This window comes from Corvus cornix, chromosome 1A (assembly GCF_000738735.6).
Source record: "Corvus cornix cornix isolate S_Up_H32 chromosome 1A, ASM73873v5, whole genome shotgun sequence".
NCBI classification, from domain to species: domain Eukaryota; kingdom Metazoa; phylum Chordata; class Aves; order Passeriformes; family Corvidae; genus Corvus; species Corvus cornix.
The window spans coordinates 57,593,987-57,666,075 of record NC_047057.1 but is presented as its reverse complement, the minus strand read 5'-3'; positions in this window follow the sequence as shown (position 1 = coordinate 57,666,075).

The following is a 72,089-nucleotide window of genomic DNA, read 5'->3' as shown; positions in this document are numbered from 1 at the left end:
TACTATTTAGAGCTATCAGCCAGTATTTCTACTAGTGACAATATCAGTTTACAGAGTGAAAGAAAGTAGGGTTTTTTATAAAAAAATTATAAAACTGTTGTTAGATCCTCTGCTCCAGAAGGAAAGTCAGCTACTCTAAATGGGGAACTCAGTTAATAATCTTTAATTTTTCTTTGCAATAAAATAATTCTAAAATTAACACTAAGTTAAAGTAACACAAAAGAACATATTAAAGTTATAATTCACATTTCAACTGTAAAAATCCCCACAAAACTAGAAGCTCAAAATGGTTTAAAACCTCTAATGAGATGTAACACTGGGCTGTGTGAATTTACAGAAATCAAATTAAAAAAAAAAGAATTTCAAGGGTTTGTGGTTGATGGTTGTCAGAGGTTCTGGAGCAGGAATGGGAGGTTTCCTTACATTAACATCATTTGGAAAATTCTGTATGGAGACTTCTGAGGACCTCTTGTAGCTATAGCAAACATATTTGGAAGTAGACAGCCAGCCATCAATAGGAGTTGCAAAGGTTAGCACCAAATTCACCAATTACCACTGGTTTACAAATGGCCCTACTTGAACCAAATCCTCTTCTATCCATTCACTGTGGAATACTTCCATTGCCTTCAGAGATTACTTGGTAGTTATTCTGGCGTGAGCACAGAATTTGAATTGGGCTATTTTTGAATGGAAGCCCCAATTCCACCATCCCTAGACATAATACAGCTGTAGTGATCCAATGAGAAGACCTTATTGTTCTATGGAAACAGGAAAGAACAGCCTCACTGTGGATGTGCTGACAACCACGTATATTCTGCCATCACTCTTTCAGTTCTGACACACCCAGACATTTTCTCCTTAAGATAACATCATAGATTTTGGCTCTCTACATTCAAAATAAAATAAATATCAAGTAGCAACCCTGCTGTGCTTGCTAAGTCATTTTCAAGGGTCTAATAAATACTGGTTATTTGTATTTGCCACAGCCAGTGTTTCAGGTACCTGCATTGATTTCAAATGGTGAGTGAGAAGAAGCCAACCATTGGAGCAGAGCCAAAGAACAACCTTTACTGAAAGTATCCAGGGAGAGACAGTGAGGGGAAGCGGGACTGGAGGCCAGTGGTACTATACAACATCTCTCTTTTCATCATTACTGATGACTCTGTCCTTATTGATGATAAAGCAATCTTTTTTTTTTAAAGCAAAACTTTTGCTTTTAAAAGAGTTGATTCTTCTCAGTTTTTGCATAGCTACAAGTAGACTGCTTTTCACCTACCTGCTACCAATGCATAAACCAAATCTGTGGTTTCCTTACTGCTTGAGCAGTTATCTGACAGCTCATAAACCAAAATCCAAGTCTTGGGGGAAGGCTAAGAAATATTGTGGCAGTCTCGGGGTATCTGAAAAACAACTGTCATGGTTTAAGCCTAACTTGGAATTAAACACCATGCAGCTGGCCACTGAACCCCCCCCAGAGAAGAAACCTGTAATGACCTAAAGATGAGATTTCTTGAGTTAGACTTGTCCTAAACAGGTTTAGGACAGCCCATCCAAAGACATTACTTTGCATGTAGTATGAAGCAGCACTTGCCTGGAGGGGCTGGTAGGAATGATTACAGAGTTTGCACAAGCTTGAATTTAGGGTTTTCATCAGCGGAAGCCAGAAGCAGCTTGAATGAAGGTTCAGAAGCATTGGAAATACAATTTCTTGATGCTGTTTTGGGCATGACTACAGAATACAGACATTTGTTTTTATAAGCAGCATGGAGAAAAAGATCCAGGAAAACATCAAAGCATCCAAGACCATGTAAAGAAGGAACTTGTTTGTTCCAGACAAAGAAGGCAAGCGCCTCTCATTGTATAGAAGGAATAAATGAGACAAAGAGAAGCCGTGTACCTTACTTAATTTAGCGAGTGAATAGAAGTCATTTTCCACTGGGTTGTACAGGATTAGCAAGCCAACAAATAGATATTCATTCCTTTTCGTGCATCTTTTCCTATCCAGGATAAGAACTGCAGAAGATATTTGCAATCTGAGCATGACACAAGCTGTAGGCAAAGCCTGAACAGGCAAGGTATCTACTCATCACCCCACAGGCAAAACCATGTAAAGTAGGAAGTGTGCAACACACAGGACAGAAGAGGGTAAGGGCAAAACTTGTATTCTTCACTAAGAGAAGTTGGTAATATTATCAGAAAACTCAGATTTTCCTCATGTATTCAGCTTTTTCATTCCAATAGCAAAAAAAAAAAAAAAAAGATTCTACAGTAAATAAATAATAACCAATTCTGGAGTCTCTGTAGTGTGCTGGGAGGCATCATTTGAAGATAGGTGAGTGAAAGCCTGTGGGTTGGGGACATAGTCATACAGGACACATAAGTACCTAGCATAGACAATATTCCATCAATCGGTACCTTAATTGCCAAATATAATTTTCTGGTCTTTTGACAAGCAAAATGCTTGCACTGACTAAATAGCACATTGGGTGACCAGGAAGTTTCAAATGTGTTGGTGGCATAGCAAGCTGATGTGAAAGGGTTTGCTGCTCCTGTTCACTCCCAGCCCAGACAAGAGAACGGCTCAGGTTGCCCTGTTGCAATAAATCTGGCTGCCTCACCTCCCCTGGGAAGACAGCTGGGAGTGAGGTGCTTCCCCAAGCAAGGCAGGTAAGGAGAGGGGATGCTATTCTGGGAAGGCTTCCAGAAGGAAGGCTGGGGGAATATAAATAGGAAGGAAAAAACAAAAGGAATTTTAAAAAGAGGCAAATATGATTTGTCTTCTTTCTAATGAGAAGAGCAAGGCATGAGATTGAACTCCCTGAAAATGATGAGTGTGTGGGTTTAAATAACTGTTATTTAAATGGCTTGGGTCCCAAGCAGACTGCACTAACACATTGATACTTCAGAGAAACAGGGAAACAGCCATTTACTTAGTGGCTCATGGATTAATTGAGTTCCAGACAGACCTGGATAGTGGTCAGCAAACCTGCAGTACATCACCTTGCCAGCAGCACCCTTTCCTCAAGACCTTTGGAAATGGCAGTGTGCTGCTGAAATCAGGTTTTGCCTTCTCTGGGAACTGCAGGGATGCATGGGAATTCAGACCATGGGAGGAATGGCAGACAGTAATGAGCAAGAGAGAAAAAATGGTAATTTATATAATGTGTCATACTGACTCATAGATGATTTAAAATATTTGGATTGTGTTTAAAGACCACTTTTCTCTAAAACACTTCCTTTATCACATTTCTTTGTGGGTTTTTCCTTTTTTTTTTTTTTTCCACTCCTCAGAGAAACAGGTCACTTCAGCCCTAAGTTAAAACATAATGAACTCAAGTAGCAGCCAAATCATCAGGAAACTACTCTACCTCTGACACATAACTTTTCTGGTGCGTCAAAACAATTGTAAGATTTTTAGGCTAAGCCTGGAAATTATTTTCTATTTTTCCTCACTTTACCAAATATTTTCAGTCAGCTATAGTCATATCCCTGTCTAGCCAATGGCCTTGGAGAAACATACTGAGATAATTATTTAGGGCACACTTTAGCTTTAGTTACTAACACCACCTGTACCAATATCAGATTTCTCTCCCTTACCCGCCAATCCTCATGGACATTGTAGGCACAAAGTTATCAATTGCTATACATTAATTTCCACCTTGACTGCATTGTGTACTGTTACCCTGAAACAGAAGATGGTATTGAAATGTCCATGTTGCATGGGAATATAAAAGCATAAGTAATACATTCGTTGTGTAAATGTATTTACTGTGATCTATAAAGTTTCACCTGCACAATTAACACACCTGTGTTAATTATCCCACTCAATAGAAGAAACTAAGGAGTTTGTCAGTGCATTAAAATACAGGCAGAAAGACTGCTGTGGAAGAAGAAAAAAAAATTAAACGAGGAGGGAAACTAGCCAGAGATTGCTCCTTCTTTGTCACTTTTTACAGCTGACAGAGACTGAGGTCATAAACCCATACTCCAGAAACATGTGAAGAAATCCCAGCACTGGACATTCCCAGCTGTTCCTTCCTTCATGTCACAGCTGTACCAACAATCTTTTTTTTGTGCTTATATGCAAATCAGATCATGGAATGGATTTATATTTAAAATAAGACCCAAAAAATCCAAACAAAACAAGGCCAGACATATCTCTATCTATCTCTATCTATCTCTATCTAATCTATCTCTATTTATATCATCTACCTATATCATCTATATTTATATATCCCATAAAGACTCCTGTTTGTTAAACACAGATCTACCCTACATGACAAGACTTTATGCCCAGCTAAGTCTTGTCTTTCTTCCCACAGCTGACATAGGAGCAGAAATCCAGGTTCTGCTTCTGTCAGTGCTGGGGTAGTCGGGCACAAACCTGACTGTGTGTTCTGATCCAGACCAAATCCGTGCCACAGCCTGAGCTGGTGTCATGACTGGAAACATGGCATAAGCTTAGAATGGAGGAAAATTTGAGAGGGAAAGATTGACAGAGGAGGAAGAGAGGTTTCACTTCTAAATACCCCAGAGATAGTCAATGATGAGCAACCTGTATTTAGGGGGATCATTTAGATTTTTTAAGCCCTCTTTATCTTGCCCAGGAGAGCTGGTTGCACTGGGGCACTTTGGAGTGTGGGGAGTGTAATGATTCATTGTACAGAAAAGTTAACTGCTGATGGGATAGAGACTTTTAAGGTTAACAACCTTTCCTTTAAGAAGGTATTTCCCACTGATGAATCCTAAACTGAGAAAAAAGTTTTAAATTCAGCCCAAAGAGTTGAGTTTCTGAGTATATTTGCCAGGATCACCACAATTTTAACTCAGAAATTACAGGGGAGATTTTTATTTCTGTATTAGAGACAGGTGGAAATAGACAAGCCAATTCCAAACCACAAATACACTCTCTGCTTATCTCTAATAATTCTCCTCAGCATGGCAAAGATACCTTTGCCAGAGACAGGTGCTGTGCTAAAATGCACAACTGTTCTTTTTATTTGCAGGAGCAGCTGCTAGTGCCTTTGGTGCCAGGTTTGAACGTACAAATGCAAAATTTGGAGGTTTTAATTATGTGCCCATGTTTGAATAGCAGGCTTTTCATAAGGTCACATATTCTTGAAATGAACCATAAACAGGTACCTGAGGCAGGGTTTGGAAAGGTGTTCAAAAGTCACTGCTCTGGGAAGATTCAATGGAGATATGGAAGAGCATCTGTTTCCAGTGGAGATGTGCACTGGAGAGATGCAGTTTCTTCATTCTCCTCAGGACTGGAATGGACCAGCTCAAAATACTCACTCCTATTATACTCAAAATTCTCTCATTTAATAACTAGCAAACACAGATGAAGGAATTCACATGTTCTCTGCCTGGATCTCAGGAATTTTGTGGGAATAGTTCACATCTGTAGGGAAACAAGTGGCTTTGGTAGTGCTTTTATCCCACTCAATTTAACGGCCTCGAGGTCATTGTCTGCCACTGGAGTCAGAGGTGTCTCAGTCTCTGCTGAAATTCAGGTTCATCATCTTCATGTCTCACTCAAATTTTCTTTCCTCTTATCCTCTCATGTTTTGCCTGGTACAATAAAGCTTCAGTAATCCTGTATGTCCCACACTCAGAGGGATGAGGTGGCAGATGGTGGTGGGACCAAAAAAAAAAAGAAGAAATATTTCAAATTGTCTTTATTCCTCTCTGAAGGAAACACAGGACTGCCCTAATTGAAGAATGAGAACAGAAGTTTTCTGAAACACATGAAGAAACAATGTGATATAGAACTTCTAAGCTCTGAAGAATTGTTTTCCTCATAGGGCTCCTTTGCAAAGGAACATGAAGAAAATTTCATATTGGCAACTCAATCGCCAACTAAAAGGTTTTCAAAATCTTCCTGTTTTGGAAAAAGCCCTTCTAAGTCCCAGAGGAACTAAAGGAAGCTCATGAAAAGTAAGGGCTTGCAACTTTTAATCTGAGATTTTATGAAGAGGGTGGAAAGATGGGCAGCAATGCTTAACCCTTTCTTCTAAATCCTTGGCTGATCAGAGGAGAATTACTTTGACCTGTCTCATCCTTCTGCATGTTCTTTCCAAATTTTTTTTTTGTAATCTAATGAAAATTATCTGATTCAGAAATATATTGAGGCTGGGCTCAGGAAAAGCTTTTTTTTTTTAATGTCTGTTGAAGTCTCTTACCAAAGGCCAAATATGGAGGTTGTTGGTGTAATGTGGTTGTCAACATTTTAAAAATTTACTGCAGCTCATTTGGATGGGTCATATTAATTTGATACCAGCCTCTTTCTTTTTTTCTGGGTAAGAGAATGAAATAACCTCCCAGATAAACTCAACAATAAGAGAAACGTAGGAAGATGAATCCTGCGGTTCATCCAGCTTGTTTGGAGATGTGATTAAATAAAGGTGAGAACAACCAAGGACTTCAAGTTTTAGCCTAGCAAATTTTTCTGCTGCATCATTTTCCATTTGGACTCAGCAAGAGCAAAATTGCCTACTGATGAGTAGGTATCCACTATAGAGGATTCATTAGGTGCTTTTGCATATGCTGAGTCCTAAATGCAGAAAACTGAGCTAAAAAAAAAGAAATTAACACTGCCTTTCCCTACAGAGCCTTCCACAGCTTTCTACAGAGAAATTACTCTCAGCACATTGAACAGCTCTGAATTCCATAAGGAACAAAAACCACCCAAGAAAGGCATATTATAAATTATATGGAATTATTACCAAAAATTGTGAGATTGTGGGTTGTTTGTCTTGCAACACCTTTGTGTGACACCAGTTAGTCTCAGGCATCAGGCATCTCCAGACTAAGCAATATTTGGGAAAGAAAAAGAGAATTCTGGCCTTCAAATACTTTAAACCAAAATAGACAAGACAGGAAAAAAGATGGCTAAAAGAAGTCTCTTTACTTCACCATTTAAAGACAGATTGCTGAAGTGAAAGGCTAGAGAATAACTTGGTTTAGATTACAGGGGAAAAATGGAAAACATGAAAATAAACCGAAACTTTGGTCCTGCATTAAAAAGGAATTATTTTTTTCACTCCCATTGCAAAATAAATATCAAGAAATACAGGGAAGAAAAGACAAAGCTGTTTCAGACAGTCCCTTAAGGGTCTAGAATAGCATTAATAAATTGAAATGAAAATAACAAATAAATTTAAATGTATACAATTTATATTGGTTGCATTTAGCGAACATTACCACTATTCAATTCACAATTATTCTATATTTGAGAATTGCATAATAACTTAAGTATTTTTCAAAAGCCTGCCATGAGTATCTATTGATCAACAGTCATTTTGTGAAAAAGACACTGAGGATATGAAATTTGAGAAGGGAATTCATTAACTTTGTTCAAATCTGTAGTTTAGTTTAGTCTTTCCTTCCTTTCACTGTGACATGAGCCATGCTTGGATGTTGTCATTTGTGTCTAAAACTGTGTCAGCACCTACTGTTGGAAATTCCAGCCATAATCCAAATTCTTTGTAGTTTGTTAGAGAAACACAGAGCTACATGAGCTTAAAGAACCCCTTACCTAAGCAAGTAGGACACAATTTCAGCAGGACATTTCTCTTTTGATGTAACTGCTCTTTGGTTTTGTGTTTTCCCTTTTTTCATACTTTTATTTTTGTTTCAAGTGTTTTTTCACTTTTTTTTTGTAATCTAATGAGAAAACAATTTTTTGTATTTTGTTCTCATACAGTAATTCAGCTAGATCTTTCCAGTAGTCACCTGCTCAACCAGGTAAAATACAAACATGAGATAACTACCTAGGAAAAAGAAAACTCTGGCCACATTCACTAGCTCCTTTTATAGGCTTCAGAGATTCTTCATTTATAAATAACAAAGGCATTCAGTTTGATAGTGGTGATGGTCTAGGATACCACAGAGATCCTTGGAAACTATGAACAAAAATTAATCTCAGGAAAACAAGGAGAAATGCATACTTTATGCAAAACACAAAATGAGAGAGAAAGGGCATGAGGTGAGAGAAATGAACATGAGATGGGAAATGAGCTGGGGAAAAAAGGAGAAAGGTGGACAACTGAGAAGTGAGGGAAGAAAACCAGGAGCTTATCCTTTCCAATCAAGAGAAGCAGATGGAGAAGTTGTGTTTTAACTGTCCACTTCTCTGTGAGGAGACTACTGGGATGAGTTGGCAAAACGATAACCATAAACTAATCAGTTTCCCTTAATGAAGAACCTCATTCAATTACACCAATTTCTTTCCACAGCTCTGTATTCCTGTAACTTCAATGTATGCATATCTGTCTCTCTTGTAGACAATAAATGTTTATAAAACAAAGAACATGTTATTGTTAATCCCTTAATGGAGATAGATGCTTTATTTTAATACTTCAAAATGTCTACAGGCCTCATGAGTGTCTTAGAATAAAAAAAAATAATGTGAAGCATTTCATAACCTCTCCCTGTCTACTATTGATGGTTATGAAGGCTTTGGGAGAGCTGTTAATGTCTCTAACACAAAACTGCAATCTTTGCACAAGGAAAAGGAAGATACTATAGCTCAAGCCTTCAGACAGCAAAGTGTTTTACAGCATACCTGAAAGGACATGGTAATTTCATTTTATTCTGGTAATTACACGTGGATCTTTTCTCTACATTGTTTTATTTTTAGGATCTTAAATAAAACTCCTCCCTTCCTGGAGTGGACCCTATAGAAGGCAGAATTCTTCAGTATTAAAAATAGTTGCAATCTACGCAGATTTCATGAAAATTATCAACTTCCTGATTTATTTCCTACTCTTTTAAGTAAGCCTTATTCATAGTCCACGACCTTTCATTGCTTGCATAATTTCTATGCAATGTAGACAGGAGACTAACATCTAGAACACAAGGGATCAATCAGCATGGCAGGGCCTTGATTGTTCTCAAAAATCCAAAAATGGAATCAGTGCAAGTCTCTTAGTGTTTGCTGGGCAAAAGGGATGGAAGCTTCAAGTGCTCAGTGGCACTTTCATCTTGTAAAGTCGTCAGCCCATGGTGGCAACCCTGTGTGCACTCAGGTAAGAAACAAAATAAAGTGGGGGAAAGACAACAGCTACTGATGGTTACACACTATAAAGGCACAGGGAAATTGTCAATTTGTAGAACATTGTCTGGGAATTACACTCCCTCTACAGAGCTGCTAAATTCCAGCCTTAGTGCTTCCTTGCAAGACGTGACGAGAATGCAGAGAGCAAATATTTCATCTAGTGATAGCAGAAGTCATAAAAAACTTCAGGGAGACTGAAATTATAATGTTGACCTGACTCCACAGGGAGGAGACAGGGAAAGAAGAGCACAGTGTGCATTATGCAGAAGAAATTCTCTCATGAAAAACCCAGGGAGCTGGAAACAGAAGGAGATAAAGTGTATTTCTGAACTCAGAATTGCCTGTGTGTCAGTGCTTTTAGTCAGTCTGCCTCGTTCTCCATAGTGCCAGACTCAATATTCATTCTCAGAAAACCATTGTAGTGAGTACCCTGGTCACACATGCACAGAAAATGTGAACATTTAGTGCACAGCCTATACTGGAAAAAAATGAGAAAGAGGAAACCTAGATCAGTAAGTGGTATTTCCATCTTTATTACTGTTCTGAAGAAAGTTTCTGTGTCTCTTAGATAACAAGGAAGCTTCAAATTTGGGAGTGTTTTTTCTTCTTTAATGGAATATTTGCTTCAGTTTATGGCTAAAATTACATGGGGTACCTTAATAATATCAGACTCTATGTATTTGTCCAGATAGCTTCCATAGAACAAGGAAAACACTTTTGATGCATTAACTTCTGACAAGGACAGGAAAATGTGAATCATTCTGCATGACCACAACTTACACAGGTCTGTATTACAGAGAAATAATTGTTTCTGACTTCCAAATATGACAAGGATCTTTACATTTTGCACTTGAGCAGCCATAACAACGCTCATGTCCAGGTACCTGTGGCCCCTGTAGTTCATCAAATGTGGTAGCTCTCACACATAATATAGTCAGTTTTCATCTGAGAAAGTCCATTACAAATGTTAAGAGAGAGTGTTATCATAGTAATCTAGAGAATACATACTATAATATTATTCTTTGTAGTCATCTTGACAGCTTCACCCTCATAATCAATATTGAGCATTTAAAAGTAAGTAGAGTTTTGGGTTTGGGTATTTGCTCTAAGGATCTGTTTGCTAAATAAAATCCTGACAAAATTAAAATCTGAGAGTAAACTCTCAAGTCCTGTCCTCAGTTTCCTATTTGTGCTTTCCCTATGCACCTCTCCTTTCATACAGAGCAATCATTACTGTGAATATCTTAATGATGTGAAGAGAGTAAGAACCTATCCCAGTGCATGAGTTCATTTAGACATCCAAATTCTTACATAAAATTACATTAGATACCTGTCTCCTTTCCTTAATAATCCAGCATAAGAAAAAATGCAAGTTCAGAGACAGTGAAGCTCTTCAAGTAACTTTTCAGTGGTGATGTATGAATACTGAGATGCCAATTTACCAATATAAGATGCACTACAAGACATGTTCCTTGCCTAACCAAGTAGTGTGAACTAACATTTGAATGTTACTTAGATGTTATAAGGATAGAGGTAAGATTTTCCAATGGGGTGAACTGAGAGATCATTAAAGATAGAGATGGAAATACAGAGAAAATAAAGAGAAAGGGAAGGGGTAATGAGATAGAAAAGCAATACTGCAAGAACTACCAGTTTGATGAGAAAGGAGAGTGGAGATTCATGCATAAGTTATGCTCAGAGAACTGCAAGTGGAGATGGAGCAAATTAATTTGTTGCTAAAGTCAGAAGGAAGCAGTAGCGTGGTGGTAGTGTGCCTAGGAAGGATTTCCAAAAATTTAGCAGCCATCACTTTGGTGGTAGACTGAAAGGTATTTAGAAAGAGAGGCCACTCCTTATACTTTAATCTCTCAAAACATTATTCCACTGAACAGCAGGGCACTTTCATCTTTCCCAGACTACTGATGATGATTTCCATAACCTTCCTGTACCCTCCCTAGAGCTTCACTGCAAAAGCCCTTCTTACATCAATAATAGGGCACCACCTCCACAGACCCAGCCCTACCCTCAAAAAGCTCCTGAAAGGCTTTTTTCCCTTTTAAACATGGTGCCTGGACCTTGCTGGGTTGTGAAGCTCACATGTTTGGTTTCAGGCTTTTCTCTGTCAAGATTCTAAATTGCTTTTGGAGCTGAGTTAGGTATAAGCTGATACAAACAGAAAGTGCTTCATGGGATTTGCTGTAACTCTTGTCTACTGTGGGGATTAGGAGGACTAGGTAGAAGTAACTGTGATGAAAGATATATGAGAGATTATTTCAGTGGGACCTGAAGAGGGATGTGCTTTCAGGTGTGTTGCAGTGAAAGAACTAGCTGAATTTAGTGACTTGATATATGAGCTATAGCTAAAGCAAGACTCATAGAGAAGTTCAGTCCAGGTGGCAAGGATATGAATGTTGGTACTGACAGCTAAGTGTGAAAAGTTTCAACAAAAATGCTCCGTGAATGGCTTTTGTGCCTTTCTGGACCTGTACCATTCTCAGATGGTCAGTGAGCCCTTACAGTCTTTGCTTTAGGTTGTTTCCAATGAATTAATCAGTGCAGAATGATGGAAACTTCTTCAAGGTTCCTTCAAACAGAAGCATCTTGAAAGTAATGATTGCGTTGATCCCTCAAGTGCTTTCTTTCCCTCTCGCTGTCATTCCATTAAATGAAGAGGCCACATGACATCTCTGTACTTGATGTCTCTGTGGAGCATGTAACCATTCTGTTAGAGCCAAATCAGTGCTTCTCATCTGCAAGTTAAGAGCACACTGAAAGTTTCTTAGCTAAGATGTGATTATTCATACTCAAAGCAACTATTTCTTCAAAATCTGTATTCCTCAGGAAAAAAAGGGAACGACATTTGAAACATAGAAATAATTTAGGGGAAGTTTGCTCTGGATTTTTTTAAGCATTGAGGCTAAAGGGTCACAGGCAACATTGTGTTCAAAACTGCAGAGAATATTTCTGCTATTATCAGAGAGATTTACAATATGGTTGCAATAAGAGATTCTTATTTAAGAACGTAACTCAAATTACATAGCAAAAGATGGCCTTTGACCCCACTGAAGGTATCACCTAAGCAAATAATCAGGGTGAGGCAATACTTCCTTTTAAAACAGAAGCAACAAAGCTGAGGACAGATTCAAGCTACAGTTTTTAAAGGGAGCCAACAGGAGGCAGATGCCCCACTCTCAGATGATTTCTGATGACTTGGGTGCAGAACCTGTCCCTCGCGCAGACTGATCCATGTCTGCAATTGGAGGCTATCATGCCTTTTCTGTTGCTCCCAATGATCAAAGTGTGCTGCAAAAGCACATGGACATGCTGAAAGTCATCTATCTGGATCAACCTTTGATTTCAACGTAACAGAAATCAATGATAAAACACTTGGGTTGTGACTAGAAAATGCATGAGAGAAGAAAACAAGTATTGAGATAGAGTGCCCAGTTTCCTTCTTTCAAAGTGGCCTGCTGTGTTTGGATGATGGACAGTAGGGGATCTAAAGAGTGCTGTTTGGTTTTAATATTTTTCCTGTGAGATCCTAACCCACCGAGGGTTATAGAAGCCTGTGTCTTCTGACCTTAATGAGAAGACACATCCATTTGTCAGCTAATGAAGTTTTTTCACCTTTTTTTTAATAATATTTCTTAATGTATCAGATAATATCATGATTTTGATGTGAATGCTAAACTACTAATGTCTTACTGAAGTATACCATGAAGGTCACAGACTGACCTGGACAACAAAGATGGCAGCTGTTCATCATTTATACTACTTGTAACATTGTGAGGAATCTTTGGAGCTAAACCCATTTTTTGTAATCTGGCTACTCATCTAGAGAATGCTAGCTGTCCTAAGGCTGGTATAAATGACAGTGGAGAGATATATTTAGCTAGCTGTGGGAGTCCCATCCAAGTTAAAAATTGTTTGGCAGTTTTAAAATGCTAAGGTCTGTATCATCACTGTATAAATCCTTTAAAATGGAAAGCTGGTGTTACCTGCTTTTTGTTAATAGCCGGAAATAATTTCTACTTCAGCCAAGCTACTCAAAATGGGCTGAAAATATGCATATGACTTGTGTTGCACAATGGAGTTTGGAGACCATATTTCTAATGGCCAGATTTCAGGGTTTTGAGGGGTAATTCAAATCTTCGTGCCTTTCTTCTAGTGGTCAAAGCCACTTCACCTTCTCCATGGAATTTATCATCTTCTGTTGTCCTTCTGTGAGTAGTTCACCTACACATTGACTTAAACAGAGCATGTTCCAGAAACACAGACTCATGCTGAAAGAGAGAGAAGATAAAAAGTCTGGATCCACAGCATTATCATAAAAAGTTGTGAGGATAGAGAGAATTGGTTCTGTACCAGAACATCTTTTCCTGTGGAAATAATTAAAAGAAAAGAGAGACACATTTTATAGTTTGAAAAACATTCTGATGGATGCTTTTAATTCCTTTGTATTAAGGATCTTTCTGCTTGTCCCCTGTACTCGAAACTGTATTTTTCCTTCAAGATAGTTATGTTGCAATGCCAGGACTACTAAGAACTAATATTCTTCTATGTCATTTTTGTTTGGTTTTTTTCCTATTCAAACTCTGGATGAACTTCAGCAACTCACTCCATCTCCTCAGTTCTTGGATTTTACATCTGCAGAATGACCTTAACTTCCTGCATCAAGTACTTTGAGATCTATGCAAGAAAAGCACCGTGCAAGAGCTGCTTGTCATGATTGCAGAAATCCAAGTAGAATTACTTTCAGGGGCTGTGAGCTATAATTAAGTAAAAAGAGCTCAAGGGTACTCCTTTATGGGTACTAATCCAAATTCTAAATAGAAAGGTCAACAAAGCCAAATACTTTGTGTCCAAGAAAGAAAAAAACAGATCATTGCCTTCTCCAACACAAGAACACTATTTGTTCTGCAATACAATTGTCTTTGACACTGTGGTTTGCCTGCATTGTATAAGACAAACAATAGAAGAAGGGCATTGAGGCAAAAGCTGGCAAGCTGTACTGTCCTGTGAGAACCACGAAGTAATTCCAGTCTTTGCAGAATGGTAACTTATGGGACTGAAGAGTGGAGAAAATGAGAAGTGAGAAGATAATAGTAAGGGAAGGAGCTCAGCCTACCAAATGCCAATAGAAAGGGAAAAGTTGCAGTAAGCATCCTGAACTGCAGAATGACTTTTGCCAGGATGTTTACTGATATTGTTCCTGTAGAATAATGGGGCCATATTGTTTACAGGGTCTGGGGGGTCTCCCATGCAGTGAGTCTGTGTGTTCAGGTGGGTGAAATAAGTGTCCTCTCTGCCTTCTATTTTTCACCCAACATTAACAAAATAAAGTATGCAAAGAGCAGGTTGTCCGGTAGTGGTGTATTTTGTGCACTTTTTTTCTCTTTTAAGATTTTTTTATGGTTGCTGGACTGCTGCCCTTGGCCATGGCAAGAATAACCAATACTTTAAAAGACAGATTCTTTTTTTAACAAGCTTATTGAATAGGCATTGAACACAGACTTATTTCTAGGTGATAAAAGAAGACAACATTGACGGTAGAACTGAAGGAGTAGATGATCAGTCTTTATTTTTGGGGATGGAGGAGGAAGAGGAATTCCTCCACTTCCAGTTTAGTATTTGCTCTAAAGAAGAAGCCATACTCTTTAACATGACCCCCTACAAAAGGTGAGGATTGTGAGAGAACCCTTCCTGAGGGATAACATGGGAATTATTTTTAAAAAAAATGAGGAGGATGTCCTCAATATTTTTCCTCTATGTTCAGTCAGAGTAATTTTCTAGGGTCCACACAATCCTATCCTCCTTGAGCAAGGCCAGTGTGAGCTTTCAGAGTACTTGTGTCTTAAAGAGCCTTTAGTATTAAGCCATCCTAAGAGCCTTGGGACAACAGGTCAAGGGATCTGAAACACCAGTTGTGTCCCCTTCTGTACTACCAGTTGCAGGGAATGATGGGGCAAGAAACAGGAAAATCATGCAGATGAACATCTGGTTTTCAGACTGGCGTTACCAACAGAATTTTCAAAGTTTTTTTGATCATGGGACAGTTTATAAAACATAAACTCTCATTTCAGTTGGAAAACACCCTGTTAGAGGAGACAAAAGTTAGGTAAACAAGGAATAATCTGAACCAACTTCAGGGTGTGCCTATCTTCATATATCCTGGCCCCCTTCCCAATTGTGAATGCTTTATGGAGTCCAGGGTCTACACTGAAGATTGAAAGCTTATGGCAGAATTACCCTGTGGGATTTCTGCAAATACCTCTTTATGGAACTGAATTTTATCAGTGTGGGGCTGAGTAAAGATAAAATTTTGGAACACTTTAAGGGCTGCTCTTTATCCAACCTTACGAAACTTGCCATGGGAAGAAAAAGAAGCTTTCTTAAGGGAATAAATGAGAAAAATGTTGGGTCCATTAGCAATACCAGAATATGTACAGGCACTTGTTTTCATTGAGATAAGACATTTTAGAAAAGCCAGCTCTAGGAAGTGTATTCATAATGAACAGATAGCAGGACCTTAGAGCCACAGAATTTCATCTCAATATGGAAGAGGCCATGAGCTACTGCATAAAAGAGTCTTGGAGGGCATGAATAGAATAAAGATTGTGAAAGGATTAGTCCAGGGAGGTAAGAACCCATTCCTGCCCTGTTAGGTCTCTTGTCAGTATTTTCTCTTGCTGTACAACTGGATATATACAGCTGAATTCCTTGTCTTGCTTGGGACCTTCTGAGAAAATATCAAAACAGGCTCATGCTGAGTCAAACTGTACTGCAAAAATAATGTACAGGCAGGTACAGGCCATCCAGCAGAACTCAGTATTATTCAGAGAAAACAACAACCCCAGATTCAAGTTCAAGGCTGCAGTGAGGATGGCAAGTGTAAAAAAAGATCACCCGATGAGAAAAGGGGACCTTGCTGAACTTAATAGGTGAGACCCATCAGCATCCCAGTTTGAAAGAGAAAAGGTTGCTCTACAAGGAGAAGTAGAATCCAGCACTGAAGAAAAGCAGGTGACTGGAAACAGGTAGGAAGCATAACACTGTTGGCTTCCTTTTCTTTGTCAAATATCAACCCTACAGAAACTTCCTCTACAGCTTCAGTTGCAAAGGGGGAGATAGAAGTGACAACAGGTTTAAAGTTTGATAAAGGTAATGATCTATTTAAATACAAGGAATGTTTCCCCTGCTTGGTAGCCCTGTTTCTAGTCTTGGGATACAGCTGAGTAGTGCTGTTTGTCATCTATCACTCATTTTTATGTCATCATATGGTTATGTCCAGCAGCAAACAGTAAGCAGAGCACTCAAAATTGCACACTGGGACCAAGGACTCCAGAAGTCCACAGTGCAGTGGAAAAGGCAAAGACCAAGCTTACTATTCTGCATACACAAATGAAAACTCTCTAGATGCCAGTCCAGTACTGACTTGAGTTCAGCTAATACACTTGGTTCAGTGGCTCATCATCACTTGTTGCTGAACTGAAAGCTACGGAACAAGTGGGGCTGACAGACATGGGGACAACCAACACGCATGGCAGATTTGCTGTGTTTTGTTTTCCTTTTTCTCCTCTGCATTGCATCATTGGAAGCAGTGAATGTGTGCAAACAAGTGAAGCTGGGCAGAAAACAGATGTTTTCCACACAATCAGTTCACAAATAATGAGACTGTTCCCACGCATGCTGTTAACACTCCCCCCCTGCTATTGTCTGTGGAGTAGAATGGGAGAGAGACAATGGAGAAAAGATAAAAGTTACTTATTCTGTTTCTGCAAAAGTGAGAAAATTTGACTCCAAGCAAGGAAGTCCTTCTACAGAATTCAGAAAGTTTCACCACTCAAAGGGGCAGGACGGGTCAAAGAAGTATAACAGCATGTAAAATATTTTACTCATACCTGCCAAGCAGTTAGCACAGCTATAAAGGATCAATAGTTTCTTTGGTTTTTTGAACAACAGTTGGTAAAGAGAAGGTATTGATCAAATATTGAGCAAATATGTACATCCAAACTATTCTCCTCTTTCTCCTCAGGTTGAGCTTCAGAACAGACTTTCTCTAATCTCTCCAGCATGACACACATCAGCAGTGCTACAAGCTGAGGTGACATAAAAGTAAGGAACATCTGTTACATGTCCTGACAACCTCTCCTATTTAGTTATAGTTAATTACAATGTTAATTCCAAAGGATGCCTTTCTCTTTTACTTTTTTTAAAGCAATTTAATTTTTTTTTAAATGAGATATTACTTATTACCCTCAAGGTATACAAAGATAAATGGATTTTTTTAAAATCTATATTGTCTCATCTCATCAGCAGGAGGCTATAAACAACCAAAAAGACCCTGCTGAAACCTGATGTGTTTCTCCAGTGCAGCTCAACACAAACAGCAGGCTACAGTCTCCCTTTTCAGACTGAATACAAGAAAGCAGTGTTGCCAGTACAAAGTTGTACAGTTATTAGCCGGGCCCAGACCAGTTTTCCTCTCATGGTAATCAAAATAGTTGACAAGCTCCTGCCACCTAAGACATTTTCATTAACATTCTTGTGGTCATTGGGAAGGTGATAATAGCAATGCTTGCACACATGAATGACATACTCATTAGAAGACAGAAGAAGAATTATTTGTCTGCAGGACAGAACTTGGATAAGTGTGAATGTTGAGCTCTTAGCAGACTCTTGGTAATTGGATTGCTACTGGTGAAATGACAGATAATTTAACAGGAAGCAGGACACATAAACTAAGGTTGTGTTGGCAAAGACTTATCCTGTTGGAATTGAAGGTGTTGGTGACATAGGCTACCTTAAGAAACTGAAATTTTTGTACTAATGAAGTAATTTTTCTCTTTCAGAAAAGGTGGTAACACCTGGTCCCCAGGAAACATTTTATCTAGGGCTCCCTTTTTGTACTGGTAAAGCCTTTTAGGGGACAGCCTTCAGTACTGGAAGCTTCAATTTTAGCAAAGCAAAATATAGGAGACAAACACTACCTTCTTTCAGGTTTAAAAGAAAGTCAGTGTGTTAATCATTGTGCCAGGCTGACAATTGTTCTCCAACTTTAAAGCCTGAGAAAGAAAAATATCACTTATCTTTGCAGTTAGATATTTCCTTTGGGTGCATTGAAGTGGGAAGAGCACAAGGCAATATCAGTTTTTGTGCAAATTGACTGTCTTTAGAATGTAAATTCATGCCAAAAGTGGGTGCCTTTGCTTTTCCTCAAAGACAAAGCAGAAGAAACATGAGCAAAATGAGAATCAAGCTATGCAGATACATGTAACAGCAAAATGCTTCACGATCCTTTCAGAATTTCCATTTACTAAAAATCTAATTTTTTTTTTTAAAAAATCAGCTTTTGTGTCACAGAAATAATATTTTAAAACCTAGGGTTCAATAATAGTCAAACCTAAGACAGTCTTATGAGTGTAGCAATTCTGCAGGGCTTTTGGATTACTCCCACAAGCAGATCCCTTTTCTTCACAGTGACTTCTCTATAGTTCTTCCTTCCCTAAGGTTTGTTTAGTCAACATCAAGTGTAGTTTGATAGCAGGAGTTAAGCATGATTCTAGTCTGCCCATGTTTGCTGCTGACCCACAGTTAAAGGCATCATGCAAAGCAGCAATTGTCAGACCCCAAACACCACTAAGGGACAGACCAAAACCTTGGAGCAAGAACACATCATCAGCAAAACTTGCCATTTCAGTATTTGTGAGGCTGAAAAGCAGCAATTTGTGCTTGTAAGCAGACCAAACAAACACAAATTTCTAAGTAGCTACTAGACTGAAGCAGTAATGAGGCTGTTGTTTCAGCCATGGGACAAAGAGCCACACTCTCCCATGTGCTGGTCACTCAACATGCTCACATCAAACCTGTAACTGGCTTTGGGAGCAAAACCAATCTTCTTTCTTTTACACTGGATGAACACAACTGACTGGCTTGTCTCTGGCACCAAATTAAAACACTCTGATTTCATTGTGGAAAGGGCACTGTGCTTGCCAAAGAAAGAATATATTTTATACATACAGCACTGAAGTTGTGGTCTGATTCTTTGCCATCCAAATGCATCTGTTTGAACAGGCTCAAATTAGGACTGCATGGAAGACCATACTGAAAATATTTTCATCAGAAATAGCTTTGTAAGTTTAAACAAATTCCTGTTAGAAAAATAGTATAATTTGAATATTTTCACCAGAGGAAGATAAGAAAATCATTCTGTTTCCAGTTCCTGATAGGGTTGCATCATGAACAAATCACAGAGCATGAAGGAGCAAGAAAAGGAGCATAAGAGTCTTGAGGCAAACTTGGCTGAAGGGCTGCATCTTTTCGGCTGGATTAACATCAGTCTGCAAGTAAATTCAACCCCTTTTCTGTTTGAATGTTCTGTTGCACTTTTTTTTTTTAACTTTTGCTATGATTTGGAGAAGGAAAAAAAATCCAGCCAACATGCTAGAATTTTCTTCAGTATTAACAAATGTACCAGGTTCCTAGGACACAATGAATAACATTATGTGATTTTGCCCCAAGCTGCCTCAAAATGTAATTTCTCCACCAGATCTCACCTTCCCAGTCACAGACATCTAAAGGCTGTGCAGAGGGCAAAGAAATGACATCATGAAGGGATCACCCCTTTACTTTCTCCATGGCCTAGCAGAGAACGCACATAAGATTTGTCTCCTCACCAAAGAGGACATCATTCTCTTGTTCAACAGAAATGTCATTGGATTTTCTTTCTTTCTCCAGGAGACCTTTGTGTGAGTTTCAGTTATTTCTACTGGATTGGTGAGGAGTGTCAGAGCTATGCAGTGATCATAAAGGTTAATACAGCAGTGTCTCTGTGGCATCAACCTCTGAGATCCTCCTAAGCACTGACTCATTTCAGAGACCCGTTTGCTTTAGCTGTAGAGGTAATGAAGGGTGAACAGGTCAGTCAGTCCTACCGTGTCCACCCTGAATGAGAGCAGACAGGGCTTGGCTGTGGACAAAGAGCACTGACTTTCCCTGTTTCTCCAATGTGCCAGAGGAGCAGAGTTTATGCTATAGAGTAATCTCACTGTTAAGTTCTGAACCAGGTGCAGAGAAGCAGATTGCTGGCTGCCCTGCAGACCTGTATTTCTCTCTTCTTAGTCTTTCAGATTAGATTGCCAGCCTCTGCACCATGAAGACTATTTGTTCAGATGACTCCATCATCTGTTTACTGGTTAATTTACAAAATCTGAGAAGAACCAGGAATTACAAAAGTATTAGTTAATACTTTGGTTACTAGCTGAGAGTTGGCTCTGTGTAGAAGGCAGAAACTTTAAAAAAAAAAGTTAGTCTGCAGATAAGTGACCACCATCTTCTCTCTGAGCCCTGCAATCATGCAGCAGTACACAATTTACTTCCATGTATGTTCTTAGAGGTCATGTAGTGAATAAACTTGGAAACAATCACAACTGTTCTTTGTAAATAATGTAAAACATTACCAGAGTGTATGCAATCTTATAGAACCAGTAGACATAATTATTTGGAGCTTAATACACTTCTTATTGTTCTTCATTAGTGATTCAAACAGCAAGAGTGGAACTGTGCTTTCATGAAATTTGCTGACAGTGTCACCTTGGGAGGTACAAATATTGCTAAGGTTTGGCATATCACAAAAAACAGTGCTTGACCTTTTTAACAGAAACGAAGTGAAATGCAACATGCAAGGTGATATGCAGAAGGGCTTATACCAAGAACTTCTGCCATAATCTGGGTCTCACCATTGGACCCAAAAGAAGAGAGGAACCTTGGCACTTGGGTTGATGAAGGCCTGACTCTACCCCACTGTGATGTAGCAGTGAAGAGGGCAAATGCAGCCTGCAGATGCTGAAGGTAGGGAGTGTTTAGGAAGGACACTGCACTGAGAAAATGCTGGTGGCACGATGTAGAAAGAGTTTGGTCACCTGCCCAGAAAAGTTCAGTACGAGCTTAAGTGAATGAAGTTTGTGGGGTGAGCAGAAGAAAAGCTTTATTTTGTCAGAATTAACTTGGAGACATGAGACTTTAATCTTATCAGACTGGAAGGTAGTAGAAGACATGACTGCTCATCTTTAGTGTGTGCTAAAAACAAAGGAGAAAGGGAGGGTAATTTGAACTAAAGAATTATACTAGCACAAAACCAGATCAGGATAAATGACCCATGAGTACTTCCAGGCTCCCTTTAAAGGGCTGTTAAGTACAAGAGGAATGAGTTTCAGGAACAATATTCCTACATGAGGAGGGCAGGAACATACTTTATTCTTTCAGAATTAGAGGGAATACCTGTGGCTCCAGCTGCGTGGCCAGGAGGGACTGGAATTCTAAACCCAATCCAAAATGGATGACTGTGAAGGGCTCCACGCCCTTCTACAGCAAGCACTAAACATGGTGTGCGGCAGCAATGGTGTGTCTGGATTCACAGTCCTAAATATTTGATCAGTAACTGCAGGGTTTTTTTCCAATACAAACTTAATCCAAATAAATGTGTGCATATGACTGAATTTCTCTCCTGTGCAAGAACACACAATACAAAGTTTATACTGATTTTTTGCTTTGATGGCAGCTGTGGAAGAAGCTGCAGTACTTGGTATAGCACAACATTAGAATGTCACAGAGCATACCTAGTAAAACATCATAATCACAGCTACAAATTAATGAGTAAATTTTAACTACTGGTACTAATTTACAGCAGTAGAATACCACGTCCCATCATTATCTTTCATTCAACACCACAAAGAGCCCTAAAGCAGCATTTGCTGCACTGCTCAATTCTGGTCTCTGACTTTCCATCTGGAAACAGCCTGGTCACTGCTGCAACCTAAACAAGCAATATTATAAATATAACAAAGCAATATTATAAATATAAATATAAACAAGGTGAATATTCAGCTGTGTTTACCTTTACACTTTCTGATGCCCCTGATTCTAATTGAGAAAAACTGGTGGGAATTTTGCCTGGAAAGCACTTAATTAGAAGAGCTTTAATTAATGATTGGTGTGAATGAAGAGCAATAACAATCAAGGCCAAATCCTGCCTGACAAATTTGGTGGCTTCTATGATGGGGTTACAACATTGATGCACAAGGGAAGAGCAATTGACAGACTACCTGGACTTAGGGTACATAGCATCTTAGGTACCCTAAGTGTCTTTCCATTCACAATCTCTTTTTCTGGGGTGATGTAATAAACAAAAATTACTTGTCATAGTAAGAATAGAAGAAAGTTGTTCAATAGTAAATAACTACAAGTTGACTCAGCTTGAGGACAAGGCTTTCATGGTAGCTTGATCCCAAAGTGGAACCCTTTCTTTAGCAAGGGGGTAGTCATGCATGAAGCATTTCCATTTGAAGCAAAATCACAAGATAATGTACATCTAAAAAGGCTCCTTCACAAACTCTTATTTCTGATCATGAGTAACATCCTTGTCCTATTTAAATTAGTATCAGGATTTCTGATTTGCTTATGTAGCACAATTACTGTTTGAAAACTTTCATTCTTGGATGACATCCAAGTCATTTATTCACAGTTTGACATTTATTTAGGCACAGAATTGGACAAAAAGTAGTGCTATCTAGTGTATTCCTCTTGGACTGCCAGACCCTCTTTTTAAAAACTATCTGGAAATGATATTCTAATCCTTTAAAGACTGTGCTTTGTAATGCAAAACTGTGAGTTCAGATGGTGTTCTACTATGTCTTCAATGACAAACAACCACTGACATTCACACAGACCTGCTTTACAGATATATTCAAGGGAAGAAAATAAGAGAAGAATAATCCCATATGGTTTTCCTTCCAAAGTCAGTCCTAAACATATCATCATAAGAAGAAACAGGAAAATATACTGCATTGTATAATATTTTCTGGCAGCTATTTTACGAGGAATGCTGCTCTGTTCTCTTACATGTTCTAATGTAAAAATCTCAAACCTTCAAACATTTACCAGTACTATAGAGACCTTCTCTACTAGAAGAATTTTGTCTTTTTACATTTAATTTCACAACTTCTATATGTCTTACTGCTTCCCAAAGATTAGGATTATCTCTTTGGATGTTTTCTCTCATTTGTCAGCATGTTAAATTCTTCTTCCAGTCTTTGATTCTGACTAGCTGTTATTTAGTTATTCCAGAGAGATATTTTGCTTTCTTCCAAATGTATCGTAAATATAGCTTCACTCTCCAAGGAAGTCAGTGTCATCAAATTACATTTTATTTCTATATGACTGCAGAAAAAATTAAGCATACACAAAAAAATTGTTACTTAGAAAGTGATTATAGCAAGCAGAGGCATTGTAGAAACCAGCATCCTCATCCTCAATATATTGGCTCCCTCTGCGGCTCCTTGAATTTCATTTGGGTATTTTTTTTTTTAGTGGTAGCTGTAATGATGATTTTGCTACTGTTATCATTGCAGAGCCTACACAGCCAAGGAAGGCTGAGTTGGATTCAGTTTTGGTTCACACATCATTAATAAACCTGTCAGTTCAGATCTGATTGCAGGACTTCTATTTCTGATGATGGAGAAAGAATGCTGTTCAATTTTCCACTGCGGTTTGGATTTTCAACACCAGCATTTAGAAACACTAGGGTTTGATGTATAAGATCAGTAATGTTGACATAGAAGACTTTGAGAAAAGCAGCACTTGTGAAGAACAACAGTTCTCAATTTATTCTGTCCTTCTTAATCAATTTTAAAAGTTTTTAAATAAAGCCTTTGTATAGTTTGGATCACTATTTTTTAGGTAGGAATTGTGACAGAACTGATCAGATATGTCAGAGGCAGGAAGATGGAGAGACTCCAGCTGACAAGTTATTTACATAATTTCTGGCTTGTTGTGTGGAATCCATGGGAAACACAGAGTTTTGGCATTACAAGCCACTGTTAGGTCTCTCAGATACATTACTAGTGCTCTTTTATTATTAGGTACATGAAAGTGTACTGTGAATCAGGTAGAAAGTCTCGTGTTGTGTCTTGCTTTAGCTAAGGGACAGGAGGAGCATGGCAGGGAAAAATGAAGGGAAAATTACTGCAAAAGGTGGGAGAGTTTACAAAAATGTGGATTTGTGATCACAGTGGAGGATACAAAGGGATGAGCACATCAGTAACCCTCTTCATGTACCATGAATTCTTACATAGGTGAAAGAGCATTCCCGTAGCAGTCTCCTGACGTTAAGCACCATATGACAAAGATCATTACATACAGAGCTCCCAAGTATTTCAAGGAAAGGGAGTTATTCAGCCATGCTTTGAATCAGGCAGTAAACACTCTTGAGAGATATCCCCTTTGAGATATCATTCACAATCCCTGATGTCTCACATGAAACAAATGTCCAAACAATGAGCTAGACTTAAAGGAAAGGACAGAGAAAGGACACTGTCCCGGCAGAGCTAAGGTTTACTGGGATATGCCTCTAGCCTAAGGCAAAAATCCTTAGTGCTCAACTAAGAGTGCAGTGAAGTCATAAACAACTTATTTTAAGATTTTATCTCTTCATAATCCAGTAGTTGCTGTAAATAAGTGCTTAACTCTCACCTGAACTAATGATCTCGTTTATACCCTGTGTAGGTAATAATATTGAACTGGGTGGGAATTGGACTTGGACTAACCTGTCTCTGTAGACAATGTGTCTCTGCCCAGGCCAGATTGATGTCCTGGGAATTTGGGGTTCCGGCGCCTCAAGGAATGAGAGCAGAAATAGGAGATTCCCATCCTTTGCCTTGCAGGAGCCAAGGAAGACACGGCAGTGCTACAGACCATCCTGCAAACCACCTACCCCAGCAGGCAGCAGCCAGTCCCTCTTTGACAAGCAGTGTGTGGAGTTGGAACCAGCTGATGGTACAGGGAGAACATGAGTTATAGTAAGGACAAAGCAGAGAGAGATTATAGGAGGCGTTTTCCTGGGGAATTAACCACCCACCTTCCAAGCCACCTCACTAATTAATTATTCCCATAACTCCAAAATGCTTTAATCCTATCTCTTATACCCCCAGACTCCATTTCTTTCTGTCAGTCATTTTCCCAAAGCAGCCTTGACAATGCCATTAATTGGTAACAAATTAAAGCAGCCACAGCACAGAGAAAACCTGAGGAAAATGCAAAGTACCTTCAGCTGAATTTTAAACCAGGCTGCAGGACAACTGCTGTACTTCTGTATGCTTGTACAACAGACAGCAGTACAAACTTCAGATAAAAAGTTTAAAAGAAGCTGCTGCTGGATTTTCAACTTGTGTTGTTATAAAGACAGAAACCACAGATTTCAGGTGAGGAACTAATGTGCTTGTCACAGAAAGACTGAATTTCTGAAATAACTTAAGTAGATACAAACATTTGAATAAACTGAAGATAATCCAGAATTCTGCTATTGCTGCTTAGGCATATGTGTTTCAGTGCACTGAAGCTCACAAATCTCAAATTATCATGTTAAGGAAAGTTAGGAATATACAGCTGTATTTTAAGCTCTAGTGTAATGAACAGAGATAAGCCACAACATTGCAGGTCAATTTTTGGGGTTCCCAGTAGCCTCAGTCTTAATGAAGAAGTGTAAAACAATGCGAACAGGAAATCATTGCCTTGCAGCATGGAAAATTCTGGGTATACCACTATAACTTCACAGAAAAAGGTGTGCTTAGATTCTGAATTGATTTTAGTAAGTCAAACTTGTCTGTTTTCACCTTGACTTCAATAACATCTGCAGTTATTGTTGGTATTTCTAAAAGACAAGCTTATTTTTCTCCAGCCCTTAGGGGCTGAAGAAGTGCAGACTCACCAATTAAAGGCTTTTAACAGCTGGATGCTTCATAACTACTTAGCAGAAACATTAATTACTTAAAAAAAAAAAAAAAAAATCCTCACCAGTCTGAAGAGGGCTATGTCTCTCCAAAGCAAAGGATGAGAAACCTGTTGAAAGCAAAAGAAAAGAAACAGTTTAAATTATACGCTGTTCTTCCTTCAGACAGCCAGAGCAATTAACTTTTTCTGGCAAAATGCACGGCCCCACTTTCCCCAGTGTTGATTATTCCCAGAAGGAGATGGTGAGACTATGTTCATGGCTCATCTCCTTACACTGCTCTGCTGTGCCAGATGCTCTCCAGCATACACAAGGCATTAGCTGTGTATTAGCTGAAGGACTGGTGCTCACACTGTCTCTCATGGGCTGCTGTGTGACAGAAGTGTCCATCCTGACAGGGCAGCTCATGGCTGGCACCTGCTTTGCTGCTGATACTCCCAGCAGATGTTCCTGCAGCAATCCCCAGCCAGCTGAGCTTGTGGTGCTTTGCAAGCTGCCCAAAACTCTGTCCTTCACATGTTCATTATTGCTGAGTTCTATCCAGAACTACTACAGGGCAGTCAGTCCCACCACTATGCCTGGAAAGATTGTGGAGCAGACCCTCCTGGAAGCTATCCTAAGGCACATGGAAAACAAGAAGGCAATTTGTGATAGTCACCATGGCTTCACTAAGGGTAAATCATGCCTGACAAATTTGGTGGCTTTCTTTGATGGGGTTACAACATTGATGGATAAGGGAAGAGCAATTGACAGACTATCTGGGCTTGTGCAAAGCATCTGACACATCTGGATCTCTAAACTGATGGGACAAGGATTGGATGGACAGACCACTGGATGGATAAGGAATGGATGGTCATGCTCAAAGACTTGTGCTCAAGGGCTCCATGTCCAGGTGGAGAGCAGTGGTGGGTGGTGTTCCCCTTGCTGAACAGGTACCAGAAATATTGTTGAGCAGAGAAACAAATGCGTTTGCAGCCTGATTTACACTGGGAAGTATATTCTAGCTAATCTCTGCTTAACTATTCTGTCTGCATCATTTCTGGTCTGATAATAATGATAAGCTCTCCCCTGATTAATATTCTAATATCTTAAATATGTAAAAGCTACCTATTTTTTTGACTGCTGCATTCCTAAGCCAATTACCGTATGTTAATTAAATGGTTTGTCATCAACTAGCATTTCTAGTGTTTTCCCCATGACACACTTGCAAGTACATGTCATAGAAGGGCTTTTTTCCCCTGCTTCATTTTAAATAAATATTTTAAACTATTCCCTGTTTGCTTTTCCAGTAGAACACTCTGATCTCTGTGATCAAAGTTAAATCATTATATGAAAACTCCATGGTTCCCCTTAAGATGACTTATTTTTCCAGTCATCTGTGCTCTGATCTCTAAAAGAGTATTTCCATTTTGCTGTAAGCATCATCATAGGATCAGGTTGCATGAATGTGAATAAATGTCTGAAGTTATGCACCACTGACTCTAATAAAGTGAATTATGCACAGAGAATGGGACTCACATTTTTATCTGATGCTATCAGCACTTGATGTTCATTACACAAAACAGAATAAAGTTGTCCTTAGTTTGTATCTGTCTGCTGCCAAATTATCTTGCAATAGACTTAATGTTAAAGGATTTTGACTATTTAGACCTTATTTCACCATTGATTCTTAATTTCAAAAGGATGAGACTAAAAAAAATGACCAAACAAACCCACAATAACCCTTGCAGAAGCTTCTGTTACATATGAGAGTAATAAAAGTATTGAAAAGGGCATTGGTGTAGGGTAACCGCTTGCAAGAGGCAAATATGTTAATTTTCAGCTGCGTATGCTAAACAAATACCGTGCTCTCTGGTTTCTGGGCTCCACTAAAAGGCTCATAAACTGCAAGAAGGACCACACATGCTCTGCACCTTTGTTCTGTATTTGGTTTCATGCCTGCAGGGAAGGACAGAGAGCAAAGGTACATGTGTGGTATCATTAAACATTATGGTTAGAAAATGCCATAGGTAGCCATTGCCACAAGAAGAGCGCTCAGACTGTCCTCTGTGCCCACATTAGCACAGGAAGGAGAGTGACTCTTGCTAAAACTACAGTGTAGAAATGATTCTTCCATGCTCTTGAACACATTTCACAGGCATTTCCTTATTCTGTTTCATATTATTTAAGATAGGATATCAAGATGCCTCTTACTAAATATTTCATATTTCAAGTGAAGAGTAAAATACGTTCCATGCAAAATCAAACATATAAAACACCTGAAATGAGTATTTCCCCTTTCAGACCATGAACTGTACACCAAGATAATTGGCTTTTTAACCTTCACCTTTCGTAGGCTTCTTGAATGAGGATTTTGTTAAGCGTAAACTTTCTGAAATAAGCTGAAGAATTAAAGTGTTTCCACTGGAAACATCAATATTTGCTGAGCAGTTGCTATCCAGAGAGGTTGGATTTTTGTTCAAATTGAGGAATCTAAAGAGATCTTTGAATTCAAATGGCTATAAACTACTGCACAAAGTGCTTAAAAGGGACTTAATAGTGCACACACTCTCTGTATAAAAGGGAACTTCTGTTCATAAAAAAAAAAAAATACCGAGAGAAATAAATCTTAGAACTAACACTGCTGAGTCAAGAGGTAAAATTAAACTATGACATGACAACAGAAACTTTTGACTGCTGATGTCATGCAGAGCATCACTATGTTCAAGAGCTGTACAGCAGCAGAGGAAGCAGACTCTGTGCTGACAGCAGAGTAACCACCTCAGAGTTGTGCTGTGTCTTTCTTCCTTCCTTCTAAATTTGAATAAATTAATGTTTCATTACCACTTTTTGTATATAGTCTAAGTTCCCAGCCACCTGTGTTCATTGAGGAGAGTTACAAGAATAGTCCTACATAACCTTTCTGAAGGGCAATAAAAATAACTTATTTAAACAACCAAATATCTGTGTGACAATAAATTACAGCACAGCAAGAACCATATGTTAAGGGGAAAATATTCTCCTAGCAACAGAATGGGAAGGGTGCCTATTAGGGGATCACTCAACAAAAGGGGTCTGGATCTTAATACTGTGGATATAAATGGGAGGTGGAAGTATTTTTTGGGCTTCACGTCAGATGGGGAAGCAGAACGGAAAACTAAAGGATAGCAAAAAAAGAGACACTGAATGTTAAATTTTGCTTCCACTCATTCACCTTAAATAGGGAGGTTTATAATTTGTTTCCTATTTCCCTTTGCTTCAGACACTGTACTTTCAGGACACTTGGGTCCTCTGAGGTCATGGGAATCCTAGAGTTCCCACATCTATCTGGTGAGTAAAGCAATCTCTAGGACCTGACAATGTGCTGAGCACACATAGCAGCAGCTCTGGAAACAAAAACCAGATTTTTGATATCAGGGTGATTTGGAGAATTGAACATAACCTAGGAGATTTTTCTGATAGGTTTCTTTTTGTTTTGCTTTTGTTCAGGCTTCAAATGTACCTCTTTAAAAAAAAAAATCTCAACCTAAGTTTCACTTCTTTTCTCTCCTTGCTCCTCTCATAGCAATTTGGCCAGTTGGAGGGAAAAATAAAGAGATTTTTCTAACTGTCAGCTCTACAAACAACCTGGGGTTTAAAAGCCCAGCTGCTTTTTGTCTAGCTTGCTCATTATCACGAGTAATATTCTGTGTGCCATAAAACTTGTATAATCTCAAACTGTTATTGAAGGCAGACTCTACCCTCATCACTCAAAATCAGTTAAAATTTTTCTTGAAGGCAGGTTTGTTAGGAGAAAAATTCAGCTCCTTTCCTCATATTTGGGCTGTGTTTGCACTGTTAACTTTTGGCACTAAACCACAGCTTTCAATGCACAGAAGGAATATATTTGTAAATCAAGAAACCATAACTGTAGTTTTGCAGAGCTGAACCACAGCCTTAAGCTAAGTGTAAAGATATATTGCAGTGAGATGATCTTCTCTTTTGTACTAGCATTATACTGCTTTCATTTTCCTTAGAAAATGAAGTAACATGTCCTGTCAAGCTGTTTTCTAACACAATTCCGTTATTATTCTATTCATGACTAATGACAGATGCCAGAAATAGAAGCCTGGTTCATTCTTCATGTGTATTTTCTTTCTGGCTGTGCACCTGCACATGGGTTACTGTCAGGGCACTCAGGAACTCCTACTGTGGTTTTGATGCTAAATTATATGTCTCAGGAATGATTCCAGTTTTCAGGGTTCACAGATGTAAAATATCTCTTAATCCAAAAGGAAAATAGATGACTGAGAACTGCTGTTCTTCTGCACATAACATAGAACACTCAACAAGGTAGGCGTCACAAACAAGGGACTTTATCTCTGCAGCCCCATGGGATAAAGATTATACCAGAAAAATGCACTAAGAAGATCACAGGAGCAATAATAAGGCTGCACATGTACATTAATTAAGGAAAAGTTGTAATAAAAAAAAAAAAGAAGAAACACTGAGAATCTTCAAAGCAAAGCTCAGTGCATCTCTGTTAGAGTTTTCCCTTCAGTACCTCATGTCTACCTTAATGCCAGACTAAACAACTTCTTTTTAGAGAAGAATTGGGGAATTAATTTCTATGGTGCATGAGGGTTTTAGGATTTCTATAGCAGTTACATGTAAATTCTTAAGTGCTTGAAGCAAAACACCAGGAATTCTCCACCACATGAGCCAATAATTTTAGGATGGAAAAGTTCATTTTAAGCCTTTATTGAAAGGACAAGCATTCTGATTCTGCTTCATCTGCAAATGTGTAGTATTTTTCAGTACCTAATATTTAAGAACAACAGAGAGAGAGTCAGGCCAAAGGTCTATTTACCCTCTAAAATGTCTCTAGCTATGTCTAGCCATGGATAGCAAAGGAAAATCCTAAGAGCAGGCTCTTTATTTCTTTATTATTATCTTTATTATTTCTTTATTTACTGGTCCAGAACCAATGATATGCAGTTCAAAACCCTCCTAAGCCAGAGGTGCTACCTCTGGGTTTAATGACTCTTTGTGAATTGAACGGTGAGAAAAAAACATCTTATAATTTAAGCGGAACTTGCCTTCTGATAATTTCACCTGATGGCCTCTCATCTGCATGTTACCAAAACCAGTGAATAATGGTTCCCCATTTACCGTCTCCTTGCCACCGATAATTTCATAGCCCCATATTCTACCCTTTTTAATTATCTATTCTTTTTATGCAGATGAGCCTTAGTTTATTTAATATCTGTCAGATGAAAACATTAATACCTTTGATCATTCTTATCACTACTCTCTGCACCTTTTCTGGTTCTGCTGCATCAATGCTTCAAGATGCTACAACCAGAAATTCTTTGGCTCTTTATGATTTGGACATACTGTGGATTAACATTGTGACACAGCAGTTTTCTGCTTTGTTTTGCTGGGTTTTTTGGTAATGACTTTTCTTTACTCATGACTGAGTGAAGAGCTGACATTTTCATAAAATTATCAGCTGCAGTACTTGGAAGATTTTTTTTTTTTAATAGACATTTTGGTATCAATCAGCATGCACTTAGTATTTAGGACAGGCTTTCTCTGTCTGCATTATTCTATATCCATCAGCACCAATTTTTTTCCTGCAATTTCTTTGCCCAATCATTTAGTACTCTGAGGTGATTCTGCTACTTCACATAGCACTTTATCACCTCACTTAATTTTATGTCATCAGAATTTGCCACCTCATTCTGTACTTGTTTTGCCAGATAACTGCATGTGAGGAACAGCACTCTTTGCTGAGGTAACTTTGCTCCCAGTGGTTCCACAGACCTCAGTGAGGACAGAATTAGACTGTCACAGGGACTTTTTCAGTTCATCTGAAGTGCAGGTGAAGTTTTTCTCTGCAGAGAGTGAAGGATGGGATAGATACACCTAATCTGCAGATCTCCTCAATTAGCTAACTGGAGCTACTAGCTGTAGCTGATTATCATGTTTCATATTTGCATCATTATTTTTATAAACAGTGCTAATTTGCTGCCTAATGAGTCTGCAAGATTTCTACCAGATGATGTTGATGATGTGAGGTTCAGTGCTTTTGTTCCCTTCTTATTTGAAAGTTTTGGAATGGTGTTGCTGGTGTTAAATGCAGTAAGGACCAGAGGGGACTGAGTAGTTACTGCCAGTACTTCCCTCAGACAATTTGCAGAACAATACTTGTATGCCCCACAACCACTGCTGGCATGTGTTCAGTACTGCAATACTGAACAGAGTGGTGTCATTTGACTCTAAATGCTGGGCATAAATATCATTTATGTCACGCTCAGAATTTGACAGAGGAAACTGACTACCTGAGGCTGGCCTTCCAAGTGATTGTCACTTCTCCACTATGTTTGTTTTCAGTGTGAACCCTCGTCCTGCAGGGCTGCATTCAGAAGAGTGTTTGAAGAGCTAGAGTCAGTCAGCTGATCCATTGTACTCAGAGGAGCCACTGCAGACCATGGCAGAGTCAAGTGTATGTTGAAGACAGCAGGACCACAGCTGGTACCTGGTTTCCAATTTAGGAATCACAATCTGTCAATGTCTCTAAAGTTAAGAGGTAGTTCTTCTTTCTTATAAGCAGCAGCTCACAAAAAAAAAAAAAAAAATCATTTTTATTTATTTTGTCTTGATAAAAAGAAGGTATTAATTTTCACCCAGCAGGTGAAATTTCCTGTCTTTTCTAGCTCTCCCATTATGTGGCTACTTAGCAGGAAATTTGAGACAAATAATTTTTGGAAAATTTCAAATATTTGGAATATTTTAATTCTTTGTGTCAAAAGATCTTGACAGGTGCATCATTTTTGGAAGAAAGCCTGATTATGTATTCCATTATTTTTGTCATATTCCCATGAAATAGTTCTGTATCATGCTGGGCTGTAAGGCAGTGGCCATCAAGGACCTGTCCATCTTGTTTGACTGCTTTTGTATCCTACCAAATATCAACTTGGTAGTGCAAAAACCAAGAACACAAACATACTCTGGCCTCCTCTTTGCACTGCTGTGAGGACTACAACACAATACTGTATGACAAATGCAGTGATTCCATCTACCTCAAAACCTCTCTTCAGGTACAATTGGATTAAATATTTTTAGGCTAAATAATCTCCTGAGTTTGTGCTGTAGCCAGTGACAAAGGCTGGGGACAGTTGCAGAGAACGAAGTAATCTTATTATTTGCTCTTCACAGGATTTTGCTCTCATAAAACAATGTTGATATTTCTAATAGTGACATCTATTTTGGTCACATTTAAGTACCACAAATGAGATCCTTAGCCACTGGCTTAAGTTTAGTAGAGTCAAATTAGAAAATTCAGTTTCTGAAGAATTGACAATTAAAAAAAAAAAAAAGGAAAACAAAGGATAGCGAAAAAAGGCAAGATGAAAAGCTTAACACATGCTTACTATTACTTCTCATTACACACTTGTGCATTTATATACAGACAGGTGTGTAGAGTAGATTACTTAGAGAGACAAAATGGGGTTAATATTTCCTGAACATTTTAGTTTGGTTGTTCAGTTTGAAACCACTCCTCAGCTCCCTCACCCCAATCAAAACCAAACAAAAACTAAACCACCCAATGTGATTCCTGGACTCAGAATGAGGTTGCATAGGAATCAACCCTATCCTGGAACAGGAGAAGGCTTAGGAAAGACTTAAAATAACTTTATGCCTATGAGGAGATTACCAAGAAGAGGAATGTGTGTCCTCCCTCCCCAAAGATGTACAGAAAGAAAGGAAAAACAGGTCTCCTAAATTGAACCAGGACAGACTACCACTGTCTCTAGACAAAGTTTTCATTATGCAGATACTGACCATTCTAAATGTTGAACACAATTTGCAGAATCTTCATCCTTGAAAATTTGAGACGTAATTCAATCAAGCCCTGAACAAGTTGCTCTGACCACTAAGCTCAGCTAGAAATCACCCCACATCCCTTCCCATCTGAATTGCCCTATGGAAAGCTACAGAAGAAATTTATAAGTTGCAGTTGCACAGATTTGCCATCTGAGTTAAGTTTTCATTACCAAAATTTGTAGAAAAATTTAGTCTCTTCTGTTCTGCATGGTTAAGAGTCCCATCCTTAAGACACTAAAAAAAAAAAAAACAACAAATAAACCCTCACCAAAACCCAAACAAAAAAATCAAATGCTAAACTCCTATTCTCAAGTCTGGCCTAGAAATTTAGAGTCCTCTTCATCATTTGCAAATATTTAGCCTAGTGAAATGATAAATAGTTAGAGCTGCACATTAAAGGCTTTTTCTAATTGCATCACAGAGATTATAACAGAAAAGTATACAGTAATAAGCAGATATCAGTTACTGCTGTTGGAAATGCTTCCTGGTTTTTATACTAACATCAAAATATTTCCAGACTGATGAAGAAAACAGGATTTGCTTTACAAACAGAGCTGTTTGTTTTATGTACTTGTCTTCTGGGAAAATAGCCCCACTTCTGCACTGTGTAAAACCATGGCAAGCCTTTCAGATCCTAGAAAGACAAGGAACTGCTATACTTAGCCTTCTCCTCTTATATTAGCTCTTTCTCACATACATTATCATCCCCAAAATGTATTCCTATTTAATTAAACAATAGCTTGAAACTTTGCTAAATTGCTTACATGGGAAGTGCCCTTACTTATTAGGGAGCAGCAAAAAAAACTTATCACCACTAGTAAATCCTTAAAATTATCTCCTCCCAAATTTACTGATGCAAACCATTTGAGGTAATAGCCTTGGCACAAATTCTGTCCAACAAAACCAGCCGACTGTTGCCGCCTTTTCTGTCTAAAGCATAAGTCATTTATAAGCCATTTAAAATAGGAAATTGCAAGGAAAAACCCCACCAGACAAGAAAAGCAGCAACCCAAATCTTCAGAGGGCATCCACCACACACAGCCAAAGCCATTGCTTTTTCCCTGATTTATATCAGTTGCAAATCTGGTTCAGCCCCTGTGAACAGCTGTTTCTAATCTGCTTTAATACCATCCATATTGAACTGCTTATTGTTATTGTTTTTTGGGCAATACAAAGAAACAGAGGATTTGGATATAGTCATGGCTGTTGTTTGTTGCCTGGGTGTTAAATTGTGCTGGTTTTAGCTGGGGATACTTAGTTACCAGCTGGGGTTAGACCACAACAGAAGTTTATAGGGTTTTTCATGGGATTTTTGAGAAGTGGGGGTACATTAGTCTAGCAATGATCTTTTAACTAGCAAGATTAACCAAATGGTAAACTAAAGCATATAACATTTTTAAATGTCAAGGACCACTTAAGAATAGCAACTGTTATTCTGAAAGGACATCATAATTTTATTAGGGCTGCCAAACTATCAGTAAGGTTATCCACAGGCAGAAACCCAGGTGTATTACACATGCACACACACATATCCCTTTAGGATAGAAGGCAAGGGTATGAAGTTTTTCTCATGTTTCAGAACAGTCTGAGGTTTACAATGCCTAAAGTTGTGATGCTACTGTAGACAGAAGACACAAAAATTGCTGATGATTAGCTTCTCCACACAGGAAGGAGACTAAGACTTCTTTCTGGGAAACCTGGATGAGTTATCTTTTTAAAGGTATCAGGGAAGGTGAGAGGGAAATAAATGACTGTGAGGCAAAAGATTCAGGTAGTAGTATCTTTTCTTCTATCACAGTTAAAAAAGTATAATCCAAAAGTCCAAGACTCTGATCAAGGTCTTTGACCTGTTTTTCAGATGATGATAGGAGTGACCATGTGAGACTCAGTGGCTAATGTTTTAAGTGTTTATCTTTGCTTAGAAACTGTGGCTACAAATCCCAGGATCACTCACAACCATCGACTTTCCTCTTTGCAGTCATGTATGAACATGTATTTGGAGTTTCATCCCTCTCTTCCTTAATCCTGTGTCAAATTCTCCTTGCAAATATAGCTTGTTCTGGGAGTGTGTACTTATTCCAGATTATAAACTGCTGTCTTTGCCTGAGTGTTTTTGCTCACATTCTTGAATAGCAATTAGAATTTTCTTTCTCTTTGCAAATCAAAAGAAAAAAAAAAAAAAAAGCCTGGGTTTATGGTAGAAGAACTGCTGCTCTTTCAGCATATTTGTAGAGGAAAGCACTTCTAGAGGCCCACAGGATGGAAATCCGCTGACTTCACAGCCCATCAGACAGGAGTCACTGCAATAACTCCAGCACCACACCTTGGTGTGTCTCCCACGCAGCTCCGCAGCAGCAGCTGCTGCAGACTCAGCCAGACAACACAGGGAGAGTTATACATAGCTCAGTGAGCAGGAGCTCTAAAAAGTTAAAGACTGCAGTTTGGGCTTTGATTTTTAAGCTGAGGCTTTGTCATTATTGTAAGGCACCACAAGCTGCAAGTAAAAACAAAAGGCCAGATCTGTCCAGATCTGCTTGCACAAAGCCTGAGAAAGGGAAGGGAACAAGATTTGCATGAAATTAAACTAAATAGCAAGGAGATTGATTCTTTTTCTGCTGATGTCAGGTCTCCTTCAAAATTCTGAATTGTCAGTTTAAAGGGAGGCTTAACTTTATTACAGCTTCTTTTTTGCAAACAAGTGTCATCTGCAGAGGAGAAGATGAACTGAATGGGCAGACAAGGCATGCATGAATAATATTGCAAGGTGGGAAGATCTAAACAATTGAGAGTCATCCTGTGAAGTACATTCCCAAGTGTAAGAACTTTTCACTGATAGTAGAGTACATTTTAAGATTACACACAATTTTTTCCATTTATGGCATAAAGGCATTTTCTTTTGTTATCCATTGCTCTGAATCATTATCACACTGGAGATGTAAAACCCTTAGAATTCACTTACTGCATATGCTGGAAAATTTACAAAGAAAACTAAATTGCCTATCTAATTGCCATAAATTTAGGGTGACAGCTAAAAAAGCAGTTGAGAAGTACTCTGAGTCAGTAGAAATTACTACCATCTAAATAAAAGAGGCATTCACTTGTCTCCATAGCCAGGAAACACTGCCCACATATTTTTGCTGTACATATCAAAGCAATGTCTTTTTGTTTTGTTGCTCAAGCGGCCTTGATAATTTCTTTTCCACTATAGAAATAGGCAGGGGTTCCTGTGTGCTGGTAGGAATACCTAGAGAGAAGCAGACAGAGAAGGATTCACCTGAAATTTGTATTTATCCAGGTTCCACCTTCAGCCAAGCTAGGAGTGTAGGTGTATCCTGAAGAAAGCACATCCCACCTATCAGAGGCACTAATTGAGGACAGTGAATTGTCAGCCCGTGACTCTTGGCTCCCTCCATTGGTTATAGACAGAATTAAGCCACCTCAGATAACTTTCAAATGTCTGGAAGCAAATGAGATGAATCCCCATCTCAGATATGCCTTGGATCCATTAGCTCATTTATGATAATCAGATGCTTCCTGGTATGCACAAAAGCCTCCTTTTTTCCCCCTCTTCCTGTTATCCTGAAAAAATATTTTTCCTTATAGAAGAGCAATTCTATATGCAAGGAATAATTGAAATAGCCCTTAGCTTAAAACACAAGTTGAGTTTTCTGGAGAAAGCTTGAGGAAACCATTAAAAACAGTTTCATTTGCCTACTCACACACACACACAAAAGTCTTCAGAAAGAAAAATTGTTCTCTTTTGAAAAATGTAGGGCAATTTTCCATTCCATTAAATTTTTTTTCATAACCTTTACCTGTAGATTTTCTCAGTGAATATTATTAAGAAACCCAGGCTAATGATTATGGATATTTTCCCTTCTGCTAATCACTTTTAATAATGATTTTAATAATCTTAATTTTTAATGAAGTAACACTTTTCATAAGGCTTGAAAAATAATAGGAATAGATTCAACTTTTTGCTAAATATTTAATTGGAAAAATCAGTGTGCCTTTCAAGATAAAGGCATTTTGTTCCAAAGATCCAACCATCTCTAGTAAATTATTTTTCTTAAGTTTTATGCCTGCAACACTCAGAATAAATGAGATGTCTTACAGCTTTTTTAATAAAGGAGATGGAATTATTCTTGTTCTTAATTTACTGATTTTCTCTTTTAATCTACTGATTTACTGATTTATTATTCTTCTTAATTTACTGATTTTATTAAGAAGCAGATGAACTTCTATAACTGGAGAAAAAATGGGCTTGCAGGAAAACTAAGAGATAAATACTCTTCTGGGTATGTAGTGATACTTTTACTCCATCACTCCCCACTTCACCATACCAATGGAATTACATCACTGTTGCTCCTGCAGCCATTTTGTGCGTTAAAAATATAGTTGATCAGCAAATGTCATTTCTTCTGAACACAGTTTGGACTCTAAGGAGACCCTAAAAACTGTAGAGTTAGATTAAGTCTCACCTTTTGGCTTCTTCAGTGGAAGGACGAAAGGACCTTTGTTCTTAAAATTTTTTTCTCAATTGTTAAAGCAGCCTAAGTGCTTTGGGCCAAGTTTACAAAGGTTTTATTGGGTTTTTTTATATCTAAAGGCAGTAGTCCTAAACCTGTCATTTAGACTAGCATACAAATACCATTGTGTGTTTATTAGGACTGTGGTCCTGAGATGTGTTTCTTGAGTTTGCAGTAAGATTGTTCTGTCACCATTTCATTAGAGGTCTGCAGAAGTGTGAGGACAATATTTTTTATCCTATCTGTATGCTACAGCCTGCCTGGAGCAGGGATGGTCTCCTCCAGCAGAGGATGAGATGCAGTGGCTGTGGACTGTCTTCTGCTGTCACCAGCAATAATAGCAGCTGAAATTAATAGCAGCAATAACAATAACACATCACTGCTGTGTAGAAAGTGCAGGCAGGCTGGGTTTTCTTGTGCTGCTGTTAATATAAAAATATTTATATAGATTTGTTTTAGAAACATGGATTTAAATTTCTCAGTCCAAACAAAGTTGTTTGGAACTTGTGTGGGAAGAACACGATGTACTGGCCATCTTTAGAAGCAAGCAAACAAGAAGTCTCTTGCTGTGCTGCCACAAGACATATTTATTATTTATTCTATTTCTTTGCCCAGTTTATTTTTCAACACCAATTAAAAGCTTATTCCTGCTTCTGAGTCCAAAATACCTTGGGTTTCAGCCATCCTGGGTATTCATTGTGTTTTGTCTGCTTCTTTGTTCTGCAAGAAGTACCATCAGCCCAGACTGTTCACTGCAAATATTGAATCAAGACATCATCAGGTTATTTAATTTTTCCAAATGTTTCCTTTTTCTGAGAAGAGGAACAAAAGCAACCAGCACTATAAACAGAGAGGTCTTTTTGCCTAATAATATAAGTCGCTATGTATTAAGAAAAAATGAAATGAAGACAGAACATTGTCAATTCTCTGATTGACTAGGTTGCTCCAACAATTTTTTGCAAGCATGCTGTCCTTTAATTGCATTTTAGATGCTGGAAATTTGTGATTGGTTTTCTTTTTCCAGCCACTCTTAATTCTGCTTGGCGCTCTTAATTCTGATGGATTTATCTTCATCTGGGTATCAGTACGCTCGTCTCTAGAAAACACAAATCAAGACCTGCACTAGACTTTTCAATAGTCCACAGAAAGGTTCATGTCCCTCCAAGTTGTAGCTAAAGCTGTCAGTGAGTCAGAAACTAGCAAGTCAACATGGCACTGAGTTCCACACAGTCCTCCTTAAGCCTTGAAGGTGCCACTGCAGGGACACCACATGGCACTGCATGCAAAATGGTGTGCTCTGCCTGGGACACCTAGAAAAAATGCCAAAGTGCCTAAATTGCCCAATTCTGACACACCTCCCATGAAGGCAACCTTCAGGGAACAGGCTGAAATGGCTGCAGAGACTTCCCTGCAGAGCTCTGAAAATCTGTTTTCTCACACCTGCGAAGAGCTTGCAATATTTCTTATCATGGTGGGACATGGAGGGGCTCACCTGGAAACGAGTGAGTACTGAGGTCCATGGGCATTTTCTGTGCTTATCCTCTTGCAATAACTCAGAGGCTTGGGAGAAACAAGTTCAAATCTCTTCTTTGCAATAAATTTTCTTTGTGACTTTAACAAGCAGGTGCTCGCTGCCATGGGGTAGCACCTGCCTTGGTCCTAGCTCCCCATGCTGTTGTGCAAGTCCTGCATATTGCTGACTGTCTGTCCCACTGGCTCCTTCCTCCTGCATGTCACATTCCCCAGGAAAATCTTCTGACCTCTGCAGGATTTTGAAGCGAGACAGTGGGTACTTCTGTGTGGCTGTGGATTACGGACACAGTCCTACAACCTCAGGTGACTTGACCATGGCAGAAGTCAAGAGAAAAAGGGTACAGGATGAAAGAAGGGCCACCAAAAGGTCCATCAAGACGTCCATCGATGTCATGTCACTTAAGGTGGGCAGTCTTCCCTCTTGACACGACATGACCACCACTAGGCTCTCTTCTAGAACAAATTCTACAACTTAGAGCTCACAAGAATACTGTGATGACCACTGGAGTCAAGACTGCAAGATACTTCTCTGCAGAAATAACAGGAACTATTCACATACTTTAATACAGATAGAAAACAAAAAAAAAACCAAAAAAACCCAACAAATCTGGATCAAGACTGACTGATTGTCTTCCTAAGGGACAAAAATCAGCCCACAGACTAGATAGTGAAGAGTGGAGCTCCACAGCTGGATTGCCAGAGACTAAAAGCTTAGCACAGTATCCTGCAGAAGCATAACAGCTCCCATATTTATTATACAATTACAATTGTATAAGACCCAGATGCTTCTTCCACAACTGCTGTAGGAGTGCTCTCTCTGGAGAGAGAGCCCTTTTGATGCCAAGGGGAGCTCCCTGTACAAATAAAGCAGAAAGTAAAGATTCATGCTGAGACTGGAACAAGGAACCCTGACAGAGGATATTCTCTCCATCAACTACAGTATGCACAAAGCTATTTTTTCCTCTGGCTGCAACTGATTGACAACGCTGGCAGAAGGTATCAAATGAACCTGTGCAAGAGCAAAAAGGGATCTACCTGTGCCCCTGGAAGGCTTTCTGTGCTTTTCTGGGGGAGCTTTTTGGATCTGAGCTATCAGGTCAGACTCTCTCCCTCCAGGGGCAAGACTGAAGTTTGCTTTGGCCATTAACCTCAACACTTCCTTGCAACTGCCCAGCTTGCAAGGCCTCAGCTACTCTAGCATATAACCTTGGGTCTGCCCACATCTTTCTGCAAGGCAACACATCCTCTTCTGTAGGGAAAGCCAAGGCAGGGACAGATGAAGCAGAGTAAGAGATACGTAGTCCAAATCTCTTTGCTGCATTCTTGTTCTAACTTTTAACTTTCGGTTTGGTACATGAATACTGGAAGACCACCATTTATATGGCATTTCTCTAGGATACTATAACTTGGGGATAATGAAGTGGAATCGACTTTGAAAATCATCAGAGGATTACAAGAATGCAAACAACTCTGCTGAGGAAGAGCAAGCCAAGAAAACAAAAAATAGGGAAGGGGTACATATAGACATGATTGTAAAATTAGGATTATATGTGATTTCCTAGCATTTTTAGAAAAAAGGAGCATTTAATGCTACTTGGTTTAAATCCTTTTGTCTATGAGAGTGTACAGAATGGAGAAAGATTTATCATGCATTTTTCAGGCTCTCAGTTTTCTGCCTAGCAGATGTGTAGCACACATCTGTATGTAGCCTTTTCTGCATCTCCTTTACTTTGAAATAATTGAGTATTTACGAGATTGGCAGGAGATCAGTACAGTGAAAAGGGCAAGAGGATACAGGAAATGTAATTCTGCAGTTAGAATTGCTCTGTGAGCCATTACCTTTTGGTACCTCTCCTGATTTCAGGACAGATCTTTGTTAGTAAGTTCTTCTTAACAAGGGTTGTAGCTAGTTATACATTTGCAAACTTGCTGCCATGGAAACAAGCTAGTTAAGCTCCCCTAGCAAGCCCCTGTCCCCTTTTACACCGTTAGTGCTGAGGATGACAGTCTGTGTATCCTGACTTTTTTTTCTTCAGTCAGGTTTGTGGGTTTCTCAGGGTGTCAGGACTGTTTGTCATTAGAGATTACAAAGAACCATCTTTTCCTTCGTCACTCACTTTCAGTCAACGTTTGGGCAGCACAAATGAAGTTCCCAAGAGCCCCTGAAATACTGAGAACACAGGGCACCAGGAAAATTGTAAATTGGTGTGACAAGACCCCAGGTAAAACCTGAGACAAATTAAACAGACATGAAGGGTTTTGAAGGAAAAAAAAATAAAGCAAGCAAACTCAAACACTGTGATTATCCACACCTGACTGTAAAAATCTGTAACATTGTCATTCCTAAAACAGCAAAACTTCATTTGTTTGTGTATTTTCAGCAAGAGGATAATTTTTTCCTCACACAGAGAAGTGGTAGGGCAAAGATTGTTTATAAATTCTTGTAACCCTTAAAGAAACTTACCCTCAGTCACAGTAGGGGTGCTGTCAACACTCAGACTCTCTTTTAGAATCTCTAAATAAACAGGATACTCAGAGGCTCTTGTAACACTCTTTAATTTTCTGTTCTGTGAAACCTGGGCTTGCCTATCTCCATACCCAACACAGTCCTGCAGTAGGCACATTGACATAAGGCCCACCCAGCAGCACTGATTCCCACCGTGAGACCCTCATTGTTGCATTCAGGAAGAAGAAGTCTTATTTTACTGCAAAATCTGACTTCTCTTACAGATGCACCAGCATAGAAGGGATTTGGCATTTCAATAGCAGCTTCCAGTCTTCCTTTCTGCTGGAAGACAACATCAGCATGCCAGGCAATGTCTCTTGTTAATGGTTTGTAATTTCTGTGACATCCTCGTATGGCTCTAGGCTCACACAGAACAACTGGAATCCATAAGCCAGCAAAGACACCAGACACAGGTCAGGAACTCAGTTTGCCACTTGGGAGTTTCTTCACAGATTTTTGTTTGCCACTGTCTTAAGATAAATCACTTTGAAAGCTCTTCAGTGTGAAAGCAAACTGGATAAAAGGTCAAGAAGAGCTTTGATTCTATTACTCTCTGCATTCAAGTTTGCTTTTCTCACAACCCTGATTAGTCTGTCATTTTCTATCTTTCTCCCTATCCTTCTTTCCCTTGAAAAAGCCCTTCTTACGTGTCCCCAGACAAGGCGTTTGTATGACAGATCTATGAGCTCTGAATTAGAGATTCTAATCTCTATTTCACTATTTCCAAGCAGGTTGGTACATTCATACAGAGGACAAGGCTCAGTTCTGGGCTTATCTTAACTGATTTAAATCCAGGGTTTGGTGCACTTCATCATTCCACAGTTTTCTTCTGAACAGAAACCTTTCTTTAGCTCATGAAGGACTGTCAGCTTTTGGCATCACTTTTCCTACTATTCCTGTCATCTTCCCCACAGAGATGAAATCCAGTAATTCTGGTTCATGGAAGGAATAAGGATCTGGATGTTAGGTGTTTGTGGGTCAGGGCCTCAGAGACGTCTATCACTATTCTCCACAAAATTTCTGTGAAGTGAGAATTCTAAACCTGTGATAAATCTGTAAGTGGCTTGACAAACTAAAATCTCAGTGTAACAATAAAAAAATTTTCTTTGCCCATATGGCAAAGAGGGATACCAACAACAATCTGCTAGTCCTAAGGTATTAGTTGGCACTGTCAGCATTCTGGAGTCTGACAAATAAATGGGAAGAAATCATGTAAAGGACTCCATTGTTATCTGCTGTTAATGGCCTGGCCCCTTAACTCACTCTCCTCTGTTGCTTCAGTTTCAGGAACTTTACAGGGACTAACTTGCCTTATTCACTGCCTCTATCCTCTCTTCTCCAGCTAAAGTGTGGCCACTCTTCCCCATGCAGAGACCATGGTAAAAATGAAGGTGCCTGGACTCTCCAGGTGCATTGTGTTGGCATCAACCCATAGATTTCAGGAAAGCTTAAATGATTTTTATGGGCCCAAGCAATTTAAATCATTAAAGAATGATAGCTGCCACCTAAAAATGTTATTTAATACCAAAACTAGGTTTTGCTGGCATTCATTAGTTACTGGAGCAAATAATTTGAATTTAAAGACAAAAAGGATAATGGAGGAGTAGGTCAGCATCTGGAACATAGAAATAGTAACAAAAAAGAGACCATTGATGCAGTTAATGTCATCAGGACAAGTCAAGTATCAGCTGTCTGTGCATGAAGATAATCAGGGTTTATAGTGCAGAAGTGAGTCTGTGTGGGATTAGGTTTGGACTATTTCATCAATTAAGTAGCTGTAAGCTATAATAAAAAATAATAATACTTTGCACTTGCACAGTGCTTTCATCATCAGGTCTCATCTAGAAGTACTTCATAAACAATTAAGCTACTTGCCCCTGTGAAATACATATTAGATCATCATTATTATTATTATATCAGTTTTTTAAATGAAAAAAGAAGTAAAGTGACTCATCCAAGGTTGCCTCCATCATGTTTATGAGGTCTGTCAGCTGACAGTCAACTGAGATGCAGTTTCCAGGCTGATATAAAGGATGAGGTGATCAGGGGGTGATAAAGTGATATTGCTTGTCTCATGTTTGTACTATGATGCCACAAATTTAAAACTGGTGTATCCATATCATGAAGTAGATTCATTAATGCCTAATTTAAGCTGAGAAAGGTCTTCAATATTTTTTTTTTTATTATTCACAAAACCTACAGAGATCTTTATCCTCTTAATAAATTTATTTTGAAACTGGCCAATGTACCCAAACATCATAGGAAGGAGCAAAAAGAACCATAATGCAACCACAGGTTTGTTTTCCAATGTCTTTCACTTTTGTGCATATCACCTGAAGACTACTGGACTACAAAAAGCTTACATTTTAGGTAAAACATAAGGGGTTTTTTCTTAAGTGGACTTTCAAGGACTAAGGTTATACAGTGAACTGATTGTTGTTTGACAAATCATGAATTCCCTAATTCTGCTTTCAAGACAGCCCATATCATTACAGGCTGTACTTAGAGGTTAAAGACACTTGCTTTTATAGAAGTCTAAACACCTAAGGGACATAGGTTACAAGGGACATCACTGGCACAGGGAACAACAGAGAGCAGCACCGTGTCACAGCAGGGTGACCACTAAGATCCTTGACAAATTCTAGTTATTTTAAAGCATTTGTTACCAGGAGATCTCAAAGTGATGTGAAAAAGGGGTAAGTTTGGCTCTCCTGTCCATGTGTGGAGAGTGGGAAAGCCAAGACACAGAGCAGTGAGATGAGCTGCCTTTCACTGCTCAGAATTGGGGTCCCCACATACCAAGCTGTGCACCATGATATTGAGTATTTTCCTGTAAAAATGAATCTCCTTCACTGTGCTTGTGAACTTTCTAGAATCAGTGAATATGCCTTTCAAAGGACAGATTTGGAGGAACTCTTGTATTGTGGCAGAATTAAAGTGAATGAAAATGATAGGACATTTGTAAAGCCCATATCCTATCTTATTTATCTGTTGTCTCTGCCATGCCTAAATCCAAGAACAAACACCTTCAGCTCCCTGTTTTGGGGATACAATGCTCTGTGATGTAAGGCCCTCTCTTTGGGGAGAGGGATTTCACCTGCAGGAGATGTAAAATCCCACAGAACCTTTGGTGCTTATGATCTCTCTGCTGTCTTTGAAGGAGGGATGGAATCAATATGTTTTCAAAACAGCAATAGCTTGCTAAGTGGGTATGGCATGCACAGCAGTACTGGATATAGGTAAACTGACACTCTGCATCTCTCCACCTCTTTGAATTGTGTCAGATAAAGCTGCCTGCAATAGGACTGTACATAGTTCCTTCTTGTCACTCTGGGAGTTTGGAAATTGAAGATAAGGCTTGGCATAAGTGAGAACAGATCTAAATATTTTATGGTTCCTGATGGGTTCTTAAGGATGCTGGACACCTGCTCCACAGCACAAAGTGACCTAATATCTGCAGACAGTGGTGAAGAACAAAGACACTTTCTCTCACTCCTTCAGGACAATGGCAAATATGGTTAAACAGGGCAAAAGCAGTGAAATACTGCCTTGGCCACTGCAGCCAACCTGGACTTTGGGCTTGGGCTGACTCCAGACCAGGAACACATTCACTTTCCTTATCATCTGGCCTGGTTTAGAGCTAATTTGTTCAAGATTCACTATACTGAACTGTGAAACTCTCTTCTTCTTTGCCCCTTTCTCTTGTGATGGATGGATTGCAGCAAAGAGTGAGGAAAAAAACCCACAACATGTTACTCTTTGCAGGAGGCATCAACTCCAAGCAGACTCTGTCCCTCTCCTCTGGCCACAGACCTATTCACTCTCAGGTTCCAGTCCTGCTGCTGGGTAAAGAATGATTGTCTAATTAGTTTATCAGTAGCATTAAAGCTGGTAGTTCACACAGGAGCACAACAGGAAGGGATAAAAAAGCTCACAGTCACAAACTGATTGATGGGAGACTTTTAGTGGCCTACATGAAGAGATTTAAGGCCTCATTTAAAGGCCTTTGAATGCCATTTAAAGTTTTCCATCAATGTGTCTGGGGGGTTTGTATTAGCTCTCTGACAAGTGAGATATGTGTAGCATTTTACAGGAGAAGAGTTAGGTTTTTCCTCTCAAATTGAGAAAGTTCCTGTTTCCTTCTCAGTCATACAAAATATCTGTTAGCTGCTTGTTTGTGTGTGTCCAGCCAGCTTCCTTTGTTGACCTCTGTGATTGTTGCTCATACAGATGTGCCTGATTCAAAGCAGAAATTTATTTTTTATTTTTTCTTAAAATTCCATGTACTTATAACTATAATGAGTATGTGCTTAAATAAAAGAAAGATTAAATTTATTTGTTAAATGCAGTGAGTACCCTTGGATGCCAAATTTAATTATATGTTGAAAATGTATCTATCTGTTTGAAATTGCACACATAATAGATGTGAGGCATTCCTAATAAACTAAAACCTCTCAGGCTCAAACTCTCCAGCTCTGCAGTCAAAGACAGAGAATTTAGCTACAAAGTTACACAGCCAAAAACCTATTCAGGAAGAATAGGTTAGATTAAATAGAGACGGACTTTTCTGATTCCCTGGATGTAGGGAAAAATACTATACACGCGCTCGTTTTTACAGATGTTTGAAATGCGGGGTAGAGTCCAAGGGGGTTGTGGTTTAGACCTTTCTGACAGGTACATTACAACTACTCAGTATCCCTTGCCCCTGTCTCTGGCTCCCCACTGTTCTGCAACTGGGTCAATCCATTTCAGTGATAAAGTAACTCCTGAATATAAAGCACTTGGGATCCAGAATATAAAATAGCCTCTGATTTTTGTTAATTGTCTGCTTACTACACAAAGCCACTTCTCTTCATTTTAATTGACAATAGCTAAGACACACAGAACATAATAGAATAGTACAAAATTATCTATAAAATGGCAGGAATGGTTATTTAATTTCAGGAAATTCTATCCTCACTTAATGATATCATAAATGCCACCAAAAAAACCCTCTGGTAAATATTAAAAGAAAATACAAAGAAGAAACTGTTTCATAAACAATTTTTTTCTCACTGTTAAGGTATTAGATTAAATAATACGTCATTTAAGAAAATATAACCACTAAAATATATTAGGTAAGATGAATTGTCTTGCTTTGTTCCCTTTATATTCCTTCACATTTTATCCTGGAAAGAAGAAATTTGACTTGTTTCATTTTCTATGTAATTTTAAACAATTCACATGAGATTCAACCAGCACAGTCTCTGAAAGGAACTATTCTGCTTAGGAAATGTTTCTGGCATGATTACTTGCACTAAGAAACGGGATGAAAAGGCACCTGTGTGGTGGCAAAAGAAATGTTTTGGACCCTCCTGTGCCTGTGGGAGTGGGCTACATTTTGTGGACTGAAAGTGGAGCTTCTGGATGTAGTTTGTTCAAACCAGGCAGTTTGCTTCAAAACCACTCTGCTACAGTAATAGATGAAGCTGGGGTGGATTATCTAAAAATGAGGAGAGAGAACTGCTTCTGGATACAGCACCTTAAATCTCCCTAAGCTACAAGGACATCACACTGATATGCAGTTAAATGTCCTTTTGGTGTTAAAGAGCATCTTGCCATCAGGTACCTTTACCTCAACTCCCAACCTGTTATGTTTCCCTTCTTTATCCCTCTTTGATAAAAATCTCAGGTGAACTTTCCTGAGGGGTTTAAATAAAATGATGAGAAGAGCTACTGAATAACTGTGGGATGTAGAAGCCAGCTCTTTTCAGAAATTCCAGGTGGGACTGAAAGCATCTTGGTGAAGGTACTCTTTCTCATCATGTGTTTGCACAGTGCCTGATGTAGAGAGGACAGGCCCCCATAAACATTGTATAAAATTTTTTTAAAGTACAGTTGAAGAAAATTGCTGCAAAAATAGGAAAAATAACTCAAAACCATATTACAGAATTTTCAAAAATAACTTTTTACCATCTAATACTTCAAATTCAGCACTGTTTTTCTATCCCAAATTTACCTGCTTGCGTGTTTTGTAAAAAAAAGCTGACATTTTCAGCTGCAGAGGAATGAATTCCAAGGAGTTTCAATTCTATGGTTTACTATAAATTAAAACAGCACGAGGATCATTTACAAGGAACAGAGTCTGTCTGCAGGTTGTTATTCTATAGTCTTCCTTAGACAGGCAAGCTGTCAGTTATTACACAGCAACCTAATATTTTGCTCTCACTTTTGCTGCAAAACTAGAATTCTCTGTGCTATTTTATGAGGCAATGATAATAATAATAATAATAATAATAACAGGAACAACATGCCTCACAATTCGTGCTGTTATTGTTATTAATTCCCGCTGTCTTTTTGAAACACGTGTTAGCAAAAGAAATGGAAGCATTTTCAATTTTTCCTGCAGAAATTAGCCCATTCCCAGTGTTTATCTGTCATAAAGCACTTGCATACACGATTCCCAGTGATTGCATGAGTTAGTGAGTGTGTGAATATGTACATGTGCTTGCATGCACATTGTTCACATCCATCTGCCTTGTCATGCATGCATAGGTAAATATATATATCCGAGCTCTGTACATGAAATTATAGTTTCTGGACAGTTATGATTATTAAGGACCCCTTGAAAGAGTTTTCACATCTCATTATGGTGGGAGAGCTGTCTCTAAATACTAAATCCAAGACAGTCCTTTAGTGTTATAAAAACAACCCAGGTGATTTGAAAAGAAAGATGGCTGATAATTCTTACTACTAAAAATTCTTACTACTGAGCTACTACTTCTTCAGGTCTCACTAATTGCTATGAGAGAAAGTCACACAGGCACAGTTTATTCTTATTTATAGGTATGAAATGTGTTCATGTTAAGACAAAACTAATCTGAATTTCCTTAAACATATCTTATTCTCTAGGCCTCAGATAAAACTGACGTGAAATTCACAGATTCTGAACCTGTTCTCCTGAGCTTAAACCTAAGGTAATACCTTCAGCTTTTATGTAGTTTTTGCAAAAACCTCAAAGCGGCTCCCTCCTCTCTATGAAAAAAACCCTGTTATCTTTGGAATTAATCTCACTGCCTGTACAGAATTAATCCTATCTAGTTTCAGTAAGCCTTTGTATTTATATGATCATACCTGCTTTTTTTGGGCATCAGTGGATTGCCTGTGGAATTAATTCCCTGGCAGAATTTACAGCAGTGTGTAATATAAAACTGTTTACTAAGCTACAATGTGATATTCATTTACTGAAGGCTCAAACACAGTGATGCCATGTTACAGAAATGCAATACTGCTATGTTGGAAAAACAACATTGATCTTACCCATATTCTGCATTCTGCTTCCAAATCTTGCAAGCACCCAAATAAGCGAGTGAGTGAAAATGGTGGCTTTAAGGTATTATGGAAAATAAAACTGAAAAGAAAAGAAAAACCAAAATGAAACCTCTCTCAGATGAAATAGGATAACATTTTTATGCCATTCATTGGTAGTTCTTGAGCCAGAATATATTCAAGCATATTGGGTTGCTTGCCCAGAACCTAGCCGTTAACAAACACATTTGGGAGATAATGACTGACAAATCTACCATTGTGCATATGCTGTGTGATCGTCTCATACCTTTTGGGAGAAAAGTTATTAGAGGAATTACACTGGCTGTGGGTGCTCAATTTGAGTAGGTCTTGTCATGCACAGTATTTGTCATTTGCATCCATAAGAGCGAAGAGAAATGGTTTCAGAGGGTAAATAGTGCAGCCAGAAAAATATGTACACGTAAACAGGAAAAATAAATCAACCACTGAATTGTACATGAGCTCAGTGCTTTGTTGTGTATCATCAAATGTTAACAACCAAACCAAATGAAAAGACGCACAGACAAACAAAAGTATCCTCTTTTATTAGGAAAGTGAATGCCGTGGTTTTATTGGTCTTACCTCTAACTAACTCCCTGTTGTGATGCATTATCTCTGGTGGAGCATAGGGACTCCAGTGGCTTTGCTAAGCATGTGTCATTTAGAGAGTCCGTGTATTATACAGGAGAGAATCAAAGTCGGACAGAGTTATTTTAATCTTGTGGGGTTGTCTATGTTTAGACAAGTTGTGTTTGTGCTTTGTAGCCTCCTTGTGATGTGTCACACAACCTCTCGTTTTGAAATACCTTTTCATGGGTTTTTATTTAACAGAATCATTTTATTGTTGACATTGTCACAAAGGAGGGCCCATCCTGCAAATCTTCATTCATAGTAGTTGGGGAAAAAAAAGAAAGAAAAGTATTGAGCTCTGAAAAAGGCTTCTCCAGTCCCCAGATTAAAGTCATTTTCAAAATAGGTAAGTGACCTTATCCCCACTAAGTCCAGGTAAAGTCCCATTGAAATCAGAGGTCTGAGCATTTATGAGATGGGCAACCATATAAAAAATACAATCAAATATTGGTAAAAGTGAAAGACATCTCATGGGGAGATGACAAGCACATAACTATTGTGTACAGATATTAAGGAAGTAGCTATAGTTTGGCATTTACTAGAATAACTTTGACTGGAAAAATGAAAAAATTAGATAAATAAAAGAAATAGAAACAAAATGCTACAAAACTGAGGTGTGTCAGAAAGAAAGTTGAAATGGTACTTATGACACAAGAAGAGACAGAAGTCAACTGAGTCAGAGTTGCAAAGAGCTTTTCCAGACAGCAGGAATTGTGAAGGAATAGTTTCCCATGGCATTAACTGTGATTTCTCTGTGCTGGATGACAGTGGGGCAAGAAGGAAGAGGAGAGCATCACATCAGAGGCCATAAATCTGACAAGGTGATTGTGAATCCTGGATTGCGGCAGCAGTGCAAGTCTGGTTGATTGTCTGCCCTGGCTGATGCTAATTAGTGCCAGCTTCTGGTATGGGATAAGTCCACAACCTGGGAGATGGGGCAGTGCTGGCAGCTGCCTGAGTGCACTGGAAGAGCTGCAAGTTGCTGGGCTTGTGCATATTTCATTATTCACCTCCAGACCTGAGAGCATCACAGGGCTATAGCAAAAACCTCTGGGGTTGGAGTCATGCACAGCCTGGGCCACCAAGGGCCAAAATATTTCCTTTTCACTGAGCTACAATCCAAGCGCCACACAGTCAATAATGTCCACTGGGAGAGATCCAAAACAGGAGGCTGGAACACATCACCAGTCAGAACTGAGTTGCCTCAGAGGTGCTACTTGGTAGTGAACTTGGAAAAGTAATTATTGCAATATTTAATTCTACTTGAAGTCAAGGTCATGCAGGTGAGGAGTTAACACTCTCTGGGTGCTAAAACTTTTAGTCAGACTTTACTTAAGTGTCTGTATTTCTGACCTTTGAGCAAGTTTTTTTTCCTTGTCCCTTTCCTCTTGCAAAAATATACAGAATGTATCTCTCACTCAATTTTTGTCTTTCCAAAAATGCACCATCTACATCACTCTTTTTTGGTTCTGGAGTATGTTCCTACTGAAATCTCTCCAGGAATTCGATTTACCAGGACAGAATGATCTGCTGAGGATAAAGCATGATGTCTTTAGAAAGAAAATTGCACTTTACATGTACCTTCCTAGTCTGTTGTAAAGCCTTGAACTACAATAGATTGGAAACTTTTGTGACTCTGTATAGCTTCAATGAAAGATAGTTCTTTTAGTATAATTAAATAAATATTCAAAATGTATAAATCTGGTCTGTAAAGCCTGACCTGAAATCTCACCAGTCTGCTTGAAGCTGCCTGGCATTTCTGGTTTTGATCCCAGCTGGAAATACCAAGAGAATTGATTTTATCAGTATGAGAAGACTACAAAACTGTGAGTGTACATTTATAAAGGAGTATACATACTTATGCATGCATACAAATAATTAGGATTTTTTTTTTAAAAAAAAGGTCAGTTACACATTTTCTGCACTAACAGTGCAGAAAAGTTTTAGGAAAGAGTCCAAGTTTATCCAAAGAAATTCAGTAGTGCTACATTCAAGCCTATTTTAAACTTGAACTTTTCTGCTCTTCACCATGAAGAAATGCATGGGTAATAGCCTCTCAGATAATCAAATTCAAACTATTGTGTTAAATTAGCCAAAAATTAATAACCAGAAGGCCCCAGAAGTGAATTAAAAGGAGCAATGTGTTAAGAACACCGACATGAAGGGGAGACTGAGCAGAATAAAGGAATAAAGAGAAGATAAGTAAAAGAAATAACAATTTGGTACTTTTTATGCAAAGCTCACAGCAATCCCTATCTTGTGGTTTAAGGCTGAAATCAATTTCTCTATATTTGGACATGCCTCACAGGGCCGAGGGGAGCCAGGAGCACAGGGAATCTATAAACACTTGCGCAATAATTAACGCCAGCCTTGCTAGCACAGCCCAGGCAGCCCTGGTTCAGCACGCATCCTGCCCATCAGCAAGCCCTAGGAAAGATTCCAGTCATTAGAGAGAGCAAACTGTGTGACGTGCCAGTCTGCTTGGTGCAGAGCTGCATCTTTTTCCTTCTGCATTGGGTAGTGTCCCAAGAAAATCGGCGTGCTGCCACAGAAACCTACAGGAGGGCACACCCAAGTGCCTGGCAGTAGCCAAAGAAAGACTTGTGAATGAGAAAATAACAATGTTTTATACTTAAATCCATGCCTTTTTAAAGCACTATTGCTACCATGAGCTGGATAACCAAGAGGTTTGAAATGGCAAAACCGTGTGGATTTCTGTCTACATGATTTAAAGGTCTGAACTAAGCATCACTAAGGCTCATTGAAAGCCAAAAAAACATTAATTGAGTCTCTGGTGGAATATATTCCCTGGTTGCCAGCAGAACTAGGAGAGTGGTAATTCCCCTGTTCTTGGCACCGGTGAGGCAGCACCTTCTGTGTTCAGTTTTGGGTCCCTCAATACAAGAAAGACATGGAGGTGCTGGAGCATGTCCAGAGAAGGGCAACAGAGCCAGTGAAGGGCCTGGAGAACAAACCCTGTGAGGAGAGGCTGAGGGAGCTGGGGGTGTTTAGCCTGGAGAAAAGGAGACTCTGGGGACACCTTATTGCTCCCTACAACCACCTGAAAGGAAGGTTTAGTGAGGTGGGGGTGGGTCTCTTCTCCCAACAAGAATCAGGACAAGTAAGGACTGGGAAAACCTCCAAAAGGTGATTTTTCCCATGCTAGAAAAAACATTTATGATGACAAAGTTAGCTAACACCCTCATTCAGGAAAGCATCTGGTGACAGGCTCTTGTCCTATTGACAGCAGCAGGGCCTAAGATAATGCTGAAAATTAAGTATATGTTTAAATGTTGAAAGAAAGAGATGCTTAAATATTGAAAAAAAGATGCATTCCAGGATTGTGGACTTTGATGATTGAGTGGATACTTGTTTAAATAGCATAAGGACAACAGCTTTCTTGGCCCAGTTACATGATAGAAAAGCCTTACTAGTTATGCCATGGAAATTTAACTGCCCATAGTAAAACACCAGAATTCAAGCAGGTGTTAAGTTGAATCCCATTCTCCCAAGGGAAAAAAAAAAATCAAACCACAGCTTTCTACTTGTGAGGGACACAAGTTACTATGTTTTCAAACAGCACTTGACTGTCACTCTCTTAAAAGTTACAAGCACCACAGGCTAACACAGATCACCCTTATAACTCAGTACATTGATTAAATATGGATGTGTCAAGACAGCAGTTCTTCAGTAACTTAGTCATTTCTTTTGGCACCCAGAGCATAAATATACATCTCTTTATGGGAGGTAATAATTTGCCTCAGACTAAGTTTCAAATTTTTCTCTGATGGAAAACCTCTTTCCTACTGTTTTAGTTATTTGAAGAATAGACCCCTGTATTCCAGAAAGAGAATTTGAAATTTGCAGCAGACAAAATTCTGATTGGTATATTAATTTGAAAGCTCCATCATTGTTTTCTTGTACTGGAGGAGAGACATCCATGATGCATTCTGTCATATTTGGGGTTTTTTATTTGTGTGGTTGGTTTCTTAAGCAATTGATTTGAAAAATCCTAAAATGTTCTAAAAACATCTTTTAAAATTTTATTTAAAAACATCTTTAAAGTTTTGAATGCATTTTGAAGCAAAATTCCCAAATGTATCTTCTTACATGGTAGAGAGGGGAGTATTTGACACATTTATCACAAAAACACTTTTTAAAAGTCATTAGTCTCACTAACTTCTTCAAGTACTTTTCTATTGACACAAAGGTATGAAGCCATATATTCAAGGGGATGAGGATTTTAAGCTAAAATTATTATTATCAGAATATTTTCAGTAAATTTAAAAATTCATATATTACTGCTATGAAAAAATAACAGCCAGAAAAGAAGATCAAAATGTTTCAAGGAAAACCTGCTGTCTCCAGTGCCATTCAAAACATGGAATAGAAATGTTAACGCCAGTGAAAATATCTATCCCACTGGTCTGTTAAATATATTTCCTGGAAATCCATGTACTTATTTCATGCTTGGAAAGATACATAAAATCTCATAAAAGTGCTGTGAGGGGATAAATAACCAAAAAGGTGTGATGACAGGAAGTCTGTAGATAAATGATTAACCAAGCAAGATATTTGCTTGTGTAGCAAGGGGAAGAGTAGGAAGGCTTTTTTGTTCAGGGGGTGTTTTGAGAAAGCAAGGGTGGAAAAGGAGCTTATGGAGAGGAAAAAATCACTGACAGGCAAAAAAGAGAAAGTAGAGGAACAAGGAGTGGCATTCCCAGTACTGCTCCTCTGAAGAGCACTTTTGGAAATGTCACTCTTGTCCACAGCTAATTCCAGATGTTCAAAACAGAGAGAGAAAGAAAAAGCAAGCTAGCTAGGCAAAAGCTAAGCTCTGGTGGTCTTTTACATTAGCTTTCTTTAGCACAACGATGCTTCATGATTCAGTTATGTAAATGAAGTTTCTGTAGAAAGGATGTATAATATAATCATTTTGGAACTGTAAGCATCCAACTTATTTCCATTACAGAAAACCACTGCCTGGTGCTGCCAGTCCCTCCTTCGCTTGCCAAGATCATCACAGATGTGGATGATCTATTTGGTATCACTTCAAAAATAGGACAGCTGGAAAAATTATGGGTTGTTTTCCTTAACAGAGGAATCTACACCGTTTTCCTTTCAAGTGCAGACACACATCTGTCACTGTCCTTAGGAGGAAGCAGGGGTGGGCATTGTTTGGCAATAATATATCAAAAAAAGATTTACAGAGTCCACCAGACACTTTTTTTTCAAATACCGATTTTAGACTGGATATTTAATCCCAGACCTCTAGGGTCAAATGGCATCTGGAGAGAGGACAAAGTCCATCTCTTATCTGTCTGCTTCAGCACCAAAAGTTACTGCTGTGGCAATAGGAAAGGTTTTTATTATACTCTAGCTCCTGAGGGGATCCACAGTCAAGGAACATTACCTTAGCCCTTGTGAAGCTCACATAGCTCTTTTGATCTATAAAGAGTTTTACAAGCATAACTCACCCTAATCAGAAGTTGGCAATGGACTACAATCACTTCTACACTACCTACAAGAAACTCTGATGCTGCGAGTTTAGTGATAATATCCAGATCTCCTCTGTAAATCTGTGTTAAAACTGAGACAAGGATCTGGGACCTGATATACCACCTAAAGTTGCACCAAGCTAGTGATAGATCAGTTACCTCTAATTTCTACTGCATTTAAAATGGGGATAAAAAACTTTGAAACTCAGGTTTCAAACACATCCTCCTATTTCTAGAAGACCCTATAATCAAGGTAACTTTGATAGTTGGATAGACAATACTCCAGGTATGATTCGGCCAAAGAAGCAAAGCTGCTTCAATATATTTAATAAAAATGAACAATTAACAACTTAAATTAAATTTAATAGTTCTAGGAAAAAAAAAAGCCCCTCTATAGAACACATAGATTATACCCTGGGGGTACACAAGGCTGATTTTTAGGAGGGGATTTGATTATGCCGTCTTCACTTTATTTGTCCCCTGCCTCTCTGGGTAATGGTGCAACTGCTCTCTAACAATTAAACATTTTAAAACTTGTTATACCTGTGGCAAAGTGATTTTTTCCTTTGAGGTTTTAGGCTCTTTCTGTAGTGGAATAGTGAAATATATCTGAAGTATATGTGAAACACTTGAGGTATCCTTGATCCAGACACCTCACATAAGACCATGAGGATGCAGCTGCCATCCAGACACAACAAAGCTCCATACAGTAAACACGGGTCCAGCTCTGTGGGAATACTTTAAAATTCTAGGAGATTCAAGATCAGTAGCACCCAACTATTTAATACATATCTATCTCATGATGGAACTTTATGACACAGGTGGCTCAATGAAATTCAGAATGCTGTCAGAGGGCTGGAAGGTACAAAGAGAGGTTTAGTCAATTGAACAGCACCGTAGGCTCAAAAGTCATAGCTCCCATTCACATACCCTGGGACAGTGGATATTTTATTATTTCTCTGCACCTGAAGATTGCCATATATTTCAAAAAAAATGCTGTGGGTGAATGTTCATGTACGTTGCAAAGATACACATACCTTTAATTAGATTCCTGGACTTCACCAATGGGGGAAGCTTTCTGAAAGTTATTTTTTGAAATAAATATTCAGTCTCTTTATAATTTCTGTGGTCAGAACAAGTTTGTAGATCTGAGCGCTGCTTTCAGAAGGCAGGAAGGAATAAGACGTGGCATTCCTTTATTCCTTCCTTGAGGAGTTTATCACATCCATGATATTTTCCTACAGCACATCAGTCTCTGTTTTTATTCTGACTTGTCTTTTCCTCCTTTTGTACTTTATATTGATCCCATCACTAAGCCTCAGATCTTCCACAACAAAGAGTATATTCCACTAAAGACAATAGCAGAACATCTGCTTACTATAATTGTACAGATTCTCTCCTTATACACCAGACCCTCACTGCCTTTACTAAATTATTGTGTAGTTTCCCTTTATTTTGTTCCTATGCTGTGGGACATGCCTGTCATCATGTTACATGCTGGGAATTTTACACTGGGGGTGACTTCTAGGATTCAGTACCAGGAAAGATGTGACAATGAGAATCTAAATATACAATACAGAGTAATTATTCCCAAGGTGACTGTAAATCTGGGCCAGGAAACATAGTTTTGAAAGGTACTACTCACATTTATGGAAGAGCAGCTGTAAATTATTGTAGTCTCTTTCACTTCATAAAAGCTCTAGGAGTATCCCTGAATCCATGAAGAAAATGTAATACTCATACTTCAACACATTTCATGAAACAAGAGAGTTAGCACATTTATATAGGAGTGCAATTCAGAAACCCATGTTAAAAGATAAATGTCTAATGCCTTTAAAAGGCATGACTGTATATATTTGAATATAAATCTTCCCCCTAGGATCTCATGAGCAAATACAATGTATGAGGCATTTAAATTTGCTGTTTAAAATTTCATGGATGGGGTAACCTGAACAGTACACATCCTGGCTTTTCTCCGGTGAAAACACAGAAACTTTTAAATCTGGGTTCAGCTTTTGTTCAACCTGGCATTCTCTGCTTCAAGCCACTTAAATTCCACCAACTTTAATAAACATTGCTCAGTTCATTGCAGCAGCATGGAGAAATTGGCGGATGACCCTTGAATTGATATGGTAAACCATATAAACGTGCCAGACGTTTTTCTTCTTCCCTTTTGCTGCTGAATGCCCAGCTCAGGCATGAGGCAGGCACACACATACAGTGCAGACTGTGGTGTGCTGCACGATGCAGGGCTGTGAAGAATGAAAAAGCCGATTGGACTGAAAGCTCTGATAATCACGCTTTCATCTGAACATCCTGGTGGGGCTTGAGAGGAAGGAGGGCTGTGTGCAGAGGCTCAGGAGTGGTTAATATTAGGACAGGCTAAATGACACCTGTTAAACAACTGCTGTTGTGGTTCAGAGAGTGATGCTGCAGATGTGTCAGCAGCGGCACACACACAAAGCATATACTGGAAATCAGGATTTTAGAACTGTAGCAAGGGAGGACAGATGAATAGCCAACAGAGCCAAACTTTGAAAGCCATGCTCAGCCTCAAAAGTCTGCTTTGGTTTTTCAGGAGAATCATCTAGTAGGGATTATAAGATAAATGCTCAATTCATTTAAGTCAACAAAATTTGCCCTCTGTAAAAATGGAAATGTCAGCTCATGACTTGAAAGAAAGACTGAAACTGGCTGAATCCTGGATCAAGTTTATGCAACATTTAGCCTGAGAGTTTTCTGATCACTACAAGCTTTGTTTCAATTTTCTTCAGATTTCCACAAGACAGTTTATCCCGATTATGTCCACTTAAGACAGAATACGTTAAAATACAGTGTATTTTGAGTTATCTATGGATAAAAATATTATTTGAATATGTGATAACCAACTGGATGAGTTTTATTTGCTTGTTAACCCCAAAGCAACAAATATGTTTTAATAAATACAGAAGGAAAAAGAGTGAAAACAATCAGCACCTTTTGTTGGACAGGAACAAAGAATAGTCCTTTCCAGAAATTTATAAGCATCTGAAAAGAAGAGCTTATAATGAATGTGCTTCTTCAACCAGAACAAGCACACTGTGACTGCAAACCTATCATAATTCAACACAGTCTACCAGTGGGAAATAAACACACATCAAGGAATCTTATTGTTTCTATGAGTGTGCTTCAATGTGAGCAATTCTAATGAGTGTAACAGCAACTGCCTCCCTACAGCTACCCTGCAGGTGCTCTTCTCACACAGAGCATAGTGGGCCCCAAGCTTTGCCAAACTTCTTTGGGCCCAGAAGATATTTGGAGAGAGTGCCTTGAAATTTCTTTTCTTAGCTTACAAATTTACAGGTCCCTTCTGCCACACCTTTTTATCCACTCCAGTAAGGATATACATGGAGCTACAGTATTAACAATGCTTTTGTTTCTCTGCCACACATTTTGGGTTTTGGGTAAAGTGTGTTGCTTTCTTTTGCTCTTTATTTCCTTAAACGCTGCCAGTAACTCTAGTTTCCCATTCAGCAGTGTTAATCCCATCTAATTCTAATGAAGCCAGTGGTTAGGATTTCTGCTAGGATAGCCAATTTTTTTTTCTTTCTGGGCCAGTCCAATATTTTAAACAGTTCCATGACATTTCTTATGTGATGGGAACAATTTAGACAATCCTGAGGAAAAACAGTTATTTCTAGGGATCCTTTGGCTACATCTTTCAGACAAGAAACTTTCACAAAATGTCAAACTCATACAACTATACCGAGATGCAACCTATCATTTCATTTTGTTTCATAAGATGTACTTAGCTCACCGCAAAAAGTATTAGGAACAGATTGTCAGTCGCAGTAAATAATTATAGTTCAGTTACAGCCAAAGAAGTTTTCCTGATTTATGTTCCAAAAGATCTGACCTACAGAAGAGTACCGTGGTTATCTCTCCAATCTAAGAAAACTCTTCTCATATCTCATGTATTTTATGTCTTCTGAAGTGTTTTATTTCCACACAGTGAGTGTCCTTCTTCCCTGATACTGATTATTTTATTCATTAAATATTCTCATATTAATACCTTTCTTGATTTAATTAACTTTTATGGATATTTTCTTTCAACTTTTATGCTTTTCTATTGTGAAAGCTATCAAGTGCTTTAATATTCTGTAATTTAGAATGGGTATATATTGCTTTGCAGGTCAAAATTCAAGGAGTGCATGGTAAAAATAAAAATTGTCCCAAAGTTGTTCAAAAGCTATCTCCATTATTTAGGAGATAGACAATAAAACTAATGACATTCTAGATATGCAGGAGTTTCCTACTTAAAAGTAACCCATAAAACCAATGGATTTCAGGAGGATCAGAGTTCCCCAAACAAGCCTGTCTTTCAAACTGAGCCCTGAGATAATTCCTATTTGCCTTTATGCTTTGATGCCTGCACCAGAGAATGCAAGGGTGCTGTAGCAAATACCAAAGTAAATAACTTATTTTCTCATAAAGGAGGGTCAATATCATCTTATTTCAATTTTGAGATTTTAACATCTTTTGGACAGGTGCCTTGAAATAAAATTGATAAAAATTAAGCCACCTGGCTTGTACACAGCACCTGCAGTTGAAACAAGTTGTAAGTGGCTCTCGAATACCTGCCACCACTTCAGCTGTGAAGGAGTGTGAGGGACAGGACAGTCTGGAGAGTGCAGCTGTGATTATGGATGATATCACTGCTCTCAAATCACAAACACAGAAAGAAAAACAAGACCAGTATGCCTGCAAAACTCTTGGTTCAGCCTGAAAATTCCTCTCTGTGCTCCAGAGAGATTTTGATTTGGTTTTGAGTTGGGTTTCAGTCTGCTCAGAATTAAACTAAGCAAAGCGATGGAGTTGAGAGACTGTGTAACGTACACAGTTCCAGGTAATAAAAAAAGGAAGAAATGGAGGGATTAGTGCACTTCATACTCTGTGCAAGTATTCCCACAAGACTTCTAAAGTAATGAGCTTGATGCTTGAATAGGCCAGTGGCTCTGAAGGCAAATCATTATTTAGTTTATCTTCTACTCTTTTTAAAACTTGTCTTGGGATCTTTAATTTCCATATAGGCAACCAAACAGAGCCTTAATTTAATATGTCCTCTGAACAACTTCCCTTCTTATGGTGCAGCAGCTACCCCTACCACCCCCAGCACTGCACTGCACTGCACTGTCAGCACCAGGCACAGGCACTTTGATCTGAATCTGGGATGGTATCAGCCAAGAGCAAAAGGATAGCACCACAAATCACACAGTGTACTGACCTAGTGCTATTCTGGTTTCATCTCTGTTAGCACTGTTCTTGCTCCTTGTAAATTTTTAGTTCAAAAAGAATTGTAGATTAAAACCTTTTGTTCTCAAATTGGTGGTGATGACAGCTCAGAAGATCTTCATAACCACCGTTTGGGAACTAATGGTCTTAAGCTCTTCCTCAATATTCAACACAAACTTCTGATTCATTGTTCATCTAGCCATTCCTGTATCAGCTTTATCACAGCCCCACTAATACTTTTAATCATATGTATTCAGTTTTATTCGAATTCCCTGCATGAAAGAGGCAATTTATAATCCCAGTAATTAAGATTAATTAAAAGGGGTTCTGCTTTGACCAGGAGAGGTGAAAATACATTTGTACTGTATCCCTGCATAGTCTCTCAGAGAATCAAGATATTGTGTCATATTCCACTTTGAACAAGGTCTAGAGTAAGCTTCTTAAATACATGGTTCAGGAGACCTGTGAGAAATTGCAAAGTTTCTCAGTTTCCAGAGCTTTGTCCCAGAAGAAGCACATTAGGTATTTGGAGCAATTTCTCAGAGGTAATTAAGCATCTAAATATCCTTAACGCTTTACTCACATATTGCTGCAAAAATTTCTGCCCTTTTGCAGTGTTCTTTAGCTCTGCAACCTCACCAAACAGAGTTGGCCAGTGATGCATGGAGAGTCTCTGGCACTTGGCAAGACCCAGATTTACCAGTATTTTCCTATTGCTTCACATTACGGGTCTTACCAGTGGACTCTGTTCCTCTCCCTCATTCAAATTGGTTTTGTACACAAAAGGCATCAAGGACCCTGTGACAATTAGGGAGTTTGATCATCATTGAAAGTATAATCTTCATGCTAATAGCAAAGGTAAAACAAGGGCTGATGTTACCCCTTCTCATAGATTTCTCTCCACTTTCCTTCTAAAACCATCTTGCTTTATTTTTTGGTCACAGAAGGTGGCTCTTCTGTTTCTGATAGATACCTCCTAGTACTGCATGGTTCTTATGATTTTATCATAAGGTTTTCCTGAGGTTACATCCTAACTTCATTTGCCATGCATCACCCAGAGGTCAAGATAGCTGTACATGATAAGATGGTAAAAGAAAAGGATTTCTCGAAAAACACTGAGTACCTTTGAGAGCAATTAAGAAATAAAATAAACACAATAAAGAATGACAGTTGTAGCAATATCAGTAATGTCAGAAAGAAATAAAAGAGCCAATCTTGACTAAAGATGAATTTGTGTGACTGACAGGTAGATTTATTTATTTATTTATTTGTTTGTTTGTTTGTTCATTCCCTTTCAAACTTGCTCTTGGAACTAAAGAGTGACAATAAACACAGAGCTCCTGTGGTGCCAGAGACCAGAATCACACTTTAAACCAATTAACTCTAGATGTGAAAAGTAGTATACAGATCAAAAGAAAATGTTGAGAAATTAAATTACGACTCCCCCTTTTCCTCTTGGAGGGCAATTGCACCTCTGCTGAAACAAGACTGTGAATGTTCCTTAAGTGGAATTTTCGCTTTTCCCCAACCTTAACAATTATGTATTTTGGAAAAGTGCAAAGCGCCTATTATGCAGAGCAGGCAGATTCAGAGGATTCCCAGCCCTTCTTCCAAGACCTGCTAATTGTTGAAAGCATCCAAGTTAGCTACCAAGAGATAAAACTGAAATTCTTTAAGAATTTATCCGTTATACTTTGTCACTTCAATCAATTAGAATAGCAATGCTATTCAGACTCTGAGCATTCCCACACTTCTTTTTTCATGTCCTGTACCTGCAAATGAATACAGCATCTCAACTGATGCCTTACAAGCACCCAAAGAAGGAATATCTCAGGTGGCGTGTAACATCTATTTTTTTTTCCATGTTCTCTTTCAGTACTTGCCCTTTTCACAACACAGTTAACTGGCATTAAGGTTGGCTTCTTGTCCATATCCCAGGCTAATGAAATATCATTTTCCAATCACTCATTCCCCACTCTGTGTTTTGGCAGACAATTACTCATAAGCACAGGTGGTTGTATTTGTCTCTCATGAATCATAGTTTTTCCCCAATTAGGCAAAAATATTCTGAGTTTTGACCTGCCCACTCTGTGCTCACAGGTCTCCCTAATTTGCCGCCCTCCTCCAATTCATATGCTCTATGCCATCACTGCATGTGAATAAAGACAGGGATCAGTATCTGGTTCAGGAGAGATTTCTGCAGAAACCTGCTTGGTAATTGCTCTGCAAGTACAGTAGCACACGAACTTTTAAACTTACCTGCACTTTAGACTCTGCCTCAAATCCCTACCAGACTGAAAGGCACCCCTTCCTATTCCTTTAAACAAAACCCTGTGCCCTCTGTCTTATAAAGTTATGTCTCATTTTCTCCTCAGCACTCACTCCTGACAGATACCTGTGGGCCATCAGCCTTGTTTCTTACAAATTAAATGCTTGTGAATCCAAGGACACATAGATCCAAATGACTTCTGCAAGGTCACAGAGAGAGCAAGGTCACCACTGGAGAGAAACTTAGGAAAGCACAGATATTATTCTGCTTTCAGACCACAGCTCTCTCAATGCCTTGATTAAAGTGAGAGTTTTCAGGAATTGTGTAAGGGATTGAAGACTGCTTGTTAGGTGGTGCTAGGCTGAACACAGAGTTCATAATGAGCAAAGAGAGAAGAACAAATATACTGAGCTTGAGCATTCAGGCCAGTGCTGAAGGATTGAACTCCAAATTTATTTTTATTTTAATATATCCCAAATGAATAAAAGCAAAACTATCTACACCTGGAAGCAGAGTTTTGTCTTGCAGGATCAAGGTGTAGAAGTGACTGGAAAAGGCTTATACAAGTCAAAAAATAAATCCAGAGAGACCTTTCACAGGAAGCTCTTTGAGGTCAGGAATGAAGTGAAAATTCTGTAGGTCAAGAACAAATGTCATAAAAGCATCAGAACATATTGATCAAGAAAGATGGGGAGAAAAAAATGAAACATCACAATCCCCTGGAGGGAGTGTTAGTGACAATTGATGTCTAGACACCTTGAGAACTATTCCGGTGGCCACTGGCCTCTCATGCCACCTTGGACGTGGCATGATGTTGGAGACATGTCCACACAGCTCACAGACATGGAAAAACCTGTGTGACACTGCTTTCTAGAGTGGTAGCTGGAGCCCAGAGGTCCTACTTAGGCACTGATATCCCCTTCTCTGCTTCAGTTGTTGTAGCCTGAATTGTTCTAATTAATGCTGGAAAACATAAGGCTGTTTGCCCAAACCTTGTGAACAAGAAAAACTTGGTAAAAGGTTTGCAGAATACAAGATGGTTATGAAATTTTGCTTAAACTAACTTTTTGATTTATTGTCCTTCCAGAGGGAGTTAAAAGTCCTTGCATTCCTTCATCAGGAATCACTAACATGAAGTAAAACAACCAGTAACAAAAGTTCAAAGAAGAATTATTCTTAACACAGACACACAAAAATGTTTTATGTTAGTCAAAAAGTAATTGTGAGGAATTTATTTTTGGTCAGATTTAGCAAGATTCAGATCTCATGTATTTTAGCTTTCCTCAAAATCAGATTCAGGTTTGGCTTGTTATGACATAGAAGTCAGCCTGTTCTTTATATTTTTCCAAGTCAGTCCTTCCATCTGCAATAAAGAAGCAGACATTGTGCTCCAGCTTTGAATTTGCTGTAACTACAACAATCTGCAAGTGGAGTTCTCAGAGCAACTGTCAGTGCAAAGTACATCCTGTCTTTTGTTGTATAATAGAGGAGGATAAAAAAAAGAAGGGTAGATATACTTGTACACTGAGGTTGACATGAAAAAGGGAAAGTCAACAGCAATAAAACCATACCCTGTGGAAAAAATGCTGGTCCCTTTCTAGTTGAGCCATATTTTCACTCAGGATGAAAGCAGCCTCACTTCAACGTTTGGCCTCTTTGGGATGAGTGGGATTTTTTCTTCTGCAGCTGCTTTATCTGCCCTCCACACAATCTATGCTGAAGATGCCCATGTGAGGAAGAGGGAAGAAGTGGCAGTAATTCGTTAATCAGAATGTGCTTGCAGAGCAGATTCTTATGCTTGCAATTGCTACAGAAAGCTTTTAAAATTTTTTCTTTTACTCCAAGTTTCCAGGACTAACTTGAGCAAAAACCAAGCACTGCATTATGAACTGCATTATGTCATTAGTAAGCATTTACTTTCATGTTGCACAAAATAACCTATCTTTTCTCTTAGAGGAAAGTATGCAATTGAATTGTTACATTGAAATAGGAACTACACCAAAAAGCATCCAAGAAAAAAGAGAAGCAACCATATTTTAGTATAAGCAATTAATAGCTGTGTGTATTCTTTTAGTGCAATTGGAAATACAAACAAGGGGTTTTGATTTGTGGGCTTCTGCCTACAGAATGCCCTTCAGTGCATCAGTCCTCACTTCTGTAGGTGGGACATCATTTACAGCAAGCAGCTATTCCCATGCTTAAAGAGCTACTGCTACGAACATGTGTGTGCTCCTAATAAGCTTGAATGCTCTCCTCCTTGGAGATTCATCTTTATATCTTAAACAGTGAATCCACATACAAAGCATTAAAAAAAATTTAAATAAATAAATAAAATACCCTTCCTAATCACCCTTGCTTATACACTCATTACTCCTTGGTGAGAATTACTAGCTGCAGCATCAAGAAAGGATTGTGATCATACCTGTGAAATAATTTCAAAAGGTTTGAAAGGCAGGTATTAATAGGAAAGCATGATGGTAAGTCTATTTATACATACTTGCTGGGACTGGACAGTTAGCAATGAGGGGAGAGGGAATCATGAACCTGTAACCAGCAAGCCTATTTTCTTTCAGATAGTCAGAATTTTATGTGAATTATAACTAAAATGTAAAGATAAGATTCTCAGCTGTTGGAAGTCAATGGAATTACTGCAATTTACACTAGTCAAGCATATGGATCTATATATACAGTTAAATACACCCTTCCTGAATAACAATAGTAATTTCCCTGCAAACTCTGCAACGTCTGGCAATTAGAGCAAGAGACCATGAGTCAGACCTCCTGAGAGCTATTCTGAGCTGAGCTAGTGCTGCAATCCCCGACCTGTGAATTTGGGAGGATGGATTTCAGAAACTCTGAACACCCACAATCCTAACTGAAGCCAAGAGTTTGAATGTGAGCACCTGTGGGAAAATCAGGTCTTCAGTTCCCTACAATTTGTTGCTGCCTGTAAGTCCTATCTCCACTGTTTTCTGCTTTCTGGGTTTCACAGGTTGTCTGATTAGGCATTTTCCATGTCATTCATTCAAACTTAATGGCTTATTCTAATACAACAACAGAAAAGGGAAAAAAATTGTCCTGGGAGGTTGTGGAGTCCCTTTCACTGAGACCAAAAAACCATCTGGACACACCTCTATGCAATGCATTCTAGAATGAGTGAAATAAACATTAAGAGTAGATTTTACTGCAGTAAGAGGTCCCTTAACAGAAGGTAACAACGGTGCTCCTGTAAAGAGCAGTAGGAATTTAGCAAGTGTGCTTAAGTTTTTTCCAGAGCTTCAGCACTAAAAGCTATTTTAAAAATGGCAGTCAGGACTTCCCTTCTTAGAATTGGTTTTGAGAAAGTAATTTTCCCCCAAAAAAAGGTTCCATCTAAGCAGTTCTGAGCAAATATATAGATGGATCCGTTGGAAAACCACTACATCTTGTCAGTGAGATTCTGTGTTGACATTTCAAGAGGCTTGAATCTGTAGCTGGGCTTCATTTAGTAAGCAGTAGATAACAATCACTGATTTACTTAGATGGCTATTAAACATTTGTCAAATAGCTACAAAATGGACTTGTTCAGAGACAGTTTTCTGTGTCTACCTTTGGGGGTCTGCAATGTGGCATCTGGGTCACAAGCTGCTGGGTATCTGGTAGAGGGAGGCAATTTCAAGAATCTGCTGCAGAAATAATCATAATGAAAAATTCTCTAAACATATTCCTGACAGAGTTTACCCTCTGACCTATTCCCTCATAGCCTAATAACTTTCTCTGCAAGAGCTTTCTTGTTTAAATTGCTAGCTGATGAATATAGTGCAATTGAAGAAATTCCACTGATGCCTTTGGGGGGAATTTTTTTCAGCATGTGAAAATGTAGTGAGATCAAGTAAGGGGGGGGGGGGGGGGGGGGGGGGGGGAGGGTAGCAAGACTTCCCGAACTTGATTTCTACCCCAGGCTCTGCAGACAAGTTATTTTTTGTCTGCCCAGGACATTTATGTTTCTCACCGTCTCCAGCTTTTGAAGGGAAAATTCATAGCCCTAATGCTCTCAGATGTACTTTGTGGGGTTTAGAGAATGTCAGTAGAATTTAGAGATACTAGGATAGTAAAAGACAGGTGTTGCAGTTTGTAGGTGATGCACTCAAATGTGGGGCCTGGGCACTGGCCAGTGTCTGGAGGAAGGCAGCATGCCAGCACAACCAGGTGTCACCTTCTCACAAGGGAAACACCGTGAAAGTGTGGACACATGCATTAAGTCCATCTTGGCTCACAGGTTTTTGATTATCAGTATCCAGAAGGTTGCAGATAGGCCACAGGAATTTTTATTCTCAGTAGGACCAAATTTCAGCTCAGCCAGTTTCTGTGACCTCCACATGCTCCCAGGGTGCCGTTCCTTTCCCTTTCATCCCCATATGTTGCTGAATTACAGCGGGTTAATAAATTGCCATGTGTCAGCCAAAGCACAGGTCCCGATTTTCCACACAGTCTTAGCCTGGGGCAACTATGAAGTAATCCAACATACTCTCTGAAAATAAAGCTATCTTTTTTTTCAAAATTTGCTACTTTTCCTCATTGCTTACTCCAGTTTCCTGGAAACATTGAGCTCCAATCATGATTTTGTTTATACAATCTAAAAGACACAGGTAACAAGGAAAGCTCTTTGCTGCACAGGAGTTTAGGAAAGCCAGCTCCCCTTTGCCATGGAAGTGACGAGGGTATTATCCTGTTCCAGGTGCTAGGGAAAGGGTGAAACCAGAGAGTCTGTATGCCTCTTTCCCTTTCATCTGCTTGGAGACAGTGCACTCCCACCAAAAAAGAAATACAAAGATGATGTTTAATGTGTTTTTTACTTTACTGACAACCAAGCCATTATGACTTTGCAGCCCTTAGATCAGAGCAAGTACTTAGTAAAAGTAAGAAAAATATGCAAAGACAGGTTTAGAGAAGAATTATGTAGTATCTGACCTTTGAGTGACATCTTTGTAAAACACTGTCTGGTAAAAATCTCTTGGGGAACAATCTTCCAGATTACCAGCTTTGTCTCTGGGCTTGTAGTTCAAGTACAAGCATAAAATAAGTTTCAGATGATGGCAATGGTAGTTAGAGTGTTATTCTGTGGCACTTCACTCACTGTTATCAGGTCACAGAGAAACAAAAGGAGAAATTCCACATCAGGCAATCTGGAAAGAGGCTGGAAAAGGTGCTGCACATGCAGACTTAACTCCTAGATATAAAACAAGTGACCAGGCAGTTTCCACTAATCCTTTCTATAATAATTTCTGATAAATGAAACAAATCCTCAAATATATACATGATAGATAGGCCAGTGTCAGGGTTGGTTTTAGGAGTTCTATTTACATTGATGCCATTTCCTGGTCTTAAAATCAAGAGTCATACACGGTTAGAAGGGGAAAAGGGATTTTACCTTGGTATTTATTTTAAGGATCCTCAGGTGCACATGTCCAGGTCATGTGCATCGAGATGCACCCTGCCAAAAATGCCCCCCAAAAGATTGGGTATAACATTATAGGTTTTACTAATTAGCCTATCTATCAAAAATTCCCCAGTGAGAGGCTCTAATGAGTCCCCCTCCCCAAGGAACCTTCCCCTGGATGGTTCTATCTTAGTTTACAGAATGTGTTCTGGAGAGGACCTTGGGGTCTGGGGCACACTGATCCCTACCTACAAAGCTTCTAAAATGTTTAGTCTCTCAGCTTGACAAACAAGTCCAAGAAAGTAGGGAAAAAGCACCAGAAATGCAGAAGTTGTGAAAAAGGTATAACAAGGGTATAAAAGAAAAGGCAAAAAATCTTCATGGCATCAACATCTGTAAGGTTAAGCATACCCAGCACACAGCCTGTTCAGCCCCTTTGCTGTATCAAACTGGACTTTTCTCACCACCTAACTCAGTGACTAGATTTCTCCCAGAAACACAGTTTTTGCCAATCAAACAAATTCATGAGTTTATATTTAAGGGGAAAATCAGAAGGTCTTTACCTTATCCACACAGCTTGCACACCACGAACAGCTCTACAACAACAGCAGCTTCCACATTTTTCTACCTTTCTGCTCATGAGAGAAGTAGCACCTAGAAGAAAACACAAAATACAGTCAGCAGTTACAGGAGTGGAGTTGTAAAAACGGTTGTATCATGTAGTAGATTTTGGCACAAGGGGACATAGATCACTCCTTTGTAATTTTTTTTTAAGCTATAAACAACCTGATGTGCCTACAGCTATTTCTCTGAACACTATCAATATTTAAAGCAGTGCTCACAACTACAGCCATGAGATCTTTCATTAGAGAGACACCTTTCTGGTTTTTGCCTGTGAGTTTTAGCACAGCTCTCCAAGCTAACCAAGATCCACACTGGATAACAACTCTTTTCCCTTCAGCATGTCAAATCTCAGCCTTCTTCACATCCCTGCACTCCCCCAGCAGCAGCCCAAGCAGACAGCATTAATGAGCCAGTCAACTGTATGAAAGTGACCATACCTGTCTGCAAATCCCACCAGCAATTGCCTCCTCGAACTGAAGAACAGCAGCTGGCAGAGAGGAAAAAAAATCCCCTGAGCTAGTCATGATATGAAGGATTGAGCTGAATGATGAGAGACCGAAAGTCGTTGAAGGGATTTGCTCCATGCAGTGAGTGGTTATGCTGTTCAGCTGCTGTTCATTGTATTGGAAACAGCTGTCATAATATTATCTTCACTTCAAAAGTACATAATAATTAAAACATTTCAGCAATTAGCAGATTCAGCTAGAGGCAGTAAACCAGGTGATCTACACTGCAATTAGAACTGAAAAAGGTAGTGTTCTTTGCTCCTTTTATGCAAAGCAATTATCAGAAATTACTCAGTATTTTGCTTTCACAACTAAACAGATTGTACAATAAAATTATCTACTAGTGCAGGTGGGTTCTGGCCCCATCAAGGAGGGATTTAGATGTTATTTTTCAAAACTTAAAGGAAATGGGATGGGCATCCTCAGCCAGTTTATAACAGAGGACTTTTTCTGCTGAAGCTAATAAAGCATTATCAATATTCCCCTGTGAATGATTTGTTTCAGAGGGTGCAAGCGGAAAGTTTGCTGGATTAGAATGGGCACATAGAATTTGCAAAGATGCAGATGACTGCAAAGGTGAGGAGCAGTGTAGAATAAACCCTTAGCCTAAGGGATGTTTGAAAATAATGTTCTAATATGTCCACTGTAAAATGATTTACCTGTAACCATTTTTGAGAGGCCTAAAATAAAACTGAGACAATTTCTAAAACCCAGTGGAAGCAAAGCCTCTGAGATGCTGACCCATAACATGATGTATCTTAAAATAATTTCCAAACAGTAAGTTTTTAACTTTTCAACTTTTTAACTGCTTGATCTCAGAGTATAGGAGTATTAGTGATAATAGAAGCTGCAAAAAATGTTACCTTTATCCTAAAATTGAATGAGAAAATGTTCCTAGAAATGAAGCTCCAAGAAAATCTCAAATAGATGATGAAAAATAGTAGAAGAATATTTACATTAAAAAGTGTAGAAGTCACTTTTTTTAAAAAAAAAGCTCAAAATCCTGTATTTATGGCAATATTCCAGAGAATATGGCATGGCTTATCAGATGGACACAGAAAATTTGAAAAGAGTTCTCAGTATCAGAGCTACCATAAGTGCTTTACAACCAGCTGGGAAGGCTTGTTACCTGTGAGTTGAAAGGTCATGTTTAAAGCTGACTTCCATATTTTTAAGAAGTTGCATGACCAAGGAGACATCATGATTCCAAAACTGGAGCTGAATGACAAGTTGGAAGAGGTTGCTAACACCTGGGAGGATGGAATTCAAATTCAGAATTAGCTGGAGATATTAGTTTAAAATTAGCATAAAATTCAACAAAAAGAAGTGCTCAATATTTAAGAAGTACTAATGCATGAGTGGAAATGGAGAAAGTCCGTTTAGACAGAAAAAAAATAATTCAGGGCTTATAAGGAAGCCTGAACTGGTCAACAAAATGGTGCTGTGATAGAGAAAGGAACCATCATTCTGAGGTGTATGAATAAAAATAATTAATGAACTCCTGGCAGCTCTGCAGAGACTTCAGCAAGAACATGATGTTGTCTTTGGGGTATTGTTACTACAAAAGCTGTAGACAAACTGGGGGGAGACTGACAGGTCTTATAAGGAGTTCAGCAGCCATAGCCTGTGAGAAAAACCAGAAAGGATCCTGTGTATTTGACTCAGGAAACAGCAGAACTCTGAGGCTGGTGGGAAAGAAAAGTTTCTTTAAAATCCATAAAGACTGCAATAAAGACGTGTATGATTGATTTGTTGCCTTTATCCACTTGAAAATGTATTTGTTGTAGAGAAGAAAAGCTGGAAGCAAACCCTTGCTGAAAACATTCTTCTTTCATTTGGAAGTTTATATGCCAGAAAAGCTGAGATAGAGCTGCTTGGGAAGCAGAGAAATATTATTAAAGTTTTTAATTTACTTTCCTCTTATTCCTATATATATTTCAGTGAGAATTTTCACTAAAAATCAAACCACAAAAATTTAACACCTCAACCCCCTTTTATCTCTATTAGAGCTCTGTGAAGTCAGAATAAAACTAAAAAGATTAACCAGAAGTCAAAATATTCATTGCAGGCTTTGCAGTGTTGCCCTGTTTCACTAAAAATTATAATTTCCCTCCAGTCCCAGTGAAGCAGATAAAAATAGAAAGTGTGAGGGTAGGAGGAGCATAAAGGAATCCAACTTTTGCCTCCATGTTTTGAAAAATAAATGAGAGAAGTAGCTCATTTCTATTATTAGCCACTCACGGTTGCCAAAGGCAAAATTTTAGCAGACTTTGTATCCATGGAAAA